The sequence below is a fragment of the Scomber scombrus genome, chromosome 9, assembly GCF_963691925.1.
Source record: "Scomber scombrus chromosome 9, fScoSco1.1, whole genome shotgun sequence".
Taxonomy (NCBI): domain Eukaryota; kingdom Metazoa; phylum Chordata; class Actinopteri; order Scombriformes; family Scombridae; genus Scomber; species Scomber scombrus.
The window spans coordinates 16,587,371-16,658,655 of record NC_084978.1 but is presented as its reverse complement, the minus strand read 5'-3'; the positions used below and the strand labels follow the sequence as shown (position 1 = coordinate 16,658,655).

Genomic DNA, 71,285 nt, shown 5'->3' with positions numbered 1-71,285 from the left:
ACTTGCTGGCCATGGTGTAGCAGCCCTGTTGGTGCCACTGCATGTCACGGATACGCCTCACGGACTGGAACTGAGGATGGCGGGCACCGTACTCGTTGAAGTGCCTGAATTCACCCTTCTCCAGCAGGTACTGGCTGCCACGGTATCCAGGGAACTGGTATCCCACCCAGCTAGAAAAAAGAGGAAACATGTCAGTATGGCATTTACTATTTTAAAATAGAGGACAACATCTCAGCTTGATGTTTGAGCTGCTAGAGGTAAAAGACACTCACGTTCCGCAGCTGACACTGATGCTGCCAACTCTGTCGGTGAATCCGTAAGAGAACAGGCTAGGAACATCATCGTCCATGATCTCCATCTTGCGGCCCTTGAACTCTCCGACCTCGTACAGGCAGATCTTGTGCTTCTCGGGGTCCTGTTGGAGAGAAAATCTTGTTTAGAGAAGAGTTTAACGCAAGAGAGAAAGGGAAACTTGTAATAGAGGAGTAACAGATTTCTTTTTTACCATTTTGACGGGCCTGAAGGACAGCAGGTAGTCGTTCTTCTGGCAGTTGCTCCAGGAGTCCCAGCGAGGATACTCGCCCTTCTCCAGGATGTACATCTCACCACAGAAGTTCATCTGCTCGAAGCCCACGAAGCTGCAGATAAGAAAGCGTTATGAAGCATCCATGCAAAGATACCAGGATGAAATGTGAAAATGCTCTCTTCTTTTTAGGGAGACACTTACGGTCCACACTCAACACGCAGGGAACGAACGCGGTCCATGCCCAGCTCACACACATTCATGCACTCGTTGCTGATCTCGATCATGCGACCCTGGAAGTTCTCCTGGTCGAACACGTACATCTGCGGGGGACAAATGCACACAAATGAATCAGTACAACAACAACAGCAGCGGGTCTGTGATATTGTAAAACTAAATATATCCAAGTGATATGAGCCAGTATTATCTCTATCTGTAGCAGCAGTTCCATGAGAGAGACACCCACCTTGTAGGCCATCATTCCTGTCTCAGACTTCTTGCTCTGAGCGGCCTTGCCGTCAGTCTGGGAAGAGGTCTTGGACTTATCTCCACTGGACATGATTACTGGGTGGAAAGAGAGAAAAAAACACTGTGAGAGGGGAAAGTGACAAATCTAACCTGTATTAACTGGTGTAATGGTGTTCAGAAAACGAAAAGATGGAGGAAAGATTAACGATGTAGAAATATAAAAAAGTGTATAGAGTAATCTATAGAGAGGAATCAGGCTTTTCCTCTTGTTTTCTACACACACCTGAAGGCACACAGTATGCGTGTGTGTGTACCTTACCTGTCTGTGTGTGCGATGCCTACGCTGAGCCTCACTCAGAATGTGTATGGCTCGGAGTGCGCCCCTCCCTTTTATACGCTGGCGCCCACAGGAGAGGGATTATGGAGAGAGAAACAAACCTGCTGAGGTCAGAGACATGAGACAAAAGAAACCCCGCATCATCAGGGAAGGACGGGCAGAGGGGACAGGCGGTGGCAGAGGAGGAGTGACAGAATTTCGAGCACAGACTGAAGTCCAATTTCAAACAGGACTGACGAGAGTCAAGTTCCTACAATCAACTTTTAGAAGTAGTTAGTGCAGTGATTCTCAAACCTTTTCATGTCAAGGAACCCTAATTAGACACAAATTAGACCATGGACCCCCATTTGATAAAATTTTGTCCCAGGGTCCTCCATCTGATAAGATTTTTGCTTTTAGGTGTTGAATTACAGAAAGTGTATGAAACCCATGACCAAAATAGTGATAGTCTGTTATTGTGTTACTTAGGGATGGAATTATAGTGAAAATAAATGATTCCCCTCTTTTGCTGGGGACCCCCTAAACCTTCTTAAGGACTCCAGGGGGTCCACAGACCCCACTTTGAGAAAGAGTTAGTGAACTTTAAACCATGGAAACTTCAGTCCTATATTTAAGATTCTTTCTTCTCATTGCCTGATTCACTTATTTCATATCATTATTTGAATAATACCCTTAAACAGGTTTGACTGTGGTGACATAGAAACATTTGTGTTGTGTATAGTGAATTATTCAGTTGTGGCGTTGTGGCATTGTGGCGTCAAACTTCTGGCAAACTATCTAATTATGTGGCGAGGTGTCATGAGGTGTAACATGTTCTGATCCAGATAATGACAGTAAGCTTTGCATTCACATTCCTACTTAAAGTCAGAGTTATCCAACCTTTTTCAAGTCCAGGACCCCAAAATATAGAGCCATCTGATTCCTGTTTGATGTAGATGATAGTGACTCTCAACAAACCCAATCTGAGGAGATCAATTGTGTTGGTGGAGTGATTGAAGTTTACTGTGGGGCAATCTACATCAAACTGATGTCTGTCAGTGCACAAATGTCTCTGGAGCTTTTCAGGACTACACTTTATTAAAGTTTTCATGAAGCTAAATCATTTACCTGGTTTGTGCACACAGGTGTACCTGCACGAGGAGACAGTGTGGCGATGTCATTGTGTGACTGGAGGGAAACATTTAACTTTCACTATTCCTCTAATATTTTTATATACACCATGGATACAGACCCACCCAGCTCTCTCGTCCTGTATCCCCCCACGGTGCCTCTCTGCTCCGCCGTTAATCCCCACATTCTCCATCCCGATCCCGGCCCTTTGTGCCGACGCACGCGCTTGACTGCTGACCGGGGTCCGAACATACCGGAGCGCCTTTGTTCCAGAGCCCCGGCAGTACTATAGGATCTGCTGAGCTAGTCGCCCGGGCACGACAACAGCATCCAGCGACCACGGAGCATCACCGGGAGCGCGCCTCGCTGCAGCTAAATGGGACTTGTTGCACGGTCCTGGTCGGAGCCGTGAACGCGCATTCGAAGGCACGCTCCCCGGGCTCCCATATAAAACTGAAGCGCCAGGTTCTCTCAAAGCTCTACGCGAGGCAGGCGGTAGGCGCGTACCACTCCCAAGCTCTTCCATTAAGTGCCAATCTAGGTAAGGTTGCATCTCTGCTTTCAACTCAGCTCAGAGACACATAGACAGGGTCACTGACGGAAACTGAAAACCAAAAGCACAAAAACAGTCTTGTACTTCATATTTCACATTTTTTGAAAAAAAAAAAAGAAGCTGAATACATGATAATTGAAAAACTACATTTGACACTAATTTAGTAAAACATGCAACATACAGTTAAGTATTGTCTTGTGGTATGATTCAGGAGACTTAAAGACCTTTTATGTCCTACATTGTCTTATTTCCCAAACTTCCATGTGTTTTTCTTTACATCTGTCCTAATGTTCCGACTCAGGAGTAAAGATGTACAGAACTACAAGGTCCCCAATGATGCAGCCTCTGGTCAACTCAGGAATGGGCGTGGCCCCTTTCTTCAAGGTAAACACGTTAAAGTGGATGCAAGATTTCTTATTTTTACATAATCTGTGTGTCTCTATGTGGATTAATTTCCCTCCTCATACTCAATTCCTGCTGCTGTCTGGCTCTCTGCTTCTCCAGGTGACCGTGTTCGAGCAGGAGCATTTCCAGGGAAAGTGCCTGGAGTTCACCTCCGAGTGCTGCAACATCCAGGAGTGTGGTCTGGATAACATCCGCTCCATCAGGGTGGAGAGTGGAGCGTAAGTCTCACAAAGTTTGTTTCTGTTTTCTGGTTTAAAAAAAAAAAAAATACAGAAATGGGACTGTAGAAAAAATCAGGGTCAGTTTTCATCTTCATGAAACACACAGATCAGCTGAGTCAAAGACCATCACTATCCATCAATCACAATAGAGAGAGCAGCTGGAGTTGACAACAGATGTGGAGTATTTATGGGAAACTGTGGTATAAAATCTGAAAGAAGTCCCTAATATTTTGCTTATTCTCATATATATATAGATATATCTATATATCTATATATATATTGTACTTAAGTAGGAAAAATATGTCCTAATTTTCAAAAAGTTCTGCATTAACTTTGGAAAAACTACTTTTAAATGGTTATACAGTAATGTCTGTGGATCAGCATGTAAACAGCCTCCTCTCTCTCTCTCTCTCTCTCCCTCTCTATGTGCAGCTGGGTTGGTTTTGAGCACCATGACTTCCAGGGCCAGCAGTTCATCCTGGAGAGAGGAGAGTACCCCCACTGGGACTCCTACAGTGGATCCCTCTCCTACCACGTGGAGCGTCTCATGTCTCTGCGCCCCATCTACTGCGCTGTGAGTACATCCTCACAGTCTGTTTGTGAGCGGAAGAGAGAGCAGAAAGACAAAAAAATGAAGTGTTCATGATTTTAGTGTCTAGCTGACAGCTGTTTCTCTGCCGCCCGCAGTCCCACCAGAGCAGCCGCATGGTCATCTTCGAGAAGGAGAACTTCATGGGCCGCAGCGTGGAGGTCTGTGACGACTACCCCTCTCTGCAGGCTATGGGCTGGATGATGCCTGAAGTGGGCTCCATGCATGTCCAGTGTGGCGCGTAAGTTACTGTGAATCTGATTGTGAAAACAGAAAGCTCCAAGCATGTACAAAATCCTCAATCTGTCACAGCATCTTGTCTAGCTCCTAAAATAGTCCCGCTAACCCTTGTGGCTCTATGTCCCCCTCCCACAGCTTTGTGTGCTACCAGTACCCTGGCTACAGGGGCCAGCAGTACATCATGGAGTGTGAGAGACACAGTGGAGACTACCAGCACTGGAGGAACTGGGGCTCCCACTGCCAGACCCCCCAGATCCAGTCCATCAGGCGTATCCAGCACTAAGAGGACAGGCTGAGACAGAGGCCACGGCCCACGGACAGCAGCTCCCCTCGACTCCCCCTCTCCCTTCTACCCGTAATCCCCTTTCTTTCTTTTCTTTCTTCAACTTTTTCCTTCCTCATGACTTGAGCCACAACAGCCGCCCCAACTCAACACCACCACATTACAGCCGCTGCCAAAGTGTGATAAGAGACAATATCGCACTGTTAAAGCACAGGGAAACACACAGTCCATACACACACATGCCGACATAACTGACACTCACAGTGTCTTTTTACTTGGTTGGAGGTCGCTACACACTCACATGCAAACACACACCTGCGCTGTATTCTCACCTGAGAGGAGCGAGGAGCAGAGCAGCCGCTCAGCGTGCTGGGGTCAAACTGAGGGGAGATGAAGCTCCAAAATGGCATCAAGGGAAACCTCCCCGACTACAGCCATGCTGAGCGCACTGTGCTGCAGCTCAGATGTGCTTTGTTGTTGTGTGTAGGAGGTTGATCCACAGGTTGATAACTAATAAACTCATTTCACTTCAAATATGTGTGCTGTATTATTTCTATGTGTGTTTGTGATTTCACTGCACTGAGAATTATGTATGGTGACTTACTTAGAAACACAAATACATAAATGAAGTGTCCACTTATTTCTTCATCTCTTTAATATGAAACACACTTGTAGACTCTAAACATGCCTTTAAAACTGAGCATAACAGTTGTGATTGGCTGGAGGGTTTCAATAGTGACAAATTTCACAGCGATGGAAAAAAAAAACTTGGTGTGGTTTGCAAACTTTCCTTGGTTTTGAAACTTGTGAAATCTAAAATTCACACCACACAGCCACTGTTCTCTATAAACTAGGATGGAACAACACATTTTTTACAGCTGCCTTTCATCTCAGGTGTTAAGTGATGCTTAAAACCTGAAAATGAAGCCAGGTGGTCATATCTGCCAAACTAATTTAAGGTGCTAAATTATAGAGGCCGCATGCACTGTAAAGGAAAGTTGGGATGGATTAAAACATAGGTTTAGGATGTTGGAAAAACATCATACAGTTATAAACAGTTATTTTTCAAGTGAATACTCTAACTGAACTGCTCGGCTAGTGTTGTTTTCAACACTCGACAGTTCAACTTTGCTCAACATTTCTGTTTATCAGTAACAAACTTGAAACTCTTTACATAAAATCAATAGTTAAATATCTAACAAGTACAAAAAGGGAACAGTTTGACAATTAAGTAAGCTATGCCATTGTATTTCAATGCTGGTTAAAGGTATTATGATGCACATCTTTTCTGTCTTCCAACATTTCCCTCACCTGATTGTCAGTGTGTTTGCATGTGGAGCTGAACATGATAAAGACTAATAAATGAACGTTTATAATGAACCCACATTCGACTTTGATTTCTGTTAATTTCTCTTCCTGCCTCTAAAACTAAATTAAACAAATTGAAGTTTTCTTGTAAATGTAAGAAACTGAAGACAAGTGGAAAGGAAAAATGACAACACTTTGCACTGGGATGGTCGTCACAGAAATACAAGAGCACCTCATCGTGAAGACGGCTTATGAAGTGTAGTCTGTCTTTTCTCCGGTAATGTCAATCTCCTCGTCTCCTTCCTCGTCCTCGCCGCCTGAAGACTCTGTCCAGCTGATGATCACTGGATCTGGGAGGGGACTGGACCCTCCAATCACGTCAACGTCTCCGTCTCTGTCCTCTTCCCAGCTTCCGGTTGACCCCAGACTGACCCCTTTTGAAGGAGGAGGTTCCACTTTAACAAACTGTTCAGTTCGGTGGATCTTTTCTGCCCACACTCGGCAGTCATCCCCCCTCTTCAGCTCCGTGCTCCCCTCAGAGTCTCCGTCCACATCAATTACCTCATTGCCACTGCTCTCCATCTCCTCATCTGTCAAATGTTCCCACCACTCCATATTCTGATCAGCTTTTTCAAATTTGATTTCACTCCACACTGTTTTCCCTACTTGTTCCTTTCTTTGTAAAGTGTCTTCTACACTAGTCAGCGAGATGGCTTCTACATCGATCACGTCCTCGGTCTCCACGGGTTCTGATTCAGACACAGAGACTGTAGATTCAGAGCTAGGTAAACATGTCTCATGGCTTTCTGACACTGGCCTTTTCATTTGCTCAAAACAAACCCTTTTAGCCACACTGGCTTCATCGCTGCTCTCCTCTGCACCTCTCTTCGTCCCCCTTCCTGCTTGTCTTGTGGCCTCTTCCTGTGGCAGTACTGTCAATTGCTCTTCATATCTCTCTTGATTTCTCTTGAGTTTTTCATCTCTGTCACAGAGCTCTGCAGGCTGCAGATGAATTGGGGTTTTCGGCCTCTCATCATTAGATAAATTGAGAGGCTGTCTATTTTTCCTGGGCCGGACCCTCCTTTGACCCAACGGCTGCTCAAGAAAGGGCATAGTGTCCTGTGAAACAAATCAAAAATTAAATTAAACTCAAATTATCTGCTGATACTGATGAGTACAGCTCATCACCACTAATCCCTGTGCTCTCGTTTTTACCAAATTCAACATCCGTACAACTGCATGGAACTCACTGGGATTATTTTTATGTAAAGACCTTTTCAGACATGGAATATGTAACATGGCTGGCTTCATTACGCTGATAAAGTGATGGATATTTATCCTTCAGACACTGTCGTACCTTAAGTTAATATTTCTTAGGTAAAATAATATATGCACGATATTTGACACCTGGTGCACGAGAGGAAGCACAGAGGGGGTGTGAGAGGGAGCGGTTAGTTATAATGTTACAATAACAAGGAATGAGGCTTTTTTTGTTCCTTCACACTGTGTCACTGAAGATTTTTCAAAACTTTTTTTTTTTTAGACCATCCTGAGCACGAGGGACGCTCACACTGATGCTCCACTGAATCCACCTCAACTTTATCACTTAAAGCCAATCAATAACTGAATGACAGGACATTATCTAGCCACTCTCTTAATGTCTCCCTTATAGTCCTGTTGCCTCTTCCTGTTACAGTTTTACCTTATTTATCAAACCAATCTTGAAAAAATGACATGCAGTATGCTGTGACTGTGCAATTATTTGAATGACGTTGTATGTGAGGTGTGTGCTTGGTATTTATGTTTTTTATTTTTATCCTAGTATTAATGTTTTTATCTTTGCACTTTTCATCGATTTGCACTAATAAGGGGTTGCATCTCAATTTAGTTGTACAATGTGCAATGACAATAAAGATCTATTCTATACACATGTATGCTATACAGGGGGTATTTTCTGCTGTTTAAAGGGACCTGAGCTGTTGGAACAATATATAAAAGATAAATTATAAAGAAAAATACTAATTATAAAACTGTTAACATGATTTGTTTTAACATCCAGTGATGGTTCTAGTATATAAATTAAAAAAAGTTATATTATATATCGCGAACTATAACATATTGGTAATAAAAAACCTATTTCACGCAAATAGAACACACTTACAAATCAATATTACCCTTCAGCAGTGTTAACCAACAATAAAGTCTAAACCAGTTCACCTTGGTGGTGTGCAGACTGGTTTGATATTAGTCTTAATGATTTCACACACAACCCAGAAAAAATACAACAATGTGTCGGTGAAACTACATATAAACAGTATGAAATGTGGTTTATTTTGTAGTTGCCAGTTTGACTTTTTCCATCAGTAGGCTACCATACAACATTTTGCGCACTACATGGCGAGTGAGGCATTAATCTGTCTGCACTGTCTACATGTCTGCTTTCACACAACACAGTGATGGAGGAAGTGATGAGTATCAGCTGTACCTTAACACGTCAATTCAATGCGGTGTATATATATAATATTATATATTCAATGTGGATCAGTCTGGCCAATAACTGACGTCATGGATCTGTGCGTCCCGTCTCTACACGAAGAATCTACTCTCATAATCACTGCTCACCGTGATATGTGCTTCCTTGAATCGACTCCTGATTGGATAGATCATTCTGCTCCATGAGACCAGTGGCTTCTCTTCAGAAAAGCTGACACGCGCTGACTTCACTGATGATAATGAAGTGTTTGTTTTTTCGGGACTCTGAAAAAAATAATTACGCAGACACATTTACATAACATTCAGTGGCTCAACGTCATATTAATATCAGTTAACTGGCTTTGACAGATGACATCAACAGAAGAATTAGAGGAGTCTACTTAGAAACATTTGTCACCTTGACTTCCAGACTCTGATCGCTGGGTCCCTGCAATGTAACTTTCACTGGCAGAAGGCCGCTCCTCTCCAGCTGCACCACAGGCATCTGCAGTAGCTGTATGTTTTCTCGATCATGCATGATTTTGGTCTTTGTGTTGCGTAACGGCGCAGACTTCTTCACCCTCCAGCTCTCAGTTGAGAACGGATACTGTTTTGTTTTTCTCTTTCTCGGCCGTTTGGCTTTGACTCTCTCAGGCGTTCCCTCAGTGTGATTGGGGGAAGATGCACTGTGAGAAGACGCCTTGCATGGCTGTGAACGGCTCTGTGCAGGACGGGCAGTGTGTGTACGCTGTGGATGAGGAGTGTGAAGTTCTGTGATCTGGATCTTGGTTCTGCTGTATTTGCTCAGGGCGGTGTATGGATGGCTGGTCTCTGTGGTGCCCTCATTGGTCATCTCTTCCTCTTGTCTGGCAGTGCAGCTGTCAATATGTTGCTCAAAGGACTGCAGAAAGTGGTCCAGCATCTCAGTCAGCTCGCCCTCGGCCTTCTGCTGCAGAACGGGCACCCCTTTACCTTTTGCAGAACTGGATCTGCCAGCTTCATGAAGACCTGGACCTGCATCCAGGAGGCCAGTGGTATGACTTGGTTGTTTGTTTTGTGAGAAATTATTGATAGAAGAGGAACAGCCAAGGTCCATTATCACTTCCTCCAGAAGACGATCCAAATGCTCTGGCTGGTCCTCGTGGAGGGGAGGGGCTAGAGGAGGAAGGGGGGTGGTGTGGAAGAGGGACGATGCTGAACAGGCGTAGGAGGCTGCAGGTAACATCAGGCGGGGAAACTGAGAAGGCAGCATAGAGGGGCTGGGTGCAGGTAAGGTATGGACATTGTAAAATGGCCTTGCAGTAGAGGAAGGAGAAACTGATGCTGCTGATTTAGCTCCCGTCCTCTGACGCCCACCAACAGGGTCCTGTAACTGGGGAGAAAAGTACTTGAATTTAAGCAAGAAAAGTGTAGTCAAATCCCTACATACAAACCATAAGTGCAGATTAAACATACCACTTATAACTATTAGTACAGGGTTTCTCGCGCTGTTTTATAGCAGTAAGACCATCTCAGCTAGCAGAGATGGTAACCATCTCCTCATCTTACTCCATACAACAAAGCAGATAAGCGTATTTCCTAAAATGTCACATTACTTATTTAAGGCAATCTAATGATAATGCATTGCAAGATTAATGGTGATGAGGGCAGGACGTTTGTAACCTTTGTAACAAAGAAAAGTTAGGATTCATGTAGTACCAAACTTTTTTAGATCAATAACACCACTCAAATTATTCAGTTTCAACAGAAAATGTACATAAAACCCTCTCAAAATGCAGTTTCACTCACTGAGAATTCATAGAGTGAAAATTATTTTACTACAGCCCCAGACGAAAGTTGGGACTCATACTACGTTTAACTTTAAAAACCATGCCACCCCTCTCGTGTTATGTTGAGTTGACGCCACAAACATGTTGTAGCACTATCACCTGCGTTGTAGTCCTCCTCCCGCGTTGCGTGTTCCCTCCTCCTCCCATCTCACTGTTAGGCACAAGTTCTCCACTTTGGCTGACATCACACGCTTTCCCACCCCCCCTTTTCCTTGGACGGCTCTTCTTCAGAGCTTCTCTGGTCTTCAGGAACAACTTCCTGCCTACAGCTCCTCCGCCCTGACCGGTCCTGCACACATAAATGCCCCACCTCTGCAAGAACAGCTTCTGCAGCACGCTCACCCCCACGTCCTGCACATCCACCGTCTGCATTAACCCTCCTTGTCCCCTCCCTCCTGTTCTTGCTCGTGGTCTCCTGGCTCGTCTTTCACCTGTCCCGGCCCTCCTGGCACCTCCATCGCCAGCTCCCTGACGCCTCCGTGGTCGCCCCCTGCAGGGTTCCTCCACCTTGTCCGGGTTCAGGAAGTAGCTGATGAATCCTGGGATGTTGCCCTGAAACTGCTCGAGTCGCTCGTCCTCCCATTCCTCACCTGCTGCAACATCTCTGCCTGCTCCTTGAGGGCCAGCCCACCAGTTATGAGGGTCAGCAGCACACGGGGTCACTTGACTGGAAAAAGGAAGGAGGGACAGGGGGCCAGAGGAGTATGGTGGTGCCTCAACAGCAACAGATTTGTGTACAGCAGCAGGGGATTCATGAAAAGAGGCTGCAGAGGCAGAGGAAGGTTGGGATGTTTGGTTTGCATGTGGTGGGTAGATGAGGGATATGGGAACATAGGGAATTTGAGGGGGAACAAGGAGGGAGTCTGTTTGCCCTAAACTCTGCAGATCAGTCATATCAATGGTTTCAAAGGAGGCTGCAGGTGGATAAGACGGAGCAGTGTTTACCTGCAGCTCTTCTGTCTGCGTCCATGAGTCTTTTTCACCATTTGACAGCATCTCTTTCCACAGAAGTGTGCTCCCATCCCTCACCTCTCTCCTCCACCTGCTCTGTCTTGCTTCTCTCTCTTCAAATATCAGTGGTTCCGTCTGCACTCCCACCTCTATATGCCGGCAGTCTCCTTCCCTATTTCTGCTTTTATGAACCGTTTTTGTTACTTCCACAAGTCCGTGGATGCCCAGCTTGGCCGCAGCAGAAATAGCCTCTTGCTTCTCCTCCTCCCCCTCCCCTGCCATCTCTCCAGAGTACAGCAGTCTGACCATGTGAAGAAGCGTGCAGGTACCAAAAGCCCGAAACTCCAGGAGACGACTTTTACCTGCTGGGGGCGCTGGTGTAGAGGACAGAGCGGAGGAGAAATGGGGGCTGATAGCTGAGAGAATACAACCATGCGCTGGCACTGAGACACCTGGAGGACAATAATGTTGTAGTTTTTTCAAAAAACTTTAACTACAAAATGAGATATGGAAAATGTAATTAAAAGAATTAAATCAGACATGGTTATAAATGTATAATTTAGCTTGATGTGTTTTTGTACCTTCTGCCTTGAGCAGAGTGTCACAGAACTGGCTGCACTGTTGTTGTCTCTGCAGCTCAGCGAGCAGGAGGGCTTCAAACCCAGGTTTCTGGTAGCACCACATCTCCCCATCCACTTCAGATAGAGGGGATAAATCAATAAAATGTGATGAGGAACAAACAGTGCAATAATATTTAATTATAGTTAAACAATGTGGTATCACATGTCTCGTTCAGTTCCTGATCTAAATAATTTTGTACAGTCAGTGGGTTTAGACGAGATTTAACATTTGAGAGCCCCAATTTATTTTGGTAAATAAAAAAGGGTTTATATTTCTCAAAGTAAGGTATCATTAATAAAATTCAGGTATCACATATACAACATATACCGCACACTTTCAGCATCTTGGTCAACGATGCAGTCATGATGCAAACTTCCCTTGACCATCAGCATCTGATGAATTTAAAGGCTGTTAGTGTAACAAGATGATTTTGTGTTTAAGATTTGTGTGTTTTTAAGAAACTGTAGAGTCAAAGGAAGTCTGTGTTCTGTGCCAAAAAATAAAGAGCAGGACTGACACCTAACCATGTATCTTCTATGTTTTAGTTAATGTTGAAGTGCAACAAGAAACCGAGCAATGAGGTGTATTAAACCATATTATGAATACAGGTTGTTTTAATTTGAGTGTAGTATTTTTGGTAATGTATGAAAAACAGCAAAGCACTTGAGTTATTACTGTAATCACACCCAATGGCTTAGATCCTTATTTTTTAAGTGAGCTGATGGTATTGTTTTTACTAATTCAGTGTCCAATATTGATTGATTACAATCAGATATTGACAGCCCCTAAATCCCTCTGCTAAGAGCTTACTCCTAATTATTTTAAAACGCAATATCTTACATGGCAAGATGGTATATTATTTAAAAAAAATAATACAAGAAATGAGTCCAAAGTGAGAACAAAGTGTAACATAACTTTGCTTGTTTGCTGTGAAGTTTCCCTCCTTAGTGTTATTTCTACAACCTAGTGTATATAATATATTTACAGAATAAAATCAGCTATAAAACGTCCTGATATGAAAGTGAACTTTTATAAAACTCGACTTATTGATCAGTCAGCTCTGCAGTGGGATAAAAGCTCACCTGTCTGTTAGCAGGGATGCTAACAGCTAACAGCCCGATACCGCCCAAACTGAGCAGGTATAAACTGGTCACTACAGATGCTGTGTTAATAATCATGTCATGAACACCACATTAAATAACTTTAGTTAGAGTAAATCTGGGCTGTTTACTTCACTCTGTCTCCATTGGAGGCGGGCAGGTGATGAATTAAAGACACTTACCGTTAGCAAAGCTAAATGGATAAATCCTCCAAACGTCAACAAAGTACAGTTAGCTCAGTCTTTAAAATCCAGATAAGTGTATTTATATATGTTACAGTGAGGCTAAATGACAGTACTTTTCTTCTTGTAAGTGTTTATCTTTATTTTGTGAAGTCACTCAAAGGTCGGCGTGGTCATCAGCGGCAACTCTTTGTTTTTTTTACAAATCAAACTTTATTTAAACAAAGGAGATGACAACAGGACAAAGGATACTGAATGAAGTGGAAACATCACAAAAAAGATAAATAATCTTTCTAAAAGAGCATCTCTAAGATCATTTCTTATAAAGCAAGATTTATCCCTCATTTGAAAATGTATTCATTAGTTCATGTAGATTTTGGAATATAAAATAACAAATATCTTTGTTTATGTCTTGAGTGTAGTGAAATTATTATTATAATTAACTGAACTGTGTTTGTATGTTTGTGAAGCACTTTGTAAACTTTTTTTTTTAAGGTGCTGTATACATTTGTTTTATTTTTTATTGTTATTACATTGTAATTTGTGTTGGTTTTTTTTTAATGTTTGATTAACCTACATCATAAACCTCTCTGACTGAAATGGTTGTGGCTCCACCTGCTGGGATTTCCTTGCTGTGCCAGTAGGGGGTCACCTATATTTAACCACACCTGTGTTTACTGATTGTGAAATTGCCAGAATACAGGCTAAAGAAACACCTGTGTGGCAATATTAAAAAGTCAAATTGGAGTGCCGTCTTATCTCCCTTTTTACCATAAGCATGTGGTTTCCGTGTGGATCAGCTTGAGTGAGGACGATCCACCCAATGAAGGTGTGTTTAAGAGTCCGAGTTAATGCTGAGCCCTGCTGCGCTTTCCAAAGGTTTCAGTCTTCATCAACAGAATGCGTTTCCTGTTTTTTTTGGATGAAGGAGTAATGCCTTTTGTTTAGTATTGTCTCTCAAAGCTCGAGCATTAATTGAAAATAACTTTACGAATGAAATTATTAAACAGAACCACTGTAACCTGAACGCTGGTTATGTGCAGAAAGAAGGCATCAGATCAGTCAGTGTTTCTCTGGAGTAAGGAGTCCTCTGGAGTAAGATCCTCCTTGTTTAATCTGTACAGGTAGGTCTTCTGTCCTGCTGAGCTGTAGGCTTGTCACACCTCCACCAGTGTCCACTTCGCTAGCTGCAGGGTCAACAGCTGGGACCACCACTCATTGATGTTTTGCTCCTTATCCCAGAACATATTCTGGTGGTGGGGCAGTGCACAGGGACGTCTCCCTGACACTTCCTGCAGCTAACGGTCTTCAGGAGTTGCTCGCTCCCCACGTTTTGTCCTGCCTTTTCAGCCATAGCCAGAAGCCTGCTTTTTTGTCCTGGAGTCTTCAGGGTTCTGCTCCTCTTGTCCTGTTGAAGTGGAGACTTATTTGTTTCAGGTATGGGGGCTCTGAGCAAACTCTGTCTTATCTTATTTTCACACTTTCACTAACTGCAAAACTATACATACTACACAATAAAAAAGTCCTGCATTCATTTAAAAACTTTTTTTTAAAAGTACATTTGTTATATTGTTATCAAAATCTGAATCTGCAACCAGTAACATGTATCAATCAATCAATCATCAATCAGACTGTATAGCTTATCAGTCAGATACATGTGGTGCTACAATAAAGAATAAGCATACAATTGGAGGCCTTTTACAAGTTATTTCAGGGTACAGTTAGTTAGAATAGTAAAACAATGTTTCATTTATAAACATCATAATAAATGTTGTGAAAATGTCTCATAGTGATCGGAAGTATAGACATCGCAGACTTGTGCTTCTGCAGGGTGTTTTCTGCTATTTTAGCCTTCATAGTCCAGAGCTACGTTTTGACATATGGATCACATTCATCCTCAGCTCCTCTTCTTCACACCGCGCAGGCGCAGATTCCACCATCTTTGTTAAAAACACCAAAACCTTTATTTTCCAAAGCCTGGCTCTTTTCTTCGGATTCTCTTTAAAGATCCATGGTGTTGACTCTTCTCAGCTAATGGAATATTTTAGCTCCTCGTAGACTTCCCAATCAGAGAGACTCAATAGCTGAGTTAGCTGGGGCTAATTTACTATGTGTATTGCCATTTCCGACTTTTTTGAGCAGGAGTAACAGGTGGGCGACATTAATTATTTCGTTTAGCTGCAGAGGTGTGTGACCTTACTGCAATTAACATTTTAAATTTATAATGCTACTTATATGAGTAAGCTGGAGGAAAGTGTCATCAAAGTGTTTACCGCTCTGCCGCCATTTTGGCTCCTTCCGTGAAACTGCAATTTCTCCAGCAGGTGGCAGAGAGCTTTAAAAAAAAAAAAAAAAAAAAAAAAACTAGATCATTCACTCTTTCCACTTCCTTCTTCACTCATAAAAAATAAAATCATTAAAGAGGGCACACGCTCTATATTGAGATACAATAAAACATAACACCAAGTTTATAAAAAGTTATCACCCAGCTGCCACAGACTGTTTTGGGATGAACACTTTTAATAACTTTAATGACCTTTGATGCCCTGCCCCTGAGTAGTTAGGATAAACTAATTTAGCACAATTAGCCTATCATCATTAATCAAACTACAGTATAGTCTTGTACACAGCTCTGTTTCAGTCTGCCTGTCAACCTGCCTCATTACAGTGATAATTTAAAAACAGTATCGCCTTAGCAATAATGAGTCCATTTATAATGATGCATTTATACAGGTGTCCAAATGTCTCACTAACTCTGCAGATGGTGAAACCCAAGGTGAAAGGAAATCAGATAGACTATTCCAGGCATGTTATGTTATGTGCCTGTCTATTTGTGGGAGTTGACAAATAGTTTTACATACATAGCACATCAAAACATTTCTGTCTTGACAGTGAGGTCCAGTTGTTTGGTTGGGATTGTCACTTAGTGTGAGGTGGGTGCACCTGCAATATGCAACCAGAGTTCATTTAAAGGTTTACAAATTTGTTGCAGGTTCAATTTCAAAGACTGAAATTGAGTTTGTCACACTTAGATGCAAACCAGTTTAAAGTCTGTTTTGATGATTCATGATGTTCAGTCTGCCGTGTCGCTGCTTTCATGCTGTGAGGAAACACTGCAGGAGAAGAGAGCTTACATGATGGTTAACATCACTGTCACCTCAAGCATGCGATATCATTGTTGCCTTATTATAAATGTCAGGCAGACACATTTTGTAGCTTTTTTTTTTTACAACGTTGATGGCCATTTTCCTCAATGTTAATGATTTACAAAAAACAAAATACATAAATAAATGTCTCCTAAAAAGCAATATGCACACCACATCATTTAATGAGTGCTGCTGAAAATGATTTCATATCCCTGGCTTAGTTTCACATGTTATTTCCTAACCTGTAGCATAAGGACATATGCAACAAAGACTCACATTTACAGTCAAGTATGAGCCTTTGTCTTTTAATAGCACTAAGACCTGCAGGAGTGCCTGTTGCTCATATCCACGGGGAAAAGAAAGGTCAGTCATTTCCTGTCTGAAACAGAAACAAACTGTTCACGTTGTCTCGTTGTGTCTGAGCAGGTTAAGAAGGACTTGCTCGAAGGACGCGGAGGGGCCCGGGGTGAAACACTCTGTAGGGGGTGGAGAGTCCTGCTGGTCCAGAGCGGGCCTTGGCCAACGCTCATAGAACTTGACAAAGAACAGCGGATCTTTGAAGGGCCCCCCGTAGATGATGGCCTGCATCAGGTAGATGAGGCCAACAACCATTAAGCTGATGAGGATGAAGGGCACGAAGGGCCTGAAGTGGTCCCAGGCCACCCCAAACCCATATCCCAGGCCACTGAACCCGTCCTGGTTCCCTGTGTGGGAGGTGTGGCGAGACGAGTCTGGGGCTGGAGTGCTATTAGAGGATTCGTTACCTGAATTTGAAGCCATGAGACAGGCGGCAAGACAGCACAGTACCTGAGTGTCTATTTAGCTCTTCAGCTGCTGTTAGTGCTCACTTTCCTCCAAAAAAGGATCATAAGGAAGGAAACCGGCCATGCAGACACTCCCCAGTGGTGTGGTTTCCCTAAATGATCATGCATGGTAACCTGGCAAGCGGTGTCCTTTCAGCACCCTCCAATAGATCCTCCAGCGCTTAAATCCTCCAAACAATCACTCCTCCCTGTCCTTCAGTCTTATCCTCCCAGCAGTTTCTTCCCCGGCACTGATGTGCTGGATTTAAATGTCGCTGCTCATGTACGAGTTTTAAGAGAGAGTTAGAGAGGAAATGAAGAACAGCGGGTGATCCCTAAATAGATATGACACCAAGTGTGACAGGACACAGGGAGGGAGGGAGAATTTGCTGCGTTTGGTGGTCTCAAGTTTAAGGAATGGGGTTCGTGACCAGCTTCACAGGTTACAGACAACAAACACACCCTCGAGGACTAATACAGACACACACACACACACACACACAGACACACACACACAGACACACACACACAGACACACACACACACACACACACACACACACACACACACACACACACACACACACACACACACACACACACACACACACACACACACACACACACACACACACACACACACACACGTCAGTCAGTTTGAACCAGCGAGAGCACAAAACCATGTGTGTTTAGTTTACTAAAGCTCTGATGATACATGATGAATACTAACTACACTGTGGCACCTGTGGCTCCAAGTACAGCTGCAAGATTGTTATTAAGCTGCGTACATCTGTGCAGGGTCAGGGTTTCATAGAGACAGAGGTAACAAGTACCAAATGCCCCCAATCCAAACCCAACATTCACTTAAAAAAAAAAATTATTTAGAGATTTCATTTTTTTATTTATTCTGTTAACTGTTGTTACTTTCTTTAAATTGTATATCCTGACACAACGATCAGTTTTAAAGTCCTCTAATACTCAAAGTGTCAAGTATCAAAAAAAGTTTGAATCCTGTCAGATTTGTAGTCTTGTTAGCTGATATTTGTTTATCAGATTTTTCTCAATTTAAATCAATTTTCTATTTTTTTTTTACTGTTTTCTGGAGACAAAACTTTGCATTAAGAACTTTGATTTATATTGTTAAATGAAAAAAGGGTCAAAAGAAATATACAGAATGTTCCCCAAAGTAAGTTATCTGAGACTGGCATCGTATCCATTAATAGTTTTTCTAGCAGAAATGTCAAGCATATGATGGTTCCAGCTTCTCTCACATGACAATTTGTTTCTCTCATTATACTGAACATCATATTTTTGAGTGTGGCTGACATTATTCACCAAGTTTTTAGGCTAAACAATTAATCCATAATTGTTCAACTTTTTTGTTAGCTTAGTCAACTTTATGTATATTTAACTATCTCTAAATACATGTTTGTTAAATACGTGCTATGTGTAAGGTTTGAATTGTAATTATAAACTCCCCTCATGTTCCTAAAATAGCCAAATTCTCTGGGGTGAAAGAAAAAAGAAAAAAGAAAAAAAAGGTAGAGGACATAACCATCACTTTTAGCTACAGCCCTGCCTGCATCTTAGACACATGAATTGTAAATGGGGTCTTCTATTTTTCAGTTCATGTAAAGCATGAAAAAACATTTCAAGTCACAGACCAACACATTCACATCGTAACCCGACTTAATATCAAACTTTCACACTCTAATGTGCTTTTAACACCCTCGTGATTCAGCAGGTGTTTTTCAGTCTGCGTGGGAAGCATTTCAGGCATACTGAAGACACGTTCCCGTACTCAAACAACCCTCGTGCATTCCTCTGACATGTCTGGAGCCTGAAGAACATACAGACTGATACACATGACAACCAGAGATGACAGCCAAGCTGAGAACGTCAGCACTTAACAGTATTTAAATGTGGGTTTATGCAGGAATGGACACATGACCAGAGCACAGTTTGGAGGTCTTAAGTTGGGAGATGAATGGGTTTGTTTTGACACAAATGACTTCACGGATAAAAAGCCTTGATAATCAGCACACCCAAAAATACAAGCCTAATACAGCACGCTGGCGTTTGGGGGCGAATATCTGACATAGTGTCAAATTTGAGCGTTTGCCATTTGCCTTAACGAGAGTGCGGGGATGAGATTACTAGACCGACAGAATGCCTCTCTTTAATTAGACATGTATATCTAAATGCTACAGTTGTTCCTCACCTCACCACACAGCAACATCAATCACACATCACTTAATCTTGTCTAAGAAAAGATCTTTATTTATAAAAACAGTTTTACCAGTTACATACTTTACTGAAAAAAGCAACTTCTCAGAGCCAAGGCAGGTATGAATGGTACATCATAATTTTACATGGATAGGCAACATTACAAATATAGTATGTGTGTGGAGAGTAAAAAAAAAGAAAAAGAAAGAATAAACGACACAAAGATGATTGGTCTCTTTTGCCATAAAAACAATACGGTGGTAAAACGGACTAAAATTTAGAACAAATTGCATATTGCTCTCACCCACCACACCCACACATACAAACCCCGATATAAAATAAAAACAAAACCAGACACAAAGTGAAAAAAGGAGAAAAAAAACAAAAGTAGATCACTGACCAAAATGTGCTTTCTGTCCAACTCCATAATTAAAATGCATCTCTCCCAATCTGTCTGTCCAAACTCGAGTTTCCTCTGAGTGAAGAAGCCTCCCAATTTTGTCTTTTTTTGGTAAAAACAGCTGGCACAAATGTCAATGTGCACATGAGTGGCTACATCGTAAAAATAACATAAAGTAGTGATTTTTCTCTTCGATAAATGGGAATTGAAAAGGAGATAATTATTCGACAGTCCTTCCTGACGTATTTGTCGTGTAGATTGTGTCTAGTGTGAATCTTTAACATTAGAGACAGGGGTTTATTCACCTTCAGAAGCCGTTTGTCAGAGTGAATTAGTGTTTTTTTTAGTAGTGTATGTTCCCAGTTTCACCTCCCACTGCCAAGTTTGACACGTTGTACTGGTCTGGTCGGCTGAAGCCAGACAAAGTTAAAAACACAGCAGCGCAAACTGCCATTTTTATTCCATGTGGAGAGCGTGAGAGAGAAAAAGTTGGAAATTAAAGTTTCAAACACAAAAAGAGGCAGCTGGTACAAAAAGAAACTAACAAAAAATCTTCTTCTGTCACAGGAGTGGGAGCACAAGATAAAAACAGACAATATGAACGGATGAAATGAACGTGTGGTCTTCTGGGTCTGGTCCGTGCATGCGCACACACACACACACACTCATTCAAAAAAGGTCCATATTCATTTTCCAAAAGCATACACTCACACACACACGGCCACAGGTTTACTGTATGACAAATATACACACACCTGCCCTTTCTCGTCTACTTCTGTGCCCATCCCAACCAAGAGAAAATAATTCTACACAGGAAAATAAATCCTATATAAACAACATTCTCAATCTACAGGGCGGCCACGTCCCACCGGTTTGCCGGCACGTCCAAACCTCCCAACAATCCCAGTAAAGGGACGATTTAAATTAATGAGCCAAAACTAATGCAGTCATCCCATTCTCTTTTTATATATACAGTATATACCCTACATAGAAGTCTACGTACAAATTCAACATTAGGATGCAGGTGTTGGCAGCAACGTGTCAATTATGACAAAATTTACCAAAATGTTGACAATAGCAGGGAAAGAAAAAAAGAAAAGAAAAGAACAAGCAGGATGACAACACCAGAATTAAATGATTGTCAACAAAAGTGATTGCCTTTACAGAATAATTATAATTTAAAAACGGAATATACTTCTGTTGCTACAATGAATTTGTAAAAAGTAGGTTTGTATGTATCTGCACGTGTGTGTGTGTGTGTGTTTGTGTGTGTGTGTGTGTGTTTTTGCCCGCAACACAACCACTTTTCTTTGGATGCCAACCCTCATCACCTGGTCCCATCTGTCTGGTGGTAGAGAGATAAAGAGGGGGGAGGGAGAGGAAGGAGAGGAGGAGGAGGGAGAGAGTCCGTGCATCTGGATCTTCTCTCCTCAGTAGCAGTGGTAGGGCAGGGACGGCCCTGTCTGGGTGATGCACACTATCAGTTTTTCTGAAAGCACAGAGAGCAACAAGTTGATTAATAAACAGTCAGAATAAAAAAAGGAGTAAACATAAAATGTGGATAATTTACACAATAAACACGAAGGCAACACAGAGACTCACTCCGCGGTATAAGTATGGCACAATGCACAATAGTGATGTCACAATAACCAATGCTGCTACAGTATTTAAATACCTACATCAAATTACTTTAAATAACGTTTAAAGTAGGTACTGAACTGTACTGTAGTATTTTAACAAAGTACTTTGCTGCCATCAGAACATGTGAGCAGAAGTTCAATAAAAGTATAAATTGGAAGATGAAGAACAAAGAACTTTGATTAACGGAGATACTCTGTGAATTTACAGCATGTGGAGATAAAAGCAAGTTCAGGTAGAATCACCTGTCCAAACTGATCAAAAACTAAGACTAACTAAACTAAGACGCAGATAAAAAAATAACTGTGTGGAGGAGAAAAGTGTCAACTGAAAATCTTCAAACACCAGCTGAAAGTTAAGAAGGTAGCAGTGATAATATCTAGAAAAAAAAGAAGATTAGTAGTAACATTTTAGAAAAGTAACAAGAAATCAACAACTGATTACCTTTTTAGAGTCAATTCCCCAATGCCACTCATAAATAAGCATTCCTATTTCTAAAATCATGACAACTATTCTTTTATTATTAATTATATTTTTCTTGTTTAGTCATCAAATTTTAAAGTTTCAAAGTTAATCAATAGCCGGCAATATGTTGCCTAAAACCTAATACAGAAAGAATCAATTGAATTAGATCGGATGATATTCTGGGGTTTATGTTGTTGTAATTTCCTCTTCAGCCACTAGAGGACACGCATCCTAGAGTAGACTACAGGTTTAAAAAGGACAGCAGCAGACTGATATTTGATCAAGGAGTGGAGTCATTAATAGGTCAACAGCTGACAACAAAATAACAAATTGAACATCAGGTCAAAATGCCCGCTGCTAAAGCTACAAAGCTTAAGAGATTATTTTTCTCTGACATGACATTATTTTTCATTGATGCCATGTTACAATAGTGATGATTTTTTAGAGCTTTTCAAGATAATCAATAATACGAATAATCATTAGTTGCAACGCTCCAGCATTGATACCAAAGTCTAATTCTGTTATTGTGACAACACTAATGCACAAAAAAAAAAGTATTATTCTTTAAGGTTTTAAATCTTTATCATCAGCCTGGGTTCATCTCTACACCGAAACACTGACACAATGCACAAGGAGCACCTTGCAGCATACTATACCAGCGTTGACACGTCACATCAGGGTTTCATACAGTTAAATACTAGTACAGCAGACCTCAACCAGAGACAAAGACCAGGTTTCCCTGAGGGTTTGACGTTATAAAAGACAAAGGAACAGAGCTCAGAGTCCATGCAGGACAAGAGGTGAGTTGGACATACCATGCTGTTACATGCAGAGGGGGGTAGAGGGGAGGGGGGAGGGCTAACCATCGTAGGAGTCCAACAGGGGCAGGGAGCCCTTTCTGCCCCCATAAACCCCACGCTGAGAGACAACCAGAGAAACAGAAGAAGAGAGAGAAGAAGGGAAGAGGTAGTGAGTGTGAGAAAAGAAAAATGTCAGTAATTGTGAGGTTTTAACGGCTGCCAATGGAAAACAGGTTAAAGTCAGGAACTCTTTCCAGTGGTGCAGGCGGTCAGGGGTTAGTGTAGTTAAATAAGCAACATGTTTTAAAAAAGCTTGTTTTAAAAAAGTACCGGTAAAGTGTCTGTGGTCTCATCCAGAGTGTGTCTCCTCTCCCTCTGGTCCAGTGTAGAGTACGCTTCTGTGGAAAGATGACAAGAATGTGAAAAAATGACCCCAGATGTCATCTTAAAAACACACATTTTCCATAAGTCTGTGATGTTAAATGTACTAACCAGGGCCAAGGTCATTTAGTGGAATCATGTCCCTGTTTTCCCCTAAAATGAAGCAAAACAGAGTCATACAAAACCAATATCATCAGCTTTTCCCCACATCTTCTCCTTCTGTGAAATATCCCATCTTTAATCATTTTAACATCAATAATTTCTCCCACTGACCTCTGTCCAGCAGTGGCATGGTGCTATCTTCATAGGTGCCGTTGGCTCTGGTGCTTGGGCCGTTGGTCGTGCTGGTACTGGGGTTGAGGTTGACCATGAAGTCCGTCTTCTTCCAGCCGTCTTTTTCCAGAGGTCGACGTAGTTCCTTGTGGGCCCAGACAAGCTGCAGCACCTGGCCGGCCCCCCGCACCTCACGATCGGAGCGCTTACTGTAGAGCACAAAGAGAATTTTTTTTAAATTAGTCAGATGTTGAAATTAAGTGTCTTGTTTATGACACTGAACTAAGAGCTAATTAAGTTAAGCACTGTGTCACTGACAAATTAAACTTGTTTTTGAGCGAGGAACAACCTGCATTCATAGCAACAAATCATGAAAGTAACAAGAAAACATGAAGCACCACGTTTCCTGTTATATTCTTAGCTCACTTTACAAAACGCACTCACCCGTCTTTATTAATAAGCACCAGCCTCTCGATGCCCTGTGAGGCTCTAAGGGTCTTTGCTGCCTCCAGACTGTTGCCTAGCACCTCAGCGAGCGTGCTCAGTACAGACACCACCGTCTCCTCTGATAGAGTGCGTCCAGACTGGCTCTGGCCTCCAGGGAGGTTGGCCACAAGGTGAGGCACTGCATGCAAACCTACAGAAGGTTTTTATTATTATTATTATTATTATTATTATTAAGCAAACTGAGGAATTTAAAAAGGCATATTCTTTGATATGATATTTGAGAGTTTTGTACAATCCAACAATCATACCGAGCAGTTCACAGTTACGGTTGTCGATGGCCAGGTTCCTCAAGGCTCCAGACATTGCCCGAACCACGCGGTCATTGCCGTGAGCCAGTAGCTCTGCCATCATGGGAAGACCCTTCTCAAGACGCACCGTGGCCCGAATATACCGACCATACTGGAGAACAAGCACACCGAGAGGCAGAGGTCATTTTACATCGACAGCTGTTTCATTCAAGCAAGAAAAAAAAATAAACACAGCTGACTCAATCAGACTTTACTTTAACAGACCTAAAAAGTAATTCAGATTTCATTTAAGACAGTGACTTTTCTTAAGAACATTACTAATAATAAATTATACTGCGTTTTGTTTTGTTTTTTTACAGCACAGATAATGTTATTTAAGCATTAGTACTAACAGTCCATCGGCCTGCACACAGGTTCTGGACGGCACCGGCAGCAGCCTCCAGCACTGACGGGTTCTTGCTCTCTCTGAGCAGCGATGTGTAAACACGAACCACCTCCGGCTGGAACAACAGCTCGTAACCTGAGGTCAGCAGAGAGAGAGGGAGGGTGTCAGACATGACCGTCCTGAAAGTTTATTAAATATGACTAAAAATAAGTAATACGGTCAAATAAGTGAAGTGTGATGTAAACAATATGATAAAACATAAAAAGAGAAATCCACTAAAAAAGTCCCTAGTCCAAAAACAGATGTAATCTTTGTACAGGAAAGCAGCAGGTATTACATAAGACTGACAGCAGCACACAGAAATAAACAAGACCTGAAGGGATTTTGTCGTGTAAACCTGCTACCAGACAGACCGCTCAGAGGAAAAAGAAAAAAAGTCACACACACCTTTGGCAGGTGTTGTCCTCTTTGGAATGTCAACTTGGTCTCCACTTCCGTCATCTCCGTCCTTCTTTCCTGCAGACAGAAAAGAGAGAACAGGTAAGACTGAGCTAAAGAACTAATAAAGAAAGTAAGTGGAGTTGGATGAGATGAGCATTCACTTGGTACATTGTTAAAAACATATAAAATGCAACCATGCAACCGGTGGAACAAGCACTGTGACCATGCAATGGTGTTTGTGTGATGTCAGGTGATCATGCCGATGAACTGGATGTGAATTCAACAGTATTAGACATTCTTCTTTCTTTACTGAATGATATTCTGCGTTAGTAAAATGGCTGATAAGCGGTCAATAGCTTCACCAAGCGGACAATCTTACCTTTGGAAAACCACTCGTCTAAATACAGAACAGAAATGGGAGGAAGGTAAGGAGGGTGGGAAGAAAAAAGGGAGAAAGGAAAGAGGAAGATTGAAGGAGAGGGAAAAGGAAAAAGAAGGAAACAGTGGCAGAGTGTGAAAAACAGCAACAGGTGCTTCTGCAACCAACAAGCTCAAACGCAGCAGCAAAATCTCTGACACTGTGTAACTTGAACCAGTAGAAGCTGTCTGACACTGACCTTTGCCCTTTCGAGAGCCAAAGCAGCCACCTTTGTTAGCACCAGGCGCGGGTCCCTGGTTGACGGGTGCGGACTCTGCGTAGCGCTCACAGCTGGGGACTTCACGGTGAACCTGATAGGATAAATTCCTCAAGAGGCAGACGCAGTTCTCCACCAACTGCAGGAAGAGATGAGATGATCAAAGGTGGAGTCATACAAAGAAAGGTTTGACCTTATGATTAAAAAAGGACCAAATATAGAAATCTGTCTGGTGAAACTAGCATTAAAAAGTCATCAGTTACCTTATTATCCACATCTTTGCGGTTGATCTGTGATTGTACGACATACATGAGCGAATCCACCAATCCGGTGCACTCCCTCAGCTTTCGCCTGGCTTCGCTACGTTCTGAACTCACATTCCTGTTGAGGAGAGCAAAAACGTAAACGTATAATTTCATGCTCTTCTAAAAATAAATCTCTACGCCCTCTTCTTGGAAGACTTAGGTCAGTCTTGTACCTAAGGCAGCCAGCAGTGTTGGTCAAAGCGGTCTCCCATTCCAGATGACGGGGTTTGCAGCTCTCCTCTCCTCCATTGCTCCCTCGCTCCCAGCCCGAGTGGGGTACTACCACCTCATCAGCTAGGGCGTGCAGGGCGTGGTCCACAATCTCCATCTTTACAGAGTCGTGGGATGAGAGGTTCCATAAGGTGCCTGTGATGAAAGAAAAAATGTCACTGCAGCAGGTAGCTTGACCCTGAAAATAATAAAATATAAATTGAGGAATGAATCATGCCAAAGCTGTCAAAAGATCTAATTAGTCTATCATTTCCCTCTTTTGTATATTCAGATTTTTAAAGTAAGACCAATCTGACTGTTACAAAAGTGATACCTGTGATGGTGTCTGTGAGGTCCTGGTCACGGGTCTTCCTCAGTAACCGGACCAGAGCTGGCACTCCATCGCAGTTCTTGATGGCGATCTTGTTGTCTTGGTCTCGTCCGTATGAAATGTTCTTAAGTGCTCCGCAGGCTGAGTGGTGCACATCCTTGCTGGGGTGGTCGAGCAGTGACACCAAGGCTGGGATTCCCTTCAGACGACGCACCTCTGACTTAACCTGGACAAACACACACGATATCAAGGATTAGCCAAACAGATAAAACACAAAAAGATAACCGACTGTGCTGTTATACTTTATTTAAATGTCACTGATGGCTCGCTCACCTTATCATTTTTGAATGTAAGATGCTGGAGGAAAGCAGCAGCGTTGGTCTTGACAGGGTCCAGACGGTAGTTCAACATGGCGATCACCTCTGGCAGCTCTGGCTGTCTCCATGAAGAAGGAGGACCCTTCCTGAGCGTGCTGTCCAATGAAGCCATACTTCCTCTCTCCATCGTCATGGGAACACCCCAGGCATACGGATCACCTCCTCCCATATCACCGTCCAAAGTATCTTCACAGCTCCTGCACGTGGCACAAGAAGATGAAGAGAGAAATGTTTGTTATGTGCGTCTCAACTGAGATCTCAAGTAAGACGTTAAAATATTACACATCGGCTTTACCTGAGTCTTCGTCTGTCTATAGTACCACCGGGTCCAGGTCCCAGGCGTGGCATAGTGCCGTAACCTCCAGGGTGCATGGGTGGAGGCCCCATGCCGTAGTCATCATATCCCACACTCCTTTGGTCATCCTCAAGCCCATAGTGGCCATGGCCATACCGCATCTCCATCGCGGAGCCCATGGCTCTCATTCCACGGCCCACCTGGGGCTGTGCTGCATAGGGGTCAAGCTGCTGACGGCTTGGTGCCCGGTAGCCAGAATCCAAAGTCCTGTAGCCATCAACCGGTCTAAAAAAAAAGACCAGTTCAAGTGTTGGTTTAATGAGGGAAACAGTGAACAGTAACTATAGCTTAGTGTACGGTTAATACGGTGTCGACTTCGAGCCCCCTAACCATAAATTCTGCTCTCATCAGACTCCAACTAACTTGATGATTGAAGTGCACAGATAGGTTCTTTAACTTTCCATAAGGTGAAAAAAAAGGAAGGAAAAAATTAAATCACTTTGTCTACAATGTCTGTTGAAGTTTTTGAGTAAATACTGCAGTGGACACTATGGGGGAACCGAAAAGCAACTGTATCACTACAGAAGGCTTATTTCAGGTCCGGGGTCATTTTGGGGGAAAACCAAGACACAAATGTATGAATTACAGTTGTGGATCCAGGTCTGTGTTAACAGTGACAACTAGGGATTAATCTGTGACGGCTGACATTCAAGTTTTAATAGTTCAAATGTGGGCACAACATACGTTCATTACCCTGGTTTGTTACTTATCATAAATGTGATTTTTTTTTGATTGATAAAATAAATAATTACTATGTGGTTCATTAGGATGACTTGACTACAAATTCCTGTTCCATATAACTATCTCGCTGGGGTCCTGTACCTGTAGCGGTCGTCCATGTGTGAGCCCCTGCTCAGGCTTGTGTACGCCTCAGACGGCGCATCTCCCCGGTAGTCATTATAAGCCATTACAGGAGCGTAGTGGTAGTTTCTGGGTACTGTGGCGGTGGGGTAGTCTCCGCCTCCGACCTGCCTGTAAGGACGGTCCAGTGTGGCACTGTAGCCACCCATACCCGACACTGATAAGCCCCCATCAATAGACATTGAGTCAGAAGGTAGGACTGTGCGTGAGATTGGTTTCTTCATCTGCGGGAGAACAAGATGGAATATTAAAATATGTTTATGATAAAGGGTGTGAGTTCCTGGAATTATCCCACACAGCTGAATTCAACTGTTTCTTCTTTTAGTTGCTTTCTCTTTCGTTTTGACAAGAAGTAGTAAGCCTTGGCAGGATTTTTTGATGATATCTTGAAGCGTGTTTCATATCACCTACCCCATTGTCTGACCGTCGTGTGGTTCCTTCTTCAGAAAAGACTGAGTGTACTTCCTGTGATTCGTCCTCCGGTGTGTAGCTCTCATCTAGAGCGCCGTGTGCAGGGTCCACCATCCTGTACTGACACACACACACACACACACACACACACACACACACACACACACACACACACACACACACACACACACACACACACACACACACACACACACACACACACACACACACACACACACACACACACACACACACACACACACACACACACACACACGTTTAAATTATTGATCATTGATGCTTATTACAGAAACAAAAAATGACTCAAATCAAGCTCACAAGAGAAATTATACGCAGAAACACACCTGTGAGCCGTTAATATATGAGTCAATTAGTTTCAGTCGCTCTATGTCTGCATCCCCTAAACGCCCGTTCTGTAATGGGAGAGAGAAAAACACACAACTGTGAAATATTCAGTGTAATAATGACAAATTACAGTTTTACTGAGACAGTAATGCAAGTGTGGTTAAAGGCATGATTTCCTGCCAGTGCTGTCTACTTTCTTACAACCACCCAGATGATATTACTGCTGCTGAAGCACATTCAGCGCTGACTGAACTGTCCCTGCATTTTTATGGTCTGTGAATCACTGCGAGACATGAGGGAGGACGTTTTGGAAAGCAGCCATTCATCCCCACGCCAGACCTTCCTCCTGCTCTCCTCTGTTACATCATCAGTGACTGTCACACTGTATTTCTACCTAAACAGGAGTCACACTGACTATCAGTAGGGGCCTCAGGCTGAATCACATGTGGGGACACACATAATTGAGCTACTTTGGAAATCTTTTTCAGCAGCTGTTCCATCACTCATAGCTCAGTTCAGTATTTCTGTGTAAATACAAGTGAAAAAAGCGTTAAAATCAATGTAAAATGACTCCAGTTGCAGAAGCATGTCTTTCTGCACTTGATATTATGTCCACAGGGAGGCAGGGCTGTTATTAAAAAGCAATGGGAAGTGCAGACTACATTTAAAAGAAGAGGGGCACACTTCCTCTACAGCTGGTCCTTCCTATAATTCAGTTTGATTTACCAACAATTCTGTCGTGCTTTTAGAGAAGTGCTCTGAATGCAAGACTGTAATTATCATTATCATCATTCTTATTGTTAGGAATAAAATATTAACAGTTAGCACAAGGCCAAAAAATGTTTTTTGGCCTTCTTCCTCCAGCTGCCAGACACTAATGAAATACTTCCAAGAATTCACAAAGTCAAAACAAAAGATCTAATCAATGTCAGCATGTCCTTAAAAAGGAAGACAAATATTTAGGGGCAGATTCGACACTGTGATGCTCTCTCAGTGTACAGTGCCAAGAGCTGGAGAAGATGCTTAAACTGGCAATCCCTGAATACACTGTCTGACCTTCTGTGTAATCTGACAATGGCTCTGCTGCCTAATCGAAGGGCTAAAAAAACACAACAAAGAGGAGACAACAGTTAAGTCTTAAAACTCTCAGGGCAGAGCAAAAAGACAAATTCAGCACACAAAAAAACAAGGTCTGGGCGATATAGTAAAAGCTTTTTGGCCACAGTCATTATTTTAGATTGAAATGTCAATAATAATAATAATATATGAAAGATAATCAATTGAGTTTACAGTTTACACATAAAATAATCAGGTCGGAGTGTTTTTAGTTCAGCCACCAGTTTAAATACCTTATGGATCACTAAGAGCACAAATCATATATAAAAATCTAATTTTGCCCTATAAAAGTCATTGATTTTCCAATAAAAGTGTCCCATAAAACCACACATATTAAAGTAATAGACTATAAACAGTGTGCCAAAACCTCTGATGGTAGGGAAAAAAAACATTGTCTGATGGAATATATTATTACATTGCCCGACTCTTTTGCAAAAGCTGTAAAACAGAGCAGAAAAATAAGAACTACAAGTAATTTTATTAAATACTTGAATCACTAAGCATGCAATTATCATGCATTAGGTCAATGAATTAAAAAAACTTTCATGCAAAGTAAAAAATGATACAACAGGAACAACAGACGAAGAATCAAAGAGCTTGATATACGATTTAAATCAAAATAAGACAAAAATCCTTCATGATCAAAAGAAACCTGTTCATTATTACACACATTGGATGCAGGACTGTGCGACACATGCACGACAGATGACCGCATTCCTCACAACATGCTGCAGCAGGGAGGGAAATAACTGAGATACCACAAGAGGAGCTGGTGAAAAGGTGCATGTGTGTTTATGTCAAAGTGTATCCGGTGAGTGACACTGAAGGCATGCTGAACGTGAGATGTGGATATTAATGGCGCTGAAAGTATGTGCAGGCACAAAGCGATATGCTTGCAGATGAGGGCTGAAAGATGGATGGACTTGTGAGATACAGCTTGAATGCAGACTAGACATTTAATGGTGACGCACAAACAAAAAAACTGGCCGAGCGCTGTTGGAGAGGAGGCGGGACGGAGGCAGAGAGGGGTTTACTGATGGATGGAGGGATGTCAGAGGGAGAAAATGATGCATTAATTTATTGGGAGGATGATGATCCGGATATTTAGACGAAAGCATTAGCTATGTGATGTTGAGGAGGTGAAGATGGAGGGAGGGGAGGAGGGGGGCAGCTATTAGACGCTCTGGACGGGGATGTTACAGTTTGTTGGGGAGCGTTTACCTGTGTGTGAGGGAGGGGGCGACCCAGCGCCGAGGGGCTGGTGGCGGGGAGGCCCACTCTCCTCCTCTCATCCTCCAGCGCCCGGGTCAGCTGTTCAAACTGCACCTCCTGCTCCCTGACCGACTCCAGCAGAGCCGCTGCGCTCTCACACTGCTCCATACACACTACACGGCCCCAAAAGGGAGAAAGTGGGGGGGGGGGGGGGGTGGGCGTTACACACATCCATACAGCCTCATACACACACTACAGCACTGTCTAACAAAAACAGTCACAACTCTTCAAAGTACAGAAACGCAGCCTTTTGGGGTCTGTCATTAAGTAGGAAGCTTAAGCCTGATTTGTCTGTTGACAGATTTTGTTTGGTGGCTGCGGCTGCGACGCCTTCTTGGAGAAAGCCTTCCTGGAAAGCCATGAGCAGTGGGATTGCATAACAGAGGCTTTGGCCTTAATAATGAATATAGGAGTCACCACCACTGTGAAGACGTGACATAAAATCTTCTTCAGAAACACTGGGATTTTTTTTGCACAACGTCCTTTGAAAGCCTGTTGTGGCTTCATGATTCATTCATTCATTCCTGGTGACCGTCCTTCTCAAATGTAATGCCACTGTGAGCAACACCTGTCCACACAGCAGTGATGATGAAACTTAAGCTGAAAAGGTCAGTCATAAATCAAAGTCAAGCTTCTTTTTTTGGGGGGGGGGTTTAGCTTCTCAAATGTGAGGATTTGATGTTTGTTGTTGCCTTGTATGATAATAAATTGACCATCTTTGGATTTTAGACTGCTGGCCAGGTAAAAAGAAAAGCTATTTGAACATATTGTGGGATGTTACAATGAGGAGTTTTCACTATTTTCACATCCTGTTATATACAAAACAATTTACTGAGAAAAGAATCTGTAAACAATTCAAACCAACAATACATCACAACAATCTTGTTACACTGTAAACTATAAATACTACAGTGATGTTATTTCCATGTTGGTGACACATGAAACAACAGGACATTGGCATGAAAACTACTAATTACTGCCATCAAAGCATAACTCACTTGACTAGCATGCCACTATAAATTTGCCTGGTCTGATAGAAGTAGGAGCGGAGGGCGGAGCAAAGAGTCAGACACTTTAAAACTCTGCTTAATGCACTGACCATAAATATTGAAGCATACTGATGAAGATAAAGTGGAAATGGCTACTGAAATGTTACATTTGTCTTCAGCACCATCCTCTAAAAAGCAGCTTGATAAAGTCATTACCATTCAACATATGCAGGGTGGAGTTCCCCGGGCTTTTGATCCTCTCAGACACCACACCCGAAAGTGTTTTTTAAATATGGTCCACGGACAAAGGCGGATGTTTAAAGATAAAACCTCTGCAGTGTCTTTATGTGTAGACTTTGCAAAACAGACCTGACGCATTTCTGCAGCGCTACTAAAAAAACTAATCTTGAAGTCCACAGCATTGTTGTTTTTTTCCCCCTCTCTCCACCATTTAGAGAAATGTGAGGAGTTAAGCCCAGAAGCATGGCGCAGGTCTAAATTTAAGCTTTTCAGATTTTCTGTGACTAGTTTATCCGAGCATCAGGAGCTCAATTTAATGACAATACAGATACAGTATCCATAACAAAAAGACTGCCAAAAGAGGAGGAGGCCTGTTTCAGATTACAAGAAAGCACTTTTTTATACTTTTAGGATGAAGCTTATGATACAATATTCAGTCCAGGAGGGAACTGCACACTTCTCTTTGTGGTTTTAAGCACCACAACAGAGACACACTGCAGAGGTCATGACAGAAAATCTGAAATACACACCTTCACCTGCGGGCGTGGTTTGTTAGAAGAGGTGAGAGATCACGCCAAGGTCAGAGGTTGAGCTCTAGTTGCTCATGGGTAGAAGGTCACCGAACCACCGAGCCCAGAAACAGGAGGATTGGACTACAGAAAATGAAGAGAGATGTTTCAGTGAAGGCACCTCTGTTTGAAAGGCAGCAACATGGTGAGAATACCGTGCAAGTGTGTCAACAGGGGGGACGATGTGTTTGCTGTGTGTGCACAAAAAATAAGAGATAGCAAGAGAGAGAGAGAGAAAGAAACATACAGTAGCACCAGCCTTCAGACACACCCTGTATTTATTCAACATTTGGCCTGTGGACGGCAGCTAGCAGCGGGAAGTCCACCAAACTCCAGCTCTTTCTGGGCCAGAGAACATTGACTGTCAGCATACAGGAAACACAGTTTTAGAGACTCTAACATCATCCAAAAAAAAACAGACTCTCTTTTCTAATCAGTCTTCATCTGCCTCTGGCCCGACTGTCAGTCCGCTACTCTTGTTCTCTCGACTTGACTGCCATTTTATCCCTCCCTCTCTCTCTCCCTTTGTTATCCTGGCCGTGCTCTAAGTGAAAGACTTGTTATATCAGAGCCAAACAAGTAGAGACTCAGATCCTCTTATCAGTGGATACAGCAGCAGCCTGGCTCCCTGTCAGGGCTGGCTTGAAAGGTGAATAAACTCTGTGCCCCCCCCATCCAACACACACACCTGCATAACCGGTTGGACAAGTTAGAGGAGGGCTGACCAAATTTCAGTTTCTCATTGTCTCTCTCTGTCTGGCCAACATGCATAAACACACATTTCTGAGAAACACAGCGGCCTGTATTTACATTTTAGCCAGCAGGTGTTTGTGTGGAGTGTAGAGTGTTAACAAGTGGAAATAAGACATGAACGAAGGTGTCGGATGAGTTCAATGGGACAGACGGACGATGAGAGACGGCTGACTCACAGTTTCGCCTGCATCAGATTGTGCAAATCAAAGATATGACATGATGATATCAGAAGTTAAATGGATGATTACAACACCCTTCACCTGGTAATATGAATCTGTGGAGCCTGCGTCTGTTCCTGTATATGTGTCAAATCAATGACTAACTTACACACATACGTAAATATGACTCCCAGGTTGGGGTGTGCCCAGTGTGGGAAAAAGGGGAGGGAAATGGGATGGCCGGATAGTCTGACGAGAAAACAAGGAGTGGCTGAAGTGCATTAAGGAAGAATTTGTAAAAACCAAAACCAGGATTTGCATGCAGGATAGGCATGACCGACAGGAAGGCATGATGTCACTGTCACACACACACAAAACCCTTTGCTTAGTAGCCAAGGCGCCCCAGAGCCACAACCTCCCACCTGAGCAAATCAAAAACCGCTGTCCTGTACCACACATGCCTATATATGGTCACAGCCAGGACAGGACTGTTATTATATACTACAGACAGAGACAGGCAGAGCACACGAGCAGAAAACAAATAAGACAAGTAGAAAGACTGGCATTGAAAAAGACAGCAGGTGGTGGGGGGCGAGAGGGTAAGCAAAGGAGAAGAGGAGGGAGAAGAGATAAGGAAAGGAGAACTGAACAAAAGATAAAAGCTAATCTTGCATTCCTAACATTGTCTCCTGCCAATTCAGCACAGCAACCGACCCACTGCACTAAAGGAGACCTGAGCAGGACTCGGTTTACTGTACCAAGACGCAGCATTTCAAGGCAATAAGTCACAATGACCAGAACATTAACAAAAACAAAACTACTTAACCAAATCTATTCTCCTGTGCCATCTTTCCTTAATTTGATAAATCACATAAACACTGTCTCGCCACTTCTCTTTATCTCAGACATAGTAATTAGTTATCATTAATATGCTACATGCTTTCTTTTCCCAGTTTAGAGCGTGGCTGTCATTCACCCGTGATGAATTATAGACTGACAATGATATTACTTGGCAAGTGTTCTTGGCAATGTATACGTGTGGTTAAACCGCAGCCAGAGGAGGGAATCTGCAGCTGTCAGTCTGCGGAGGGTTAGCGGGAACAATGAGAAGTTTGTTGCAACTGAGAGCACGGGCGCAAGTGTGAAAGAAGTTAGAGAGCAAGGAGGATATCCAGTAAAATGTGCAAAAGGTCCACATGCACATTTGAGCGCATCTGTGTTTGTGTGCATCTAGGAAGGAGGGGGTCGAGCTAATGCGGCTGTATTAACACTCATGACTCCTGCCCTCCGCCTTTCACAGCTGTTAGTTTTGGCCTTGGAAGTCAGCGGTGAGTTTCGTCGAACAATGAAAACAATCAGCGCTGTCCCATCGCCACTCCCCTCCCTTTCCCCTTCTCCCCACTTCCTGAGAAACAGGATGTTATGGATTGTACATCAGAGATGAGTAAAAAGGGACGCAAAAGCCACACACTGGTCTGCAAAGAACCGTTCTCCTCATCAGCACTCAATACACACAAACCATGGCGGTCAAAACCACTCAGTGACGGTTGGATTCCTCCATTATCGGAATGCTTGTGCCGTGAAAATTCCCAACGGTCAATATGTTCATCATATGACCGCAAACTACTTCTCGTTTTTCTAATATTGTCGTCTATCTACCGATTTCAGTTCTGCTTTCACAGCCTTTCAGAAGCAATTTTTATCTCACATGGCTGAGACATCACATTTTCATATTTAAAAAAAAAAAAAAAAAAAAAAAAAAAGAGCTGTTCCCATCTACTGAATCAGCACTTTAGTCAATCAAATTATTTAATGAGTAAGAGATTTCTAAAGCATCTCAAATGTGATTTTTTTCTGGTTTTATTTGTCTTCTATGATAAACATTTTAAATAAGTTTATGCTTTGGTCTCTTAAATGGGCAAAACCAGCAATGTGAAGACTGTCATTTAATCAAAAAAAAGATGAAAATAGCTGTTCGCTCCAGTCCTCTTTTTCCTGAGATAAAGAGTGGAACTGAAATTAAGAAAAACTGCAAAAGATACCTTAAGAGAACAGAAACTAGTAAGCGAGAGAAAAAAAAAACATGGGTTGAAACATCTTTTGACTTCTCCACGAAAGTGTTCAAAAGTTTGTGTGTAAAACAAAAACAGTATCAAAAAAAAGAAGTTAAACTTTTACCAGAGGGCACAGAGGAAAGGGTCAAGATCTGCTTTCTCAAACATGATGGCAGCAAACGGTCAAAATGTCAAGCAGGATGACTTAAAGGTCAACACACACACACCTCTCAAACATCATAATCATGCCTTTACGCACCACGAGTCATACAGCTCAATCTGATACTGGACCATCAGTCAGCGTGACTCACTCAACTCTGTCAGAAGACATCTGTGATCCTATGAACCAACAATGCAGCCTTTGTGCACTTAACAAAGCACTGGTTCATGCAATGAGCGCCTACACCTGCCACCGGCAGCTCCCTGAAACAACACAGTCACAGTCAAAATGCACATCTGTCCATGCATCTCTACGTTAACCTGACGTTGAAATTTGTGTGATGTCACTGGCGCTGGTTTAAGCTGAGCGTGGCTTGTAATGGGATTGAAGCTTTAGTCCGCTAATCCACTTACTTCCTCACACATACACACATACACACACACACAATTAACGTGCATGCACAGACATGGTCATGCACACACACACAAACATATTAGGTTGCTCCGTGTGGATTAACCTGCACACCTCAAGAGAGCAGACACAATTGCAGCCTGAGTTGGGAGCATGCATCAACAGTCAGACAATGACTAAGAGACGAAGAGGCAGTCAGGAGGCTGATACATGGGTGTTCAGGGGCATATGGTGTTATTAGTGGTGGCACCTGCAGAACATCAGAGCCAACATCAAATTAGCCACAGACATGACACACAGACACTCAGTACAAACCTGCAGTGCTAAAGATGTATTCAGATCCTTTACTTACATAAAAGTAGAAAAATTGTCTAAAAATACTTTATCACAAAGGTGCTTAATTCAAGATATTACTCAAGTTATATCAGCACAATACGTATCAGAAGTAGTTGTTATGCAGACTGCCTTCTTTTACAGAGTTATGTTATTATAAGTTTTAATCACTAACCAATAAGAGCATTTTAATGATGTAGTTCATCAATGTGGAGGCAATTATAGATACTTCAGGGAGATTAATGGTACTGCACCATATTATAAGTGTACTGTTATTTTAAATAACATTTTATATAGCACCTTTCATACATTAATGTGGCTCAAAGAGTATGTAAAGAGCAGGCAATTTAAACAAATATTATTTTAAGTAAAGTCTTAACTTTAAAACTAAAATGCAGAAGGAGGAAAAAGATGTACTGAAGCAGCAGTAAAAATTAGCACACAATGGAAAATGAAAATGATAAAAGTGTGTCCCAAAGTTGTACAACATTGTTTACAAGGGGACAGCTAGTTAACCTGTTCTCAGACTGACAGTTATCCACACCCAGGTATTTTCCTACCAAAACAAGTTCATACAGGACCCACCAAACAGGTTCACAAACTAACAGTCACAATCCCAGCCTGACAACAGACTACAACTGGAGGACCACCACCCTTGAAAGAGACGCATTCAATTACACAAAACCGGACTGACAAAAAAAAAAGAGTAGAGGTTTCCAATTACCTTTGAACTACACATTACTGATAACTACTGAAGAGCTGAAATCTTTTTTCGTTTAGAAAAATGCTTAAAAACGAAGCAACGTGATTAAAAAAAAATTCCAGTCAAAGCACGGAAAATGTGTATATCTAGTCACCACATATCTAAACAGTGTAAATATATATACACGTTTTTATTTCCCCCGTGTTTTTCCTCCCAGCCCTTAACCATCAGGAGCCGCTAACATTTAGCTAGCATCCCCCAGATCTGACCAGATAGCACCGACTGTCCTGAACTGATTTGCTGAATTAAAAAAAGAAAGAAAGAGAAATGTAGGGCAGCAGCATCGAACCAGAGCTGGCAGTATTAACCAGCCAGCTGAACAACAACAAGACGCCGGTATGAAAAAAAACCCGAGTGTCTGGAACAAAGACATTGGAGTGTTGAGCTGCTCGGTGGCTGTGCTAACGCTGCTGTACAGATAAATGACAATGTTGGAGAATCAAATCAGCCACAGTTGGTGAGACGGGGTAAAAAAAAGCTCCACTCTGCACCCGTGTGACCTGGTTTGGCTGTCTTGCTACGTTAGCATCACAATAACCCACACACACATAGCCGACAGCCAGGCTAGCGTGTTTAAGTTAGCATAGCAAACATAGATTAGCCCGCGAGAAGCTAAAGTTAAGCGGCCTTTTGGAGCTAATTTACACCTTATTCTCAGCATCGGTGGTTATTATCGCGTTATTGAGTGAGGCTGCTTTCTTTTGTCGGCTATCAAAGAGGGAGCACAGTAGAAAAAAGCAAAGCCTCGAGTGTAACTTTAGCTCCGTTAGCCGCTCGGTGAGTCGTGTTGGTGATCTGTCGATGATGGGACCACTCCTTGCCAACGCTGCAGTGCACCCATCTGTACACATTAAAAAACGCGGCCTCCTGTTATATTAACAATCTGCTAACAGGTTTAATTTTACTCACCTGTTCGTGGAAAGCCAGCCTCGGACTATTCCGTTTTTTTAGTGTGTTTTCACCCCTCTTTTTTCCCCCTCCTTCCCTGGCTTCTGGGTCAAGCTCGTTAAAGACGAAGCGACATCACCGAGTTTTTCTATCAAAGAGAGGGCGGGATCATCTAGCTTTACCGTAAAATACCCACACGGCGCACACGTAAATTCCACTCCTCATACAGGTGTTCCCCCCACAAGTTGCAGGGCGGGCCCCAGTCATGCAGTTATCAGCTGTGAACACACACACTGACCGTAAGAGGACGAATATGATTGAGAATTTGTAATAAGTGAGTAGAATAGTGGCAAAAGTAAGCTACCTCCCTCCGCCTCCTCCTCCGCCTCTCTCCTCCCATTTATTTCCGTCTGCAGCTCCCTCACATATACACACACTGATGTCATTTCATTGATTGCCCAAGAACAATAGACTGAGAGGAAGCGGCATTTCGTGGGGAAGTACAACAACAGCATTCTTCACAAACACGACAAAACTACTGGCACATAAAACCACTACCAGTGACTATCACAGCCTCCACATGTGGGCGATCAGTAATGGATTACAGCTGATCATCAGTTACTGTAATCACTTGATTATTAAGTCACGCATGACATTACTTCTAAATCTCCAGTTTTTCTCTCATTTTTTTAGGCTTTTACAGTCATTTCCACTGTTTATTAGTGGTTATTATGTGTCAAACCTTTTAGACATTTGGGTGAAATCAAAGTCAAACAAGCAGAAACAGTTTAAACAATACTTTAAGTGTGGGCAGGGTGGAAAGAGGAACAATGCAAGGAATTTCCCCCAGTTTCCTTAACAGTCCCCCCACAGAGGTGCAGTATGAGTAATCCTGAGTCACAGCAGTTGCTAGGAATAAAAACAATGCTGCACTCTAGAGGTGAGCCATGTGTAAAACGTTCAAAGAAGAAAAAATACATGATCAGCTGCTGAAAAAAATCTGTATTTATTCATAATTGCATACTCAGACTACAAATCCACAGAGTCCACACTAAATTGACTGCTGCAGAGTCTGAAACCAAAGGGGAAGTACAAAAAGAGGAAAAGAGCTGCAAAAGACAACACTGGAGGTAGTCTGATTTTTAAATGAAACACACACACATATGCACAAAGAAAGAATGAAGGGTAGATAGCCCTCTCCTTATTAGATGTAATGCTCAGACTGATAAATCCTGAACTCAAGTTGTATGTGTGTTTCTGAAAGCTTCTGTCTACTGTGTGAGTTGAGAAACTTCTAAACTGCTCTTAACTCTGCAAACTTCTAACACAGTTTAAATGAACACAACACTTTCTATTGTACCTAGGGTTGGATGTTAGTCAATATATACAGGACACAAAAGATATTTGTCAGCCATATAATAACTGGTTAAGTCCACAACATGTTAGCGCTTCCTTTAATATTTGTATCAGGCAGGTGTCGTAAATCTTTAAGGCAATATGGAATTAAAAGGACTGTTGAATTAATGTGATAATACCTTAATTTGCCAGAAGCAGATATACCCATCATTATTGTATCTATAAACAGTTTCTCAACTGTTTCTTGAGTTTACAGAAACGTTTGTAAATCACAATATCACTCAGTATTGAATATCACAATATAAATCAGTCAAAACTGTACCATGTTTCCTTTTTCATTTCAATGCCACTGTTTCTGTCAATTTTACTGTAATAACAGTAATAATAATAATAATAATAAGCACCTGTTGTACACTCAGCCAACCGTCTCTGACCTGCACAGTTTCCTCCAGTAACATGAGGAATGATTCCTGTCGTTACAGCTCATCAGCATTCATGCTGTCAGACAAGTCATTGACACAAAATCTTAAATAATGAGCGTAAAGTTCACACTGAATATAATAAAAAGTGCTGAGCTACAGTTGTATAACAGATTTTGTTAGGTCAGTGTAGGAACAGTGAGCATTTACTAAACTAGTATTAAATTAAGGTGATGTGATGTGAGGCATTTGAGTTTGTTTTCTATTCGGACAGTATAAAAAAAATTATTCGAGTTCTCTCTCTCTCGTATAGGGGGTTAGAAATAAAAAAAAAGGCTTTTGGATTTTCAAAGCTTACTGTACTTTCCTAGAATTAAAAATAATGCAGGTCTCATCATATTGAACAGAGATCATGCTCGTTTGTGCCCTTTTTTAAACCACGACAGTCTATTAACTTTACTGGAAAGTTGTCAAGATATACATTTGTGTACTCACAGATTATTAAGTACATTTCAGCCGAGACTCTAATTCATGACACAGCGCCAAAGGAAACACATTTTCCCTTAAATACATTAAGACATAAAAAGATTCTTAAAGTAACATGCTAAAACTGTTTAAATAAAATCCAAATGAATCCTTTAAGTCTTTTCATCACCCAGTGTCAGTGCACCTCATTGTTGTGTGTGATCATGTGCCTGCGCAGGTTGCTAGGGTTGTTGAAGCTGGCGGTGCACTGAGAGCAAGTGTACGGCTTCTCTCCGGAGTGAGTCCTCAGGTGGATCTTCAGGCTGCCATTCTGCGTGAAGCGCTTCCCACACTGCGGGCAGGCGTATGGCTTCTCCCCAGTGTGAATGCGCATGTGGATGCTCAGCGTGGTCTTGTTGACGAATGATTTGCCACATAAAGGGCAAGGAACAGGCGACTCTCCGGTATGACTCGCTCTGTGAACAATCAGGTCTTCACGGGTTAGAAAGCGCTCGCCACAGAAGCTGCAGTCCAGGGATTTGTTGATGGTGGGAGGGAAGACGGGGCTCTGCTGCTGGGAGAACTGGCTGATGTGACTGGGATGGCCTCCTTTACCATCAGCCCCTACTGACGTTTTTATTACAGGACTCAATGATGGTACACTGATTTGAGTGGAGGCATTCTGGTTGTTTCTCACCAGTCCAACACTGTTATCGTGCATCCCTCTCATTTGGGGTCTGTCGTTGGCACCAGAGGTGATATTCAGGAGTGTGTCATGGGTGACGGTGTGGTCAGGAGACAGAGAGCTAAAAGCCTGTAGTTCAGAAACAGTGAAGAGGGTATCGCTCTCCTCCTGCAGAGGCCCTTCCCCTCGGCCGTGAACACTCACAATCCTCAGTTCCTCATTATCACCTGTCAGGCAGGAGGAACCAGCTGGCTCTAAACTCTGAATCCCAGCAGCAACACCACCCTGCGCACTGTGATTTCTGAAGTCATCCTGACCTGAAACGACAAAATTGCATTGTGAATCTGGGCCAGGTGCATAACATTTTTTTGCCTCACAACTCTAAAATATCTTGTAAAAAACGTCAGGTTTTAGATACGGAAGCTAAAGGTTACTCTGTTCAAAGTATACGTGTATTTCTTAAGTGCTCTCTAAAAATAACAGAACAGTAATGTCTACCCAGAATGCACCCCCTCCCCCCCAGTGAGTCATAGTGAACTTTAAACAGTTACTATGAGTCATGGCTGAATCATGTCAATCATCATGATTTAATGCACTCTGTGTTGTAATTAATCCATCTGAAAGTCTATTGCTCATCATTATCCAAGATGACAATATGTTGAAGCATGCAAGAAGAAAGCTTGTACACTCAGATAATTACCCAAATATGTAATTATACTGACAACACTAGATGTGCCATTTGGGATTCTTCATTCATAAAAATTCAAACAAGCCAGATTTAAATTTATAAGTGATAATGATTTGTAGAGCTGCCATGATTAATCAATTGGCCAATAGACAGAAAATTCATCTGTAACTTTTTTGATAATCGATAAATCGTTACAGGTGAAAGTGCAGAAAAACTAAATGTGATGATTTAATACTTCTCCTTGTCATACATAACAGTAAATGAATATCTTTGGTGTTTTGACTTTTGTTCCGACAAAACAAAAACATTTAAAGACATATTGACTCTGTAGCGGTCATTTTTTACTATTTTATGACATATTTTTGATGAAGCGATTAATCAAGAAAATAATCAGCAGATTAACCAATAAAGATAATAACTGTTAGTTTTATCTCTGTGATTGCAGTCCTAACGATCTGTCCTGTCAAAATATAAAGTGTTTGTGGGGAAATTAAATAAATGATTGGTTTCTGGTTTTCCAGCAGTAGAGGTTTCTCAGGCAGGATAAATGTCATTTCTTATTTTGAATCCAACTCCTTGAGCTGTGAAGGACACTAACAAATAAATACTTTTTTTTTTTTAAACTCTAATCTAATCGTTTATAGTTTATTTTCTGCTAATATGTGATTCTTTAGTCATTATTTTGTCAAAAATCCCCTGAAAGGAAAAAAACAACAATAAAGATTTCGAAACACTACCAGCAATGATGCGGTCAAAAAAAATGTATTCATTGCAAAGAACATGGCTTATTATACTGGCCTGGATCTAGTCAAATTAAGTCTGCAGCTTCTGATCCAGTCTCAACTGATTTGCATTTTAGAAGCAGAGACTTGTTTTAGTCTGATCAATGAGGACCTGCTTCTGTGCTCCTTAGCAAGATAGTAAATTACTAGCTCCCGTGGCTCAGGGCTTAAATGAATAAAAACCTCCTACTAACCTATAACTGGCCCACAGCCTCCTATGTCATCTTCGTCTTTGATCAGGATGACATCTGGGGTCTCCACATTTGCACACTAACAAAAAGGAATGAATATTCATGAGCACACAAAACACCTTCATTTGTTACTGAGAGTACATGTATGAGCTGCTTTTACCTCCACTGCAGTGGCAGGAGAGGAGCTCTTGTTCTCTGATTGCAGGGTGATAGGCGCAGCTTCCCTGACAGCTTTTTGAGCGACTGGTGGCTTAATGACGACTAGAGGAGGAAAGCAAAAGACAAGATTTAACAGTCAGGGCAGCTGATGGTGATAGATGAGTACCAGGAGTCAGGAGGTACGGGAATTTAGTTAATTAAATGCAAAAAAAGAATTAAAGACAGGTGAAATATTCCTTTCCATCACATCTGCAACATTGTTGGAAATCTGACTACACAAATATCTTGTGCTTGACATGACAGGTCATAATATGGGTCTTGTTAACTTATGTGTTGGTCAGTTTTGGTTGAAGCAATAGAGGTGGCAGTGCTATGTATTACAAAGAGTTGTTTGATTGACTTCAAAGTACGACATCTACAAAAGAGGCCTCTTTGTTGTCCGATGGTCTGAGGTATAATGTCACCAGTATGATTGGGATAATCATACCATCAAATATTTTTTTACTATTTAAAATGGGTAAAATCGTGCAGGAGGAAGGAAGATCTGGAGTTCACGAATGGTTAGTATCATGAACACTTCTGCGCACTGTGTCCAAAATGATGCATCCAAGCAAACACGTAAGGAGCACAGCTGGTAGGAATAGTGATAAGTTAACGTGAAAATACAGCTGGGTTTTCGAGGTTAGCACGCTGTACATAGCTGTATGCTATTTGCACTGGAAATACATTTGCCTTCAAATGGTGAGATGAAATGCGAAAATAAATGACATGAATAATACAAGAAAAGAATGTGTACCAAGGAGCATCCAAAATAAGCAGATTGGTGTGCTATACCTTCGCCAAACTTTCAAATAAAATTCAATCACAATTCATTTTTCAATAATTTTCAAACCCTCAATGAACCTGCTCTTCTACCCCCAAGCCCTCATTCGTCTTTTTTTTAAACGCTATAATTATATATCGACTCTAATTATTATTCCTATCCTCTTTTGGTAATGCTTTTTTATTTTATTCACCCCCTCCCCTTTAAATATCAATACAGGAGATACAGTAATAAATGTACTGTGCAGGCTTATGCCATAGTCTCAATACAGGAAAAATCTCTTTGAAGGCAGAGACCTTATGAGTCCCAACAGGCTCTTCTTTAATGAGTGCAGGTTTTTCTATTGTTTTTATTTTTAAACACCCATTTTTCATCCAGTTGAAAAAGGAAAAGAAACTTAATTTCCTACATCCAAATTGTCTCATCTTGGTGAATCTGATGCAGTCTGTTAATCTATTCTCTAGTCTATATTTCCATTTGAGGCCACACCTCATAATAATCTAGTCATCCTTCAGCGGTGGTTGTATCACAAGTCTATAGCTTCAAATGGGCTTGCTAAGGGTTGTGTTTCATTATTGAAAGTTATCAGCATCTTCGCTGGATGTACCACTCCATACTTCAGCTTGGTCCTCTGAATTGGGTCTCTGATTTCGTTTAAGGCGGCATGTTGCTTTTATTGGTCAGCAGTCAGGTCTAGATAAATACTTATCTTCTGGCCTTGGCATTGGAGAGTAACTCGTTTTCCCCTTTCTGCAGCCACTTAGAGGATGGTATGTTTAACATCAAGGCTGTGTGCTGGTGTAATCGTGCATAGCTTCTGGCTGGATGCCAATCCTTTGCAATGGGTTAGGGTTACACTTATCAGCGAGGTAGGACCCACAGCATTTTTCCCGAAAAGATCATGCAACAATTAAGTGGTAAACTTTGTTGATCTATCTGCTTCTGTGTGTGATTCTTCTCAGATCAAACTTTCTGCTGTGATTTTTCCGTGCCTCTGTTTTTCTTTTAGTTGTTGGCCTCTTGTTTTCAGTTTCAGCAGCATTTAGTCTGGACTCAGTTTCATAAGCAGAATGCTCCAAATCCTGGACCTGACAAGGCATCTTCATGAAGTTCTTTCAACATATCCTTAATGGGCTTTAGTTTTAAGTTGAGCCCTTAGGTAAGTTCTTTTCCCACTATTGATCTTATCAAAGTGGCAAGCTCTGCTTTGTCCGTTTGTAGTGTGTAGAGTGCTCTGATTGTAGTCATAGCTGGCATGAATCCAGTTTACTTTTTGTGTTTTAAATTTACACAATGCAAAACATTAGCCTTGTTTATGGTCTATTAATGAAATAAATACATAAATGAGGGGAATGCTGCCCAGCTGACTGTGGTCAGTGCAGGTCACCCATAAGCAGAAGCCTCACAGAGTAATTAACATTTTCTGATTTATTTTATCAACTGATTGAGAAACTAATCAACAGAAAAATCAATCATGAAAAAAATCATTATTTTGCAGCCCTAAACAGAAGTGTAGTTATTCTTAATTGGAAATTCCACAAACACAAAATAAACATGTGTTCTTACAGATGTCACAAGTGAGCTTTTTCAACTACAGTAAACGTCTCCAATTTAAATAACTTATTGATCACCTTCAGGGAATAAACCACGGAGTTAGTGCACCATATGTCACGTGATAAGGAGCAGCTGTCATGTTTGACCTGTTTATTTATTATTAAGCAAATATGCATTTTCCACCAAAACAAAAACAAAAACCATCAAAACAAATGTAATACGCTGTAATAGAACAATTAGTACTTGAATGAGAGAAAAGTGTGTGTTCAGCAGTTAATTGAGCTGAAGGAGGAGGGCGTGAATGTTACTGGAAGTATTTCCAAGTGTGAAACTAATCATTACCTTGTGATTTCGCCCGTGGTTTGGGTATGTTGGCTCTGATCGGAGAAAAGCGGCTTGCCGGCCGGTTGTTTCTCGTCTGCAGCCGGAGGGAGAAGAGCTCACTCCTCACCACCTTCATCCTCATCCTCAGGGCTTCGTTTTCCTTCAGGCTCTGGGTTAAATGCAGGCGCAGCGACGCCGAGCTCTCTGAGAACAGCTGACTGATTTCCGTCACCGCCGCTTTTACCAACACGTCCATGATGGACAGAAGCTGTGATTCCAGGTTCAGGCTGCCCTGCGGCATGTTTGTAGACATGTTTCAATCCGCTGCAGCCGATTATTGCGTTGGGAAAAGCGCGACACAGTCGTTGGGTTAGCTTACAAAAGGGGCAACACAGTGGCCTTTCCGGTAGCATGACGCTGATTACCGTAAAACTGAGAAAGCACGGCATTGTCGTTTGAGGTTTTCAGGTTAACAGATAACTTACTGTTTCTCTACGGTCGGTCAGTGTTAATGTTTTATTTATATTAGGGCTAGCCTGCAACTATAGCAACAGTATCTTTTGTAGTGATGTAACGAATGATTATTTGAATTATCCATTAATCTGTCGATTACTTTTCTCCATTAATCGATTAGTTGTTTGGTCCTTAAAATGTCAGAAAATGTCGATCACTGTAGTTTATAGACTCTGCATTACGGTAAAAGCGTGTTAGAACCGATGTCAAAATTGAAGCGACTTCATTCATTCATTCATTCATTCATTCATTCATTCAGTCACTCTGTAAAGTACTAAAATCACCAGAAACACCATTCGTTTAGGGTCCATGTGTCTTTTGGTCATTCATTTTAAAATGCAAAAGATTAAATTGAAATACGAGCTGTTTTTCTTTTTCGTGGTCAAAAAGGGATGCGCAGGAATTAAAAAAATGATTATTTGAATAATAAAAAATAAAATCACTTGCAAACAGAAACAAAAAATGACCTGTTTTGTCATATTCTGAGACTGGATGTCGTAATCAAGGCAAGAGCGCAGTAAAAATCTTAAAAAGTCCTGTCCTGTTCTGTCCGGGAAAAGTTTAACACTAACTGTCAGACCATCATATGTTTTTTATCAAAGAGAAAGGCTGCAGGTGGCGCCAAATCATGAACACACAAAACAAAACACGCTTCCTAACCCAACACTGACTCACTGCAGCTGAAAAACAGCTGAGATAATAAACGAAATAAAAACCTTCCTGGATGCACTAATCTTACCTGTCCAAATAAAACATAGGCTACTCTGACAGTCAAATTACCCTGAGGTGCCGAAAAATTGAATTTATGCAAATAACAAAGTAAACCTACTGCCCAGATCCTGAAACCTGTTAATTACCCCCCCCCCCCCCCCCCCCCCCGGTAACACGTCACCAGGAGGGATTCCCACCCGATGACGTTTTGACCGGTCCTAACTGCTCTACTGTTCTATACTGTAGACATGATGATATAGGAGATTCAGCATAACTCTTAACTACACTGTGTGTGTACTTGCCACATAGATGAACACATCCTGTCAGGAATTGAAGAATTGGCAGAAGATGTTCTACAGCAACAACTTGAAACAAGGTTGGTTTGGTTCAAGTCTTACTATTGCAGATACTGTGTGGCCTTTATTGATTTGTATTATTTATTGATATTGACTGTACTTTTTGAACTGTCTTTCTTGTTTTGCCCAAATTGTCCTTGTGATTTCAGTCAATGACACAATCCCTGATCTGTGGCTGAGGGACGTAGAAAAGTTTTTACCTTTCAGTTAAGTAGTTATGTACTTTATAATAATAATATTAATGAAGTAAAAAAGTGTGAATCACATGGTTCACTTTGGAAACATCAGGTGGAGAAATCAGAAAACATTTCCTATCCTTCATTGATCAGACAAAATATGTTTGAAGTTATTTATGATTTGCCTTTTATACTACATGCTGATCGACTGCAAAACTGGAACCATTTCACAACCACATCTTGATGTACACTGAGGCCTGGATTATAACCATCATGTCCTCAGGCCAGCAATGAAAAACAGAGATGGTATTTTGCTCTATGTTAAAATATAGCAAAATGTTAATACAGCAAAATGTTTAACCTAATTACCTTACTAAAAGACTGACTAACATGTATTTATAATTACGATTACAAATAGAAGGACTACTGTACAAAAACTATTACAAATTAAAAATGTTTTTAAAAAATATTTTGTTTCTGTTTGCCAGTGATTTTATTTTTATTATTTTAAATAATAAAAATGTTTTTCAATACTCATTCCTGAAAAGAAAATGTAATGATCAAAAGATACACTGACCCTTTAGCCTGATATTTTATACTTTTATGAAATTTTATTTCTAAAATGAGCCTGAATATACAAAAATGGAAATATTTCAATCCTTTAAGAATGTGTGCAGCAGATACACTTTTTTCCCAAGTTGAATGTGATCCATATTTATTCAGAAATTCAAAAATCATCTTTGAAAAATTGTTGCATTCTTTAAATCCAATAATGTCACTGAAATTAAGTTATATTCTCCAGTTTTAGGTAACAAATAACCGTAGTATAGTGTGCTAAGTATAGTGTTTTTTCTTTGTAAACAAATATTGTAAAACCTAAAGAATACACTCTCTCTTCTCTCTGAAAGGGATTAATCACCCATCCACTAATGACTCATCAGAAATGTATGAATGTCAAATAGATCTGTGGTTCAGAAGTTTTGTATAGGGACTAATTATGAGCACATACTGTGTAGGGTCAGCATTTAAAGGTTAACATTGTTAAGAAGATAAGAAAGATATGTGTTAACTTAACATATACAGGGTGTCCATAAAGTCTCTTTACAACTTAACACATTTTTTACAAAAGCAAATGAATAGACAAATCTGTGGAAACACCTCTATATGGGCACCATTAGTTGAAGGAAGCACATCAAGACAGTACTCGATTTCTTGCCATGTTCGCTGTAGCATAGCCTCATCAATGGTGGCAATGTCATCACTGATCTTTTGCTTCAGGTCGTTGATGTCCTGTATCTTTGTTCGATACACGATACACAAATGCAATGTGATTAAAAACTTTGATAACCACTGAGTACATAGAACAAATCTGATTAACATATCTCATCAATTGTTTTTGTAATGAATTTTTTTAATTGTAAAGAGACTTTTTTTGGACACATTGTTGTCATCATTTATTCCATTCATCCATGCTGAACTTTACAACCCAAATATTTAATTATCACACAAACAGCTTTTCAATTCATAAATGTATAATTTAATGCAAATATTTTTCTAGGAATACATACAATAAATGAAATAACTGAACATTTCTACTTTTTGTGCTAAAAAACAAACATATGCAACAACACAGCAGTGAATGAAAAAAATACAGCATAGTAAGTACACTTGACACAGTTTAACATCACATTAACTGCATTTGAATGAAGCCAACCTTATGTGCGTCTTTGCTGTGCTAGTGTCAATCCAACACCAAACTAAGACTTACTCAATGTCGTACCTCATCGACAATATTTTGGTCTTTTCAGTCTTTTTGTTTGCTGTCAGCACTTTTCTAAGATTCTGCTCCAACTAACACTCCTCCATCTTCCTCCACATCACAGCTCTTTGGTGCACCTTCCTCCTTGCCAGTTCCCTCTGTCTCAGCGTCCTCTCCCTCCTTCTCATCTCTGCTGTCCAGCTCCCCATTCTTAGCAGGATCTCCCTCGTCCTTCTCTGTCGAAAGCTCACCAGCTGCATCTCCTCCTTTCTCCTCTCCTTCCTTATCAGCTTTTTCTTTCTCCTCGTTTTCTTTGTCCTTCCTCTCTTTCTCTATTTTGGAGAGGCTGTGGCAGAGAGACTGGACATAGGTGAAGACACACATGGGGTCTGGGTTGTTACCCATCATGATCATGTCAGACACTTCCAGCAGAGGGCAGCAGTCAGCCAGGGACCTGGGAGGGGTAAACGGGTTATAGATAGACAGGGGAGAGGAGAAGAGGAAAGGAAGGGAGCATGTTAATAGGTTTTGTTAATTAGATTTTTTGCTTATTCTGGTGGGCATGTACATCACTAATCACCATCAGTATTAACTCATTTTGTGGCTCTGTCTTGCAGATAGGCCCCTTGTCAAAATACGGTTTTTAGAGCTTTTGTTTTTTCTTTTTTCTATTTGGTCAGTTCATTACTGTTTTAGTGCTTAAAATATTACTACACTGTCTTCATCTGCAGCTGGAGTTTGCTTATTTTTTAAGAAATTGTAGATTTTCAGATTTCCTTTTAAAAAAAAAAAAAATTTAATAAACAACATTTTTCACTTTAAGGATCTCCTGTCCACGTTGGCTTAAACGATGTAAACAGTTATGCATATTAGTATCTAAATCATGTTTCATCATTTCAGATTAAACCGCTAGTGGACCAGTTTAATTGTTACTTGAGATTTCTTTTTATTTCTCAACAAATGTTATTATCATTTTAGTTTCTATTGTGCTCAGATAGTGTATTTTCCTTAAAAAGTGTTTAATCAAAGTACCCAATCCCACAGAAACCTTGGTGCCTTGTAATATTATGCCTGTCTTGATGCCATAATGAAGCTGCCTTGTGTGATTTGGAGGCCCTAATAGGAACTTTGAGGCAGTAGGTGTTCAATGCCCCCCCGGCTCCCTGAAATGTTTATCGGGCCATGATACCAACCAATTTCATGCAGATAGCAAGAGAAACAAAGAAAGATAATTGCATAACTCTTACTCTGCAGTTTCGAAGGCCAGAGTGAAGTTTTTCTCCCTCTCTTTTGGATTCAGGGAGTTGTAGTCAAAAGCATCAGGAAAGAAACGATGGATCAGAGCACAGAACGCCAGCCCGTTACACCAGGACGATGAGAAGTTTTCTATGTTGACGCCCTAAAAGATCAAGAAACAGGAGGATGTCATCTGAAGAGACATGTATACTGAGGCTTGTTTGTTGTGTGTTGATCTCACCTCGTAGTTGCGAGTCTTGTTTCGACACCACTGAAGTATCTTCTGTTTGATTGAAGCGCCTGTGGCCAAAGCTGTAGATGACTTCTGGATTTTGAAGTTACGTGGTACTGCTGTCCTAAAAATGTCACAATGTTACACAGATCCTTATTAAACTCTACTACACCAATGCTTACTGTCACTTCCTAAACTCTGAAGGACTGTATATTGACTTACTCTGGTGCACCTTGTTGGAACTTGGCAATAATGTCATTCCTAGCGGATGCTCTAATAGAGCGGGCGGAGGGTCTTGGTCGAGACAGAGCATTAAGCGAGGGGGGTCCGCTCTTTCTTTTTGTCTTCCCTTGCTTTTCTCCCTCCTTAATCTTTCCTTTATCTTTTGCTTCCACTTCTTTGACTTGTTTTTTCTTCTCTGCCCCCTTCGCTGTCTTTCCATTCACATCTTTCTCTTCTTTCTTTGCTGTTTCCTCAGTCTTCTCTTTCTCTTTGCTTTTGTCCTTCATCTCCTCTCCATCTTTCTCAGCCTCACTGTTTTTAACCTCATCCACCGGCCCTCCTTTCTTATCCTCTTCCCCCTCTCCTTCCTCTTCTTTTTCATCCTTTGTCGGTTCAGGATCCTTCACGTCTGTAGATGGCTTATCTTTATCTTGTCCACCTTCTTCAGCATCACCTCCAACAGGCTTTGATGCAATCTGGGACTTTTCTGTATCTCCGGCATTGGCATTCTCTTCTCCCTGTTGTGCAATGGTATCCTCCTCCCCCTGCGTCTCTCCCTTCTCCCCATTCTCCCCTTCCTCCACCATTACCCCCTGACCTTCCACTGTCTCCCCTGCTGGAGTGTCTTTCCCCGGGTTTTTACTCTCCAGTAGCCCTGGCTCATCAGTCTGGAGGACAAACAAATAAAATGGAGTTTAGTTTCAGGCTGCATCAACATCTTTAAATACAGTCGGATAAATAAATAGGTCACAGTCCATGTTTGTGCATCTACACACACTTGCACACTGCAGATATGATAATGTGAGCAACTAGAGATTCCCTCTTGCACATCTATTTCTAACCTGTACATCTTCTGACAAATAAACGTAGTCACAGATTTGACATGTACTAAATCACAATTCATATTTAATTAAAATTATCTGTGATTTTGTGACCAAAATGTCATACTTAAGTAACAAATAAACCATCTCCATGCCAACTGAGCATCTCTATCTGCTGAGGAAGGACATTTTAAGCTTTTCGGTTCAGATTTTGTTTCTTTATAGCAGTATCTTCAGTCCTCGTATTCTATAATTTGATTAATATATGTAGACTTTTATTCAGTGTGAATATTATCTTGTCAGTAATGTACAATAATTTCCATTACTCATACTCTCATTCTTCCTTAGCTAAAACTATGTAAAATAATCTGTTTCCGGTATCAGACACAGAACCAACTGGCCAAAGAAAAGACACATACTATTTTTTGTGTGGTTTTACAAATGTTGGAAGAATGACGCACCTCACCTGTGCCTTTATATGTTTTCAATATATTTCTTATCAACACAAGAAAAACACTAAACTACTCATACACTCATCAATGCAACATGTCACAGATTGTGGGGAAATTACAGATTATGACCTCCTCACTTCATTCATTTATTCATTCATTTATTCAGTCATGTTGGATGTGTTTACTGTAATTTTCTTCTTTATATGTTGATTGTTAAAAAAATACAGAGTAGATTAAATTAAACTGGCAATCATTTTTTGATTTACTAAGAACACGACTTCTCTTTAACATTATGTAAAATGTACTAAAATTAGTAACCACACTTTACTCTGGGGATGACATGGTCCTCAAACATAGAGCATAATGTAATGTGAGATCTGAAACTACTGTGTTGGATTTGTTGAGTATCTCACTTATTTAGATCTGGCAGAAAGCTGTTCAGATGGACTTTCAGATAGAGAATGAGCCTTTTGCAGTTTTTAAATCACACCTGAACCTAAAATACTGGTCAAAATCATCCCAATCAAACTAATCAAATCCAAGATGAATTATGAAACTAAACCCTTGTGGCTCAATACACTGAAATATCAAATAAAATGGGTTCTTATGCCATTTTATATAATCTGATGAAGAAACTGTCATCGGTCACGTTTTTTAAACATCAGCAAAACCGTCAGTGATTTCTGCTGGAGATTTATGTAATTATATTTAAAAATATAGTTATTGAAATCAGTATTAGGCCCAGGGGCTCTGATTATTGATGACCTATGGGAGAAACAGTCACTCCAGCACAGAGTGACTCATCAGTCAAAATAGTAAAGTCACCCAGGGCTAAGAACAGGAGTAAGAACAGGTGTAACACTGGTAGCAGTATCACTTCTCCCAACCTGCTGTACAAATGCAACACCTGCCATGGCCACAAATACTTTTACTGCCTATTCTTGGTCCAGTGGGTCGTTGTAGATTTTGCAAATGTGAAAAAACTTTTATGCAGTGATTTGATGTAAAAACACTGACCTGGTTGTTGTTGGTGTCAGTGTGATTCGTCATCTCTGTAGACTCAGATGTCTCCTGGCACATAGTTTCTCCATCCATGATGGTCAGATATGTCTGATTATCCACTGGGTCAAAGGCTAAATTGGATTTCTTTTACCCCAGTACTCTTTAATTATGCCTCCTGTCTTCTCTAGGAAGTTTTCAATCAGTCTAACAGTAAAGCCTCTTCACTGGAGCCCTACTCAATGTCTCACTCTCTGCTTTAACAACTTTGTGTACGTCTCCTTCCCTGTCCCTGTCCCTGTCTCTGTCTGCAGTGCTGGGTGTCTGTGATGTGCGTGTGGGTTTGTGGAGGTCTGCCCTCACCCCCTTCACCCGACACCCCCTCCCTCTGCTTGTTGAGGATTCCTGTGCTTCTTTATCTGACCTTTACAACAACACAGGGTCCCGAAATAGAATCATAGTGACATAGGCGCAGGCCAACAGGCCGGACAGCTGCGTCTGCTGTGGAAACCGTGGTACACACACACACACACACACACACATGGATGCGTGCATAGAGTCCAATAAACACTTGTGTACTCACATACAACAACTCCTTCTCTTTTTCTCTATGTACTGCCGACCTGAATAATTCTGGTATGTTTCAATGACTGAATGTGTCATAGATTTTATTTAAATTTAGAATGGTGAGAGAAAATAAAGAGACTCTTCTTAGTAAATTTGCACGAGTTGTTTGAGTTTGCAAATTGTTGGATAGTAAGTACTCTTTTGTTGTCTATGTAGATTTTCTTTGAACAACTTCTTCCCTCTGTCTACCTGGCTGCCAGCGTAATTCAAACAACTCTGCATCCAGTTAATTAGACATCATTAGATTACTTCAAACATGTCATCTTTCTGTATTTATTTATATATTATCTGTCTCTTTGTCAGTCATTACCTGGGTTTTCCACTTTACAGTCTTTCAGATAATACCATTAAGTGTTTAAATGGCGTACACATAAAGAAAATATGAATATATTGGTTAACAAGACTAGTCCAGCCTCTTAACTTGCCATCACAACTAAACAGTGTATCTAGTCATTCAACACAAACCAGATGGCTTTAAAAATAAATGTCTATCTTTATTTCCACTCTGTCATTATCTTCTCCTACCCCCACATCCTTCTTCTCCTCCTTTCTGTCTTGGGGGCTGTAAATATGTCAGCAGCAGCCTAATAGTTCCACTCCCTGCCTCTCTTGGCCAATTGCAGGAGCAAAAGTATGCATCTGCTGCACTTCATATCTTTGTAAAACTTGATGAAAACTTGAGGGCTTGCTGCTGTTAAATAGGGAGACAAAGGAGATGCTGAGAGATTTCAATGTATGACAATGGATTTGTGTAATGTGTTAGTGTCTGTGTGTGTACACAACAGATAGCCTCAGATGTATGAAGGAATCATAGTGCCATAAATCCAAAGGAGAGCAGACCACAATTTGCACTTGTAAAATGTTCAATTCACAACTCGTGAAAACGTATCTCAGAGTTTGCACTTGCAACTTCTGATCCACAAAACTGCAAAACTTGGTTGGTTACGTTAAAGGTCATCCGGAAGTAGGCGTGGTTTAATTTAAACTGGGCTGGGGGAAACACATAGGGGAACCATCAATAAGCCCACTGCCACCTACTGGATTCATGTAAAACAGGCACTCCTCTTGAATGCAAATATTTTTGGCACACTCATCTACGAGAATCGTGCCAAAAATCCCGTGAGAAGGATGACACAACTGAGCTCGCAAATGGGAAGGTTCAAATGCAAATCATTGGGTGCAAGTTTGCAGATCAGAAGTTACAAGTGCAAATCCTGAGATGCGCTTTCACAAGTTGTGAATTACGCTCGCAAATTATTGCAGTTTTGTGGATCAGAAGTTGCAAGTGCAAATCCTGAGATGCGTTTTCACGAGTTGTGAATTACACATTTTACAAGTACAAATTGTGGTCTGCTTTCCTTTGGATTTATGGCACTATAATTCCTTCATATCCACTCCCCCTTCATTTGCGTGTTCATGTGGAGGCCATCCAAGTCAAATTAGTGCAGAGTGTAAGTCAACTGTGTAACCCTTAATTGGCGAGTCTGTACTGGTGCAGGCTTACAATCGTCCTAACAGCAAGTGCAAAAAGTAAACCGTCTAAAATACTTGATTAAGCATTTTACATCAAGCATACGCTCCTTGGTTTTCCTCATGGTAACTTCAGTCTCAAACAAAATCTCAATGTTTGATGTGAAAAACAAGAATATCACTAACTTGTACCAAATTCATAAATGCTACATTTATGAATTATGTACACAGCTTACATAAAAGTAAAAGTGAAGACACGACAGCTCATAAGGCTGTATAAAGTGAAATAGCATAACAGCCGTGCAAGCACAGCATCTATCCCTCACCATGGAGATAGCTACTTCCTGGTTCTAGTAGAGCAGCAAGGGCATCCCATAATTTGGTTGTCCATTTATACGTTCCCATCATTAGAAGTACCCTCCACAGCTGTGAGTATTACTTGATTTCGGGTGATAGTGGTTTGGGCCTTTGACAATTATAGACTCGTACTCAAACTAACCTGGTCACTTAAATACACAAGACTTTGATGCAATTCAAACACAACTGTCCTGGAGTAAAATATTCCCTCATTGCACCCTCAAGTCTGCAGCTATGACTTACTGGATCTCAATTATATCCTCTTGCCACACTTCATGCCAATAACAGATGTTCAACCCATGATAATTCCCCATTTTCATTCCTGTGGAGAGCACAGTGACTGATAATCCATAAATGTTGGTCATTTATCACAGCACGAATGGTTCATGTTCCAAAGCTAACAGTGTCAGAAGTCTGCACCATGTAAACCACAACATGCAAAGCTACATATTTAGTGTAGCATATCACCATGTCAGTTCATCTGACACAACACTCAAGTGTTGTACGTCAAAAGGCTATTTACAAACACCTACATGTTGTATACTGTACATAACGCAGTTGAAGATACAGTTTTACATGCTTTCTGGAAGAGTAACTAATCTGAAGCACATGTGACAAGATCTTTATTGAATTATGAAATTGTTCATGCTGATGAGATCCACCTAGTGGCGCTGAAAGACAAGAGAGCAACATTAGTACAAGTAATAGTAGGGCTCCAATATTGTTGTCTGACCCTTCCAGCTTACCTTGCCCAGGTTGTATCCACCAGCTGGCTGCATGAAGCTGCCACGAGAAGGAGCAGACACACCAGCTGCTGCACCACCTTGTCCATAATGGGCCTTCACAGCTGGCCTGGGGTCCTTAGAGCGCTGGGGGACTGCCACGGTCTCAGTCTGCTGTGCAGGGTAGTATCTTCGGTAGTGAGCGTCTTCCCAGTTGTCCATTCCCTGCTCTTGGTTGAAGCTCAAGTGAGTGTATGTGCCTGGAGGATACTGGCCAGTCAGGAACATGTAGTCGTAGTAAGGGTAGCCGCCACCCCAGTAACGACCCAAGCCGGGCCCTGGCAGAGGTTGGCTGGTGAAGGCTTGTCCAGCAGATGCTTGCATAGGAAGAGGTGGAGGATAGAAGCCTTGGTCCTCGGTCTCTGTCTCATAGTCACCATGCTCAAAGGCTTCCTCAAGATGGGACAACTCTCCTGCCTGGTACGCTGGAGGAGGGGGAGGATAAATGGGTGGGCTCACATTCACAGGTCCACTGGAACCAACACCAGGAGTACCAGCTGACCTTTCCATACCCGCAGAGACACTGAGAGGGGCAACAGCCCAATTCATGTCTGAGTAGAGAGATAAAGACAAAATGAGCTGCAGTTTCTTACCAGATGCCTCACAGATCAGTTTGTTGGATATTTCAAAACACATTAAGATCCACATAGCAAGCATCAGATTTGTTACCTCCTGAGGAAGGTTGAAATGCAGCTCCTGAATATGCAGAACTGGCAGGGTTTAACCTCACAGAATCACCCCTGTATCCCGACAGAGCAGGTCCAGAAGAGGAACTAGAGATAAAAGATGCTGCTGGTTCTCTCTGAACCCCAATCTGAGAGGAGCCAGCAAAAGGGGAAACATCATAGCTCTGGGAAGCACTTGATTTGGGGCCTGGGTATAAGAAAGCAAATTAGCAGAGTTCAGCTGAAAGCATGCAATATTTCCCTGAAGTGTATGTTGATAGTTTACCTTGCTTAAGAGGGAGGCAGCATATATCCACAATCAGCAAAGCAAAGAGGGAAGCCCTGTGATGATTTTAGAAGACAACACATCAAAAAATATTTCCTAGCAAACATTAAAGAGACGACTGACAGCAACACTGCTTACCCTGCGAGGAACCGAGCAGTCATCATGTTGAAGGCCAAGAGTAAACTAACTGTCTAATGTGAAGGGTTATAAATGTTGCCAGAGACTAAACTTAACCAATCAGAGCCTAACGACTTAATGATGAACAGCTGCTGGTGAATGATTCTCAGGTAAGGTGGAACAGCTTTTAAATATGTCAGCAGCTTCTTGTGCATCTGTCCCACTTTCTCCCTCTCAGGGCCAATTGCAGGAACGCAGCTATGCATGTGTTGATATGTTTATAAAACTTAAGAACTTCCAGATAAAGTCCAGTTAAATAGGGATACAAAGAACCGAAGAACATTTTAACTGATGACAAAACAATGTGTGTAATGTGTTATGAAGTATGTGGGAGTGAACTTATATAGACAGTTCTAACAAAGAAAATTACATTATTTTGCAGTTATTGTTCCTCATGAAGTTTTCACAAATATAAACTCATAATTTCCATTTATTAATCACCTAGTCATTTAGGAAGTTACAGAAAGGTTAACCCTGATGTGATATGAATGGACAACCTTCTGATCTGGAGTCAGACATGCTACCGTTGTGCCACAAGATCCATAATTACAAACTGTAATGGCATGTTCAACAAATGTTATACAAGTGTTCAACTCAAGACTGATACACTGATGAAGGCCTTGGTCCAAGACTTGTGTTATTTGCAAAAAATATATATTCTCTTGGTGTTCTGGAGTGGAGAGTGCTGCCTCATACAACACCCTCAAATATATCACAGGTGTTCTGCTGAATTATAGTCAAATCAATTTTATTTGTACAGCCCAATATCACAAATCACTTCCTATATCATTTGGTTGTTTATTCAAATAAGGAACCACTGCCACCCCTAAAAGAAACCCCTAACAAGCAACAACAACAAAAAGAAAAGAAAGCAGCCACAGTTGATGCCATGGATAGTAGATACTGCAACAGGTGTGTGTGCAAACTAGACCAAATAAAAGAAATCACAGAAATGCACCTTGAACAAACAGGGTGACAAAATTAAAGATTAACTGATCACATATATGAAGAATATGATCAGAAGGATGTCAAGTAATTTCCAGGTGCTGCCAAACAGATAAGTCCCCAGCCACAAGACCACCATCACCATGAGACCTGGGAAGAGGACAGACCACACATACACAAAGGGGAAACTCACATCACACCTTTCACACACACAAAGAAATGGTTACGTACAACTGTTTGATGTGACTTGAACACAGTACCTTCTAATCTGGAGTCAGATGCACTACCGTTGCACCACAGGGTGTGCTATCTCAAGTTGTCATGGCAACTTAAAACCATACAATGCAAATACAATATCTATCACTGCATTCAAGCCTGAACCAAGATACACTGATGAAAGTCAAAGACAGGACACTCTTTGTGCAGAAGATATTTCCGTATTTGTTTGGACAGTGGTGGCAGAGGGTGTTGTGCTTAACACACTACCCCAAAATTTACCATAGATTATCTGTTCAGTTTAGATGTAGCGACAGCAATGGCCAAAACATATGATTTACATTATTTTCATGCTCTTGAAATGGGAGCATTAGCACCCTGAAAAAGACTACTGCAGCCAGTTGTTTGGCCTCACTTGCTCTGTGTATAAGACAAAGTTAATCTAATCTAATAAAGTTTATCTTATCTTATCTTAAGGCAGGCCTGCATACAGACATGGGGCCTAACTGCACCCTGATAACAAATTGAACAAAAGGAGTCCAACCAGTGCAAAATCTGGCAGAATCAGATTCTCAGCTCCCATTCGATGAGACCCTCTGGAACACACAAGGGATTCATCACATCACCAAGAGCATAAAAACCCAAGAGACTGTCTCCACTTTGCTTGAAGCTGTTTGCAGAGCTAATGTAAGGAAGTACCCCTGTATATACCTAACAGTAACTAGGCCACACAAGACCACTGTGTAACCCATCACTCTTGCTGCAGAGGACAGGTGAAGGATAACCTCTGTGCTTTGCTTGTGTTTAAGTGAGTTGATTCCCCGTTTCCTTTTTAACTATGCCGCAGACCAGAACGAGCCAGAGTACGTCTGCCATCAGCATCTGAGTCTGAGAAAGCAAGCCAGTCACTGCTGGTGAATAAGGACATTCACACCCCACATGGAAATAAAAACAAGTTCACTTCACAATCACTGACTCTTTTCCACTTCAGTGCTTTCACCCTCTTTTCCCTACTAACCTCACCTGCATGTACACACACATAAACACATATTTCAATGCTCATAGCACGCTACTCTGTAATCAGATATGTGTTGTTAAACAACAGATATACTCACCTTTGTTCAATGCCATTTTGGTGATCAGAGGTTCTTAGCTGACTGGTGCCAACTAATCACAGCCCCTGTTTAAACAAGAATTCTTTCTCTTATACAATCTTAAAAGATGAATAAGCAATGTTGCTCACCAACCTAAATCTGGCAATGATGTCCATAATGTTTCTCAAAAGATGAAAATTCTTAAGTTTTTTTAATCTTTAGAGACTCTACAGACAGAATCATGAACATAAAATTTGTTCGGAAGAAACCTGAAAAAATCTACCTTTGTGAATGTTTGTCACTTTATCACTCGTTGTTAGACTCTACATTAAAAAAAAAAAAAAACTTTCTGTAATAGGGACCAAGAATAACTTATATAATACTTATTTGCACTTCCTGACAGTGAACCCAAATGTTGCTCATGAAGGATTAATAATGCTTAGGCTGACCACCTGTTCATACCAATTGGTCACCTGTGACCTTGACGTGATTTTAACATGCAATATTTTGTTTGTGTGATCCAGACACGCTACCATTGCATCACAAGGTCTGTTACAATTTAAAAAAGGTCATACAAGTAAAACATCTGTTATTGCATCAGCCAGCAGGATTCAAACTTGAGCCAATACACTGCTCCATTTTATGTCCATTAGCTATTGTTACTTAGTAATGTTATTACTTTTCCATAACATCCTAATTTTGCATTCCTGTTCCAATTACAAAAATTGAAACATAAGAATCCTGGTTGGGCATTTCACATTAAACACAGAAATCCATGCACTAGTCAGATTTGTCTTCTAGAAGATATTCCCTCATTTGGTGTAGCCTACGACATGTCACTCAAATTTATTATTGTCCAGTTCAGCTTTGACGACTGAGAAGGCCATAGCATATGATTAACGTCACTAATCAAAGCATTGCTCATTTTCGTTCTGGAGGAGGACACTGCTATCAGGACAGAAGATAGGCTGTTAGAATAAATGACCTCTCACTCAGGAAATCAGTCAACCGTTTGAGCTTGATGTGATTTGAACACAACTTTCTGATCTGGAGTCAGCCTACCATTGCGCCACAAGGTCCACTTTCTCAAACAGTAATGTCAACTTACACCCATGCAAATACATCTACTGTCAGGTCCCAAATCCAGCCTGCCCCCTCCAACATGGTAGTTCTACCTCCTATTATAATATCTGAGTTAGAAAATTGTTTTCTCATATGACTTCTTCCTCCTGCTCTTTAGGTATCATCCCCACCAAGCTGCTAAAGGAGATATTGCCCACAGTCAGTTTTGCTTATTCTGCAGTTTCAAATTCCCTGGTCCTTTTCTAATAGTTTTAAGCATGCTACTGTTCATCCGCAGCTTAAACAGTATTTGTGTACCTGCCAGATGTTATTTAGTAACTGACCCATAAACAGCTTTCCATGATAAATCTTCATTTTGGCCACCAATGACTTGTAAAACACTTGCTGCTTTCTGGAAGAGTAACAGTAGTCTGAAGCCAGAGTATTTGACAAGATCTTTATTGAATTCTGAAAGCTTGGTTCATGCTGTTGAGATCCAGCACCTAGTATCCATGGCGCTGAAAGACAAGAGACCAACATTAGTACAAGTAACAGGGCTTCATATTCTTGCCTGACCCCTTCCAACTTACCTTGCCCAGGTCGTATCCACCAGCTGGCTGCATGAAGCTGCCACGAGAAGGAGCAGACACACCAGCTGCTGCACCACCGTGTCCATAATGGGCCTTCACAGGGTGCTTCAAGGCTGGCCTGGGGTCCTTAGAGCGCTGGGGGACTGCCACGGTCTCAGTCTGCTGTGCAGGGTAGTATCTTCGGTAGTGAGCGTCTTCCCAGTTGTCCATTCCCTGCTCTTGGTTGAAGCTCAAGTGAGTGTATGTGCCTGGAGGATACTGGCCAGTCAGGAACATGTAGTCGTAGTAAGGGTAACCGCCCCGGTAGCCGCCACCCCAGTAACGACCCAAGCCGGACCCTGTCAGAGGTTGGCTGGTGAAGGCTTGTCCAGCAGATGCTTGCATAGGAAGAGGTGGAGGAGCATAGAAGCCTTGGTCCTCGGTCTCCGTCTCATAGTCACCATGCTCAAAGGCTTCCTCAAGATGGGACAACTCTCCTGCCTGGTACGCTGGAGGAGGGGGAGGATAAATGGGTGGGCTCACATTCACAGGTCCACTGGAACCAACGCCAGGAGTACCAGCTGACCTTTCCATACCTGCAGAGACACTGAGAGGGGCAACAGCCCAATTCATGTCTGGGTAGAGAGATAAAGACAAAATGAGCTGCAGTTTCTTACCAGATGCCTCACAGATCAGTTTGTTGGATATTTCAAAACACGTTAAGATCCACATGGCAAGCATCAGATTTGTTACCTCCTGAGGAAGGTTGAAATGCAGCTCCTGAATGTGCAGAACTGGCAGGGTTTAGCCTCACAGAACCACCCCTGTATCCCGACAGAGCAGGTCCAGAAGAGGAACTAGAGATAAAAGATGCTGCTGGTTCTCTCTGAACCCCAATCTGAGAGGAGCCAGCAAAAGGAGCAACATCATTGTAGTTCTGGGAAGCACTTGATTTGGGGCCTGGGTAGAAAAGAATGCAAATTAGAAGAGAGTTCAGTAGAAAGCATGCAACATTTTCCTGGAGTGTATGTTGATAGTTTACCTTGCTTAAGAGGGAGGCAGCATGTATCCACAATCAGCAAAGCAAAGAGGGAAGCCCTGTGATGATTTTAGAAGACAACACATCAAAAAATATTTCTCCAGCAAACATTAACAAGACCACTGAAAGCGCCAACTACTTACCCTGCGAGGAACTGAGCAGTCATCATGTTGAGGACCAAGAGTAAAGAAATGGTCTAATGTGAAAAGTTATAAATGTTGCCAGAGACCAAACTTGACCAATCAGAGCCTAACGACTTAATGATGGACAGCTGCTGGTGAATGACTCTCAGGTAAGGTGGATCAGCTTATAAATATGGGTGCATCCCAAGTACCTTAAATTGCATCAACGCCTCTGTCATGCATCTTTTCCTTGCTTCTTAGTACTCCCACTGTGAATGCAGGAAGAGATGCGAGGAAACCACTTGAGGAAAGAGGAAATATGATTTTAGGGACATGAGATTTTGTTCCTTCCAAAGTGTCCACCAAATGTGCACAGTTATCACTGACAGTTCAGCAGTGCTTTCTCTCTGCAGCCAGTTATATATTTCTTGTTTGAGAAACACCTGCAGATGCACTAAAGCTTGTATTCCTACAGTGTCCTTCGCAGAGGCATATGAACAATTTTTACGGCAGAATGTGTTTATTTTATTTAGTCATCATTATTTGCGCCTGTATTTATTGATATTGTGATTGTGAATTCATTAGACTATCTAATAACCCTGAACATGGTCGGGGGATGTCTTTTGAATACTGTAAATTGTTAATTAGACAATGTTTCAGTAAAGAGCCTCATATGGAATTGATGACAAATTATGTAAAATATTTGTTTAAAAGGTGTTTCTTACTGGCAGACATACTTTTCCTTATGCTAATTGTATCCGTAACATAATATCCATCCATATAAACAGTTAATAGGGGAAATAACAGATTGTGAATAGACAATTATTTTTGAATAAATGAAGAAATTTGTGGTTCTTTGGTTGATCAGATGGACAATTGACAGATTTTTAACTGGATGGTGAATAAGAAAATAAATCAAATATAAAACCTAGGAGTGATACACTTGAGTTTATTCTGTATCTGTCTCCACTTTGGTATAAAACTGCAGTGATGTGACGTATCAGATTGATCAGCTGCAGTGGTCAATCAATAAATAAAGAGGTGTGCTGGCTGGTGAAAGACCAGTGGAGGCTGCCGTTGTTTCCTCACTCATAACTCCTAAGAGATCCCACCTAGCTCCTGAAGCCAAAATAAAACTTAGGACAGCCATCAATGTGGTTCAGAACAACTTCCAATTCATGTGAGGATTGAGGAAACCATCAATTAAGAGACTTGAGATGTACTCGACATGTCGCTCCAAAATTTCCTTTGATTGTCCAGTAGAGCTTTGATGACTGAGAAGGCCATACAAATGATTATCACTAATCAAAGCATTGCTGCATGGTTTGGGACACTGCTATCAGGATAGAGGATAGGATGTTTGAATAAATGTGACCTCAGTCACTCAGGAAATCATTGTCAACTGTTTGACCTTGATGTGATTTGAACACAACCTTCTGGAGTCAGATGCGCTACCATTGTGCCATAAAGTCCACTTTCTCAAATTGTAATGGTAGAAGCATGCTATGCAAAATACAGTAACTACCATAACATCTGCAGTCACCACCAACTGAAATGTGTCAGGGATGGCATTTTGGTCCAAGATCACCCGTTTGTTATGAAAGCATTTGTTGTGTGGCACCTTTTAGCTGAGCACAAACCTTCAACTCATATGAATCTGTAAATTAAACTCAAAATGCTTAGTTTTACCCTGATGTGATTTAAACACAATTTGGAGTAAATTGTTCCCTCATTACACTAGCTGTCATTTACTGGCACTGTAATATACCATTAACCTGATCTCACTCATTTCCCAGTTTGCCCTTGGAACTTTAATGCCAATACCCATGTGATAGTCAACCCACTGACCATCTTGGTTCAAGATAAGACCATTTAGCATTTTCAGAGAGCACTGACCAGTCCATTAATAGTTCGAGCTACAAAGCTCTATACCATATAGTTCAGTGGACTAGAACATGCAAAACTACAGGTTAGTTTAGTTAACTCGACATTTTAGCACTACATATTTAGTTTTGCAAGATGCTTGCTACTGTCAGGAAGGTTGAAAGTCTGAGGCCACAGTAAGAGACAAGATCTTTATTGAATTCCGAAAGCTTGGTTCATGCTGTTGAGATCCACCACCTAGTATCCATGGCGCTGAAAGACAAGAGACCAACATTAGTACAAGTAACAGGGCTTCATATTCGTACCTGACCCCTTCCAACTTACCTTGCCCAGGTCGTATCCACCAGCTGGCTGCATGAAGCTGCCACGAGAAGGAGCAGACACACCAGCTGCTGCACCACCTTGTCCATAATGGGCCTTCACAGGGCGCTTCACGGCTGGCCTGGGGTCCTTAGAGCGCTGGGGGACTGCCATGGTCTCAGTCTGCTGTGCAGGGTAGTATCTTCGGTAGTGAGCGTCTTCCCAGTTGTCCATTCCCTGCTCTTGGTTGAAGCTCAAGTGAGTGTATGTGCCTGGAGGATACTGGCCAGTCAGGAACATGTAGTCGTAGTAAGGGTAACCACCCCGGTAGCCGCCACCCCAGTAACGACCCATGCCGGGCCCTGGCAGAGGTTGGCTGGTGAAGGCTTGTCCAGTAGATGCTTGCATAGGAGCATAGAAGCCTTGGTCCTCGGTCTCCGTCTCATAGTCACCATGCTCAAAGGCTTCCTCAAGATGGGACAACTCCCCTGCCTGGTACGCTGGAGGAGGGGGAGGATAAATGGGTGGGCTCACATTCGCAGAGCCACTGGAACCAACGCCAGGAGTACCAGCTGACCTTTCCACACCAGCAGAGAGACCACTGAGAGGGGCAACAGCCCAATTCATGTCTGAGTAGAGAGATAAAGACAAAATGAGCTGCAGTTTCTTACCAGATGCCTCACAGATCAGTTTGTTGGATATTTCAAAACACGTTTAGATCCACATGGCAAGCATCAGATTTGTTACCTCCTGAGGAAGGTTGAAATGCAGCTCCTGAATGTGCAGAACTGGCAGGGTTTAGCCTCACAGAACCACCCCTGTATCCCGACAGAGCAGGTCCAGAAGAGGAACTAGATCCAAAAGATGCTGCTGGTTCTCTCTGAACCCCAATCTGAGAGGAGCCAGCAAAAGGAGCAACATCATTGTAGTTCTGGGAAGCACTTGATTTGGGGCCTGGGTAGAAAAGAATGCAAATTAGAAAGTTCAGCTGAAAGCATGCAACATTTTCCTGGAGTGTATGTTGATAGTTTACCTTGCTTAACAGGGAGGCAGCATGTATCCACAATCAGCAAAGCAAAGAGGGAAGCCCTGTGATTATTTTAGAAGACAACACATCAACAAATATTTCTCCAGCAACATTAACGAGACCACTGAAAGCGACAACTACTTACCCTGAGATTAACCAAGCAGTCATCATGTTGAAGGCCAAGGGTAAAGAAACTATCTAATGTGAAGAGTTATAAATGTTGCCAGAGACCAAACTTGACCAATCAGAGCCTAACGACTTAATGATGGACAGCTGCTGGTGGATGACGCTCAGGTAAGGTGGATCAGCTTGGCTAAATCCAAATGTCAACAACTTGGATTTGTGGAGTGAGTGCTTGCAGAATTCAGTTCTACGTACTGTGATGTGTTCACCGTCATCACGTCTAGCAAAGGTGTTTGGCCACGACGGGATAAAATTGCACTCTAAGACAGACTTAAGATGCCCAGTGTTTCCATGAAGACAAACTGAAATCCTCCTGATGCTGTAATGCTCCTAACGGTTTTGATATACAGTATGTTGATAATTGATAATAATAATTAGTATTTTTTACACCCTCAATTTGTAGCTGATTGCTACAGGAAGATAGGTAATCTTTTAAGCAAAATCTGGTGAAGTCTGTTCCCCAAGGAGACTCTCTGGAAATCTGGGGAAAGTTGCTTGAGGCTCTTTGTGGACTTGATAAATTGTGGGTTTGAACTGCCCTCAGCCCTCACAGACTTCCTATAGGAACATGCCTGCAATATTTGAATTCAACCCATGAGATTTGGGACGTGGCCAGTGTTTGCATTGTGTTTTTGCAGTGAGAGTGCTCTTCCTCAAGGTGATTTACAACATCCTACATCTTTGCTCTACACTAGGGTGAGCATGGTGTAAAGATCCTTAATCAGGTCAGTATGATGGTGCTGTAACATCCAGTCAAGTGATGCATTAAACTGTGTTCTTAGATATTCAAGCTGCTTATCCATATGTTTAATACTTCTTTTTGTTGTTCCTGAAATAGATCTGTAAGTGCTTTGGTTACTTGTTTAGTATGAGCAGTGATTTCTTTAGTCATTTGCTCCATGGCTTCCTGTAGCTCCAGTTGGTTGTGCTAATGTTTCTCAGCATTTTTTAAGCTACTGTTGACTCCCAGAGTCACAAAAGATTTCCTTTGACATTGCAGGCTGGTATTCTCAATTTCACTGCTGTCTTCTGTTATAACTATTTTCTATGGAAGCCCATTTCCACCACTGTGATGAAAAAAAAAAGATCCTGTAAGTCATTATAAGAAACTATCTCAAAATAATGACTTAGTTTCTCATTATTTTGAGATACTAAGTCATTATTATGAGATAGTATCTCAAAATAATGAGAAACTATCTCATAATAACGTTATGTCCCAACTGGTTTCCAATTTAACTGGTTTCCTTACCGAACAGCTCCAGCTGCGTTGCGCTTCCGTCAGCAGATTCGTCACAAATTCACAAATATACACAGCATATTACTGGAGATTTTTAAGTCGGTTATATAGTGCTCAATTCCTGAAAAGATATTTGCTGCAGTACATGTGAACTGCGACTTGAAAATCGCCAGAAATATGTTGTCTACATCTGTGAATTGGACATGACCCGATTTTGCAAACTGTTCATTCATTGGATGAGCCCAGAATAGGTTGGGGGGATTAAATATCTCTTCTGGTCTGGGAATGCCTCGGGATTCCCCAGGAGAAGCTGACCAGTATTGCTGGGGAGGAGGATGTCTGGGTTCCATTGCTTAGCCTAATGCCACCACGACCCGGCCCTGGATAAGCAGCAGTTAATGGATGGATGGAGGGGACTGATGAGCTTAGAGAATTCCCAAAGGTTCATGTCCAATAGAAAGCGAGGAAATTCCTGGGTACGCACTGGGTTTAACAGTGGAGACTCCATTGATACTTCCTCCATTTCACACAGCAAAGACTCTTAGTGGCCATTTTGTTTTCCTTTGTTCCAGAAATGAGTAAAGCTTTGTCTTCGAAATGGCATGGTTTTAATTTTTTTAATTTTAATTATTTATTATTTTCTGTCATTCAATTATGTTTCCGTTTGGTCCCATTTTTTTTTTTGACAGTTTGGCTTTTAGGTCTCTTTTGTTGCTGGATTTTTTGTTTGTTTTTTTCAGTTTGGGGTACCAGCTATATTTGTCTCTAGGCATTTAAGATTAGTCAGTTTCCATTTATATATTTTAAATCAAACTTCACACAAGGGCAAGAACCATTTATAGTAAACACCTTTCACATTGAATAACCATATACACGTCAATGTAAATAAAGCAATCATTTACACTCAGATTTCACAGGATCTCAAGGTCCCTAACAAAATGAGGTCCAACTGAAAATTCCACCACAGGTTCTTTCTCAGTATAAATGTCAGTTTCAGAAAATACAAAAATAAAAGTTCAGGTCATAATTTCAGTCAGTTCAGTGAAATTAGCAACCAAAAAGTTGTAAGTGGGGGAGAAGAAAAACACTTTGTCAGGTACTCGCAAGTCAGTCATGAATTCAGTCCAGGTTGGTGAATGATTAACGTTTGGAAAGGAGTTAACCTCTTTTTACCTTGCTCTGATGAGTCTACTTATACTTCCCTCTACGGAAGGGTTTGAGCATGAACAAGGGATGTATCTGAGTTGCTGTTTTAAAGTGGGTGTATGCAAGTTGTTAATACCAGTGATTAAGTTTAGGTTGTAACACCTTGCAACATTTTAAGGTTGATATCTATGTAAGTTGAAGTGTGATATTCTCCCACCTCTTTCGCATGCACATTCACCTGTCGCTGTTGCTGGTTTGTGCGGGCGTGGCTTGGACGGACTCACTGACGGGAGGGGGAGAAGCGGGGTGGAATTTAGAGGCAGGAGTAGATGCTATTTTCAAATCTCTCAAAGCTCTCTTGCTAGCTTTCCAACCCTACCTTTAAGTGTTGTATATGAAGAGGGCATAAGTTTCAAGTCCCCATGTTATACTGTACTACCAGTAATTTCAATGAAACTGAATTTTTATTAAAGAGTGTTCTTATGAGATTGAGGTCGTTTTTATACAAATTTCCATAATACATCTTCATTACCATTATAACCACCAATGACTTGTAAAACACTTAACGCCTTCTGGAAGAGTAACAGTAGTCTGAAGCCAGAGTATTTGACATGATCTTTATTGAATTCTGAAAGCTTGGTTCATGCTGTTGAAATCCAGCACCTAGTATCCATGGCGCTGAAAGACCAGAGCAACATTAGTACAAGTAACAGGGCTTCATATTCTTGCCTGACCCCTTCCAGCTTACCTTGCCCAGGTTGTATCCACCAGATGGCTGCATGAAGCTGCCACGAGAAGGAGCAGACACACCAGCTGCTGCACCACCTTGTCCACTGAATATGAATGATTATCTTTAATGACATTTTTCTCAAAAATAACATTTGATGACAGCCAAACTTTGGAAGAACATATCTCACTGAACATTTGGTGTTAAATATTAGATGTGAAAGATGATGTTTTTTTTATCACCATGAAGCGGAGACTTTCCTCTTTACAGACTTATAGAAAACTAAAAATGTGTTTCTGGGTCAGAGTGAGTCAAAATAATGGATCAGGTCACAAATGTAATGTTTCATTCATCTTAATTGTGCTATGTTCTCATTTATCATTTATTACTTTCAACTTGTGTGAAAATGATAAGGACTGGTCTGAGGAGTGGAAGGTTGAGGGGCAGAGGAACATTATGGACAGCAGGGGGAGCCTGACTCCACAGATGATACAGATATGATATGGTGCATAGATAGTTTTCCCAGATTTTTGTCCATCACTGCACACACCCTGGCTTGGTTTGTTGAGTGTTTAATGAACACATCTGAGCAAGATCATGGGTGGGAGGGGCAGATGGTTCTCACTTTTGCAGATTCACGATAGTGACCTGTAACCTCTACATAGTGAAGGGCCAAAATTGGATATTACATTTATTGCACACTATTTGTAAGAGTGGAACTCAGATGCTTGATAAATTAAGTCCTATTAATAGAACATGGAAAATGTACACCAGGTAGGTTAATAATATTAATGACCCAGCACAAAAGTAACTAAGTACATTTACCCAAGCACTTATGCACAATTTTGAGGTACTTCATTACTTTCTCAACCCTCTACATACCCTGTGGGACTTAAAGCCACAATGTGCTCACTCCATCATTCCCTATTCTTGGAAACATGTCTGCACCCCCCCCCCCTAAATTAAGTTAATCTCAGCTAGTGTGTCCATCACGGTTCTTCACTGGGTCATTTGTAATGTCCACGGCTGATTACAGAAGCTACATAAATAATTGTATGGTAAAGTATGTGTTAAACATGTGGCTAAAGGATTATAAATGAGAAAATGACTAGAAAATTGTTATGACCACCATTTCTAAGCCAGAGCTTTAATTTAAAAACAATGCATTGTTTTATGCTGTATTAACCATGGGATAATAAAATGTGGTTTTAATGGGACCTTACATGCTGCAAGTTAGTATTGTTGGCCATAATCTACCAAAATAAAGGCCTTTAAAATACCCTTTTCAATCCCTTGTGAGGCCCAAAGGTTAAGGACTTGTACCACAAGTGGGATGAAGGCTGCAAGATGATGGCATTTATACTATGTGGGTCACTTTAGGAGCCACATCCTGATTGGCCAGCTATGTGCATACAAATTTCAATGGGAAATTAGAGATTACCCATAGGATTCCACCTGTGCTTATATAACAAGCGTTTCAATATTTTAAACTTTGTTCCCTCATGACTACAGCTATAGTTTACTGGCACAGCAACACCATTAACTGGGTCTATCAGTTTATGCCCAGTTTTCCCTTGCAACATTTTAATGCTGATAGCCATGTGATTTAATGGTAATATTCAACCCACTGAAGGTCTTGGCCCAAGATAATTCCCAGTTTAGCATTTTGATTGCAGTGGTGAACATTGACATCAGCCCACCACTAATGGTTAAATCTACAGAGCTCACAACTGCAAAATTCATGCTTGTGCACCATGTAGTTAAGTGAACTGGAACATGCAAAGTCACATATTGCTTTGTTGGTTAAGTAGATGTATGGCTATTCCACTACATGACAGGTGTAGTATGTCAAAGGCTAGTTACAGGCCCCATGTTGTATACTGTACACTAAGCATTACCCAAACTGCACACTTTTATGCAATTGTTACAAGCCTGAGGTCACTAAACTTTCAAATACATTTTCATTGCCATTTTGGCCACTCAAGA

The 71,285-nt window shown here is 41.4% G+C and overlaps 4 protein-coding genes across 6 annotated transcripts in view; 1 reads left to right on the top strand and 3 right to left on the bottom strand.

The window, feature by feature from the left end:
* The window catches only part of crybb1l1 (crystallin, beta B1, like 1), a 1,084-nt gene extending 2 nt beyond the window's left edge, over positions 1-1,082 (bottom strand). Inside the window, exons 1-5 of the mRNA XM_062425486.1 lie at positions 990-1,082; positions 728-846; positions 506-638; positions 273-415; positions 1-170 (exon numbers count right to left, since the gene is read on the bottom strand). The exon at positions 1-170 is cut by the window's left edge and continues 2 nt beyond it. Of these exons, the coding sequence (XP_062281470.1) occupies positions 1-170; positions 273-415; positions 506-638; positions 728-846; positions 990-1,082 (658 nt within the window). The remainder of the gene's footprint in view (positions 171-272; positions 416-505; positions 639-727; positions 847-989) is intronic.
* Positions 1,083-3,300: 2,218 nt separating this feature from the next.
* Positions 3,301-5,157, top strand: cryba1l1 (crystallin, beta A1, like 1). Its single transcript, XM_062425612.1, has 5 exons — positions 3,301-3,375; positions 3,496-3,614; positions 4,050-4,191; positions 4,305-4,447; positions 4,582-5,157. The coding sequence occupies exons 1-5, from the start codon at positions 3,301-3,303 to the stop codon at positions 4,727-4,729; spliced, it is 627 nt and encodes a 208-aa protein (XP_062281596.1). The 3' UTR covers positions 4,730-5,157.
* A 14,242-nt stretch (positions 5,158-19,399) lies between these two features.
* On the bottom strand, positions 19,400-38,778 carry LOC133985530 (catenin delta-1-like). 3 transcript variants are annotated; one of them, XM_062425193.1, is made up of 22 exons: positions 38,483-38,778; positions 32,903-33,025; positions 31,093-31,256; positions 28,755-28,823; positions 28,390-28,509; positions 27,940-28,202; positions 27,058-27,342; positions 26,719-26,959; positions 26,389-26,611; positions 26,018-26,210; positions 25,803-25,920; positions 25,522-25,678; positions 25,284-25,301; positions 24,911-24,979; positions 24,471-24,598; positions 24,079-24,229; positions 23,768-23,960; positions 23,324-23,532; positions 23,162-23,203; positions 23,000-23,067; positions 22,685-22,787; positions 19,400-21,254 (listed from the first exon to the last, which is right to left on the bottom strand). In XM_062425193.1, the coding sequence occupies exons 3-21, from the start codon at positions 31,249-31,251 to the stop codon at positions 22,728-22,730; spliced, it is 2,766 nt and encodes a 921-aa protein (XP_062281177.1). In that variant the 5' UTR covers positions 31,252-31,256; positions 32,903-33,025; positions 38,483-38,778; the 3' UTR covers positions 19,400-21,254; positions 22,685-22,727. The 3 variants fall into 3 exon arrangements, with proteins under 3 accessions (XP_062281177.1, XP_062281178.1, XP_062281179.1); XM_062425194.1 differs by lacking the exon at positions 22,685-22,787 and having other exon boundaries at positions 19,400-21,255; XM_062425195.1 differs by lacking the exons at positions 31,093-31,256; positions 32,903-33,025.
* Positions 38,779-49,362: 10,584 nt separating this feature from the next.
* Positions 49,363-53,480, bottom strand: smtnl1 (smoothelin-like 1). Its single transcript, XM_062425224.1, has 5 exons — positions 53,403-53,480; positions 51,113-51,780; positions 50,900-51,014; positions 50,670-50,821; positions 49,363-49,876 (listed from the first exon to the last, which is right to left on the bottom strand). Exons 1-5 carry the CDS (start codon positions 53,478-53,480, stop codon positions 49,498-49,500), a joined length of 1,392 nt encoding a protein of 463 aa, XP_062281208.1. The 3' UTR covers positions 49,363-49,497.
* Positions 53,481-71,285: the final 17,805 nt, after the last annotated feature.

Excerpts from the sequence above, each read along its gene's own strand:
- cryba1l1 (XM_062425612.1), top strand. The coding sequence starts at position 3,301 with ATGTACAGAACTACAAGGTCCCCAATGATGCAGCCTCTGGTCAACTCA. Across the intron at positions 3,376-3,495 it reads GCGTGGCCCCTTTCTTCAAG|GTGACCGTGTTCGAGCAGGA; the intron begins GTAAACACGTTA and ends CTGCTTCTCCAG. Across the intron at positions 4,448-4,581 it reads ATGCATGTCCAGTGTGGCGC|CTTTGTGTGCTACCAGTACC; the intron begins GTAAGTTACTGT and ends CCCCTCCCACAG.
- smtnl1 (XM_062425224.1), bottom strand. The coding sequence starts at position 53,480 with ATGGATGGAGAAACTATGTGCCAGGAGACATCTGAGTCTACAGAGATG. Across the intron at positions 51,015-51,112 it reads TTCCAACAAGGTGCACCAGA|GACAGCAGTACCACGTAACT; the intron begins GTAAGTCAATAT and ends TGACATTTTTAG. Across the intron at positions 50,822-50,899 it reads ACAAGACTCGCAACTACGAG|GGCGTCAACATAGAAAACTT; the intron begins GTGAGATCAACA and ends TTGATCTTTTAG.
- LOC133985530 (XM_062425193.1), bottom strand. The coding sequence starts at position 31,251 with ATGGAGCAGTGTGAGAGCGCAGCGGCTCTGCTGGAGTCGGTCAGGGAG. Across the intron at positions 28,510-28,754 it reads CATATATTAACGGCTCACAG|TACAGGATGGTGGACCCTGC; the intron begins GTGTGTTTCTGC and ends TGTGTGTGTCAG. Across the intron at positions 27,343-27,939 it reads CACATGGACGACCGCTACAG|ACCGGTTGATGGCTACAGGA; the intron begins GTACAGGACCCC and ends CTTTTTTTTTAG.